The sequence below is a fragment of the Oncorhynchus nerka genome, linkage group LG9a, assembly GCF_034236695.1.
Source record: "Oncorhynchus nerka isolate Pitt River linkage group LG9a, Oner_Uvic_2.0, whole genome shotgun sequence".
Lineage (NCBI taxonomy): Eukaryota > Metazoa > Chordata > Actinopteri > Salmoniformes > Salmonidae > Oncorhynchus > Oncorhynchus nerka.
Genome location: NC_088404.1, coordinates 63753746 through 63823911, shown reverse-complemented (window position 1 = coordinate 63823911; position 70166 = coordinate 63753746). Strand labels below are relative to the sequence as shown.

Below are 70166 nucleotides of genomic sequence, written 5' to 3'. Positions count from 1 at the left end.
AAAAGTGCTGTCTTCTTATTCAACCTTTAATGTCTCATTGAGATAAAATCTATTTGACAAGAGAGACCTGATCCAAAATAGCAGCAGGGTCAGCAATGTAACAACTATTATGATCAAATTACTAATTACAGATGTATGATCTTAATTTGACCAGTATTGTCACAGCAATGGGATTTGAACATTTTGTCATAATCTTGTTTTATCAGTTGTTAGGCTATTAGCTGGTTAAAATTAGGCTACATGAAAAGTGCAATTCTGTTAATATAACCATGTGTTATTGCATGTTTTTTTGTGAATTTATGTAAATCAATCAGCTCAACTGCATTTCCTGTTGTGCAGGAAACCTCTCTGCAATAAAAGAGTGATCATATTAAGATCCTATATATGTACTACATTTGAAACAGTAAATACTATATCAAAATATTTATAACATTTAGCAATTGCATACTCATCAAACAGTCTCCAATGGCTTCAATACAGTGGCAGCTGCATTCATATAAACATTCACCATAATCTATATGGTATGGTCGAATGTAACTGGTCGACTGAATGATTTGTTTTCTGTTTGTTTATTTAAAGCCATGCCTTATTCCTATAAAGGAAGCAAATTTAATGATTAAATCATCAGATACATCTTCAATCTTTTTGGAAAATAATGTCACAGCCGTCAAAGGAAGTGGACCAAGGTGCAGCGTGGTGAGCGTCTTTTTATTAGGATGATGCCGACAAAAACAATAAACAATACAAAAACAACCGTGAGGCTTACAGGGCATTAGTGCCACAAACAAAGTTAACTTCCCACACTGAAAAGAGGGAAAAGGGCTACCTAAGTATGGTTCCCAATCGGAGACAACGATAGACAGCTGTCCCTGATTGAGAACCATACCCGGCCAAAACTTAGAAATACAAAATCATAGAAAACAAAAACATAGAATGCCAACCCTAAATCACACCCTGACCAAACCAAATAGAGACATAAAAAGGCTCTCTAAGGTCAGGGCGTGACAAATAAGGTATATCACCTTTTCGCGACAATTTATCGCTCCTACAGACAGTCACGTGGTCGTGGCTTGCTATGTAAAGCAGGCAGATAGGAATCGAGGCATTCAGTTACTGTTCGATTGAACATTAAAATTGGCAAAACAAGTGAGTTAAGCAACTTTGAGCATGGTATGATCGTCGGTGTTAGACGCGCCAGATCCGGTATTTCAGAAATGGCCACCCTCCTGCGCTTTTCACAAACGACTGTGTCTAGGGTTTCGCGAGAATGACAAATAAAAAACATCCAGTCAGCGGCAATCCTGTGGGTGAAAACAGCTCGTTGATGAGAGAGGTCGAAGGAGAATTGCAAGAATTGCCACAAACAGGACATCAGTGGTGTGCAGAACGGAATTTCATCACAGCTGAAAACAAAAAGAAGCAGCTCCAGTTGGCACACATGACAGTATCACATTTCAGATGAAGACCCATATGCAGACAGTGTCGAAGTAACAACATTTTATTACTAGAACAGGAAAAATGACAGGTCAAGGGCAGGCAGAGGCCAGTAATCCAGATCAGAGTCCATAAGGTAAAGAACAGCAGGCAGTCTTGGGGACATGGCAGGCAGAGTGGTCAAAACTGGGAAACTACAAAACAGGAACTCAAACAAAGACAGGAGCAAGGGGGAAAACGCTGGTAGGCTTGACGAACAAAACGAACTGGCAACAGACAAACAGAGAACACAGGTATAAATACACTGGGATAATGGGGAAGATGGGAGACACCTTGAGCGAGGTGAAGACAAGCACAAAGACAGGTGAAAAAGACCAGGGTGTGACAGACAGAGAATACAGTTTCAGACTAAACAAATAACTATTGTTGTTATTTATATTTATATACAGTACCAGAAAGAGATGACAGTCCATCATTACTTTGAGACATGAAGGTCAGACAATCCGAACAATTTCAAGAACTTTGAAAGTGTCTTCAAGTGCAGTCACAAAAACCATCAAGCGCTATGATGAAATTGGCTCTCATGAAGATCGCAACAGGAAAGGAAGACCCAGAGTTACCTCTGCTGCAGAGGATAAGTCCATTAGAGTTACCAGCCTCAGAAATTGGAGCCCAAATTAATGCTTCACAGAGTTCAAATAACAGACACATCTCAACATCAACTGTTCAGAGGAGACTGCATGAATCAGGCCTTCATGGTCAAATTGCTGCAAAGAAACCACTACTAAAGGACACCAATAATAATAAGAGACTTGCTTGGTCAGGAAACATGAGAAATCTCCAGTCCCACATCTTATCATCCTGCTACTCTGTCCTGGATTCCCCACTCTACTACTCCTTTGGATTCCTCTCTGGACCTGCTAACCCTCTCAACCCCTCTCGCTCCATTACATTTACATTTACATTTAAGTCATTTAGCAGACGCTCTTATCCAGAGCGACTTACAAATTGGTGCATTCACCTTATGAGGTGAGCCTCCGCACCTGGTTTCCAGCAACCCGTTAGAGCTTCCCCCGATCTGCACTCCATCTCCTCCCTGTGTTTCAATAAATATCTTGGTTACTTCGTCCCAGTCTCCTCGTCTGAGTCTGCTCTTGAGTTCCATTCAGCGTAACAAAGATGGATCATTTATCAAAAAACACACAGATATTGCCAACTACTTTAATGACTTTCTTTGGCACGATTAACAAACTTAGGTATGACATGTCAGCAACAAAAGCTGACAATACACATCCAAGTAGATCTTACCAAACTATGAAAGAAATATACTTTTTAATTCCGTAAAGTCAGGGTGGAAGAGGTGAGAAAATTATTGTCTATCAACAATGACAAGCCACCGGAGTCTGACAATCTGGATGGAAAATGATTGAGGATAATAGCGGAAAATATTGCCACTCCTATTTGCCACATCTTCAATTTAAGCCTAGTAAAAAGTGTGTGCCCTCAGGCCTGGAGGGAAGCTAGTCGTTCCGCTATCCAAGAATAGTAAAGCATCCCTTACTAGTGCAAATAGCTGTTACCAACCCTTAGTAAACTTCTGGAAAAAATGTGTTTGACCAGATACAATGCTATTTCACAGTAAAGAAATTGACAACAGACTTTCAGAACACATATAGGGAAGGACACTCAACAAGCATGGCACTTACACAAATGACTGATTGGCTGAGATAAATTGATCAAAAGATTTTGGGGGGCTGTCTTGTTAGACTTCAGTGCAGCTTTTGACATTATCGATCATAGTCTGCTGCTGGAAAAACTTGTGTTATAACTTTATACCACATGCTATATTGTGGATCAAGAGTTACTTGTCTAACATAACACAGAGGGCATTCTTTAATGGAAGCCTCTCAAATATAATCCAGATATAAGCAGGAATTCCCCAGGGTAGCTGTTTAGGCCCATTGCTTTTTCAGTCTTTACCAATAACATGCCACTGGCTGTGAGTAAGGCCAGTGTGTCTATGTATGCTGATGACTCAACACTATACACGTCAGCTACTACAGCGACTGAAATGACTGCAACACTTAACAAAGACCTGCTGTTGGTTTCGGAATGGGTAGCAAGGAATAAGTTAGTTCTACATTTTTACAAAACCTAAAGCATTGTATTTGGGGCAAATCATTCACTAAATCCTAAACCTCAACTACATCTCGCAATGAATAATGTGGAAATTGACCAAGTTGAGGTGACTGCTTGGAGTAACCCTGGATTGTAAAGTGTCATGGTCAAAACATATTGACACAACAGTAGCTAAGATGGGGAGAAGTCTGTCCATAATAAAGCGCTGCTCTGCTTAACAACACTATCAACAATGAAGGTCCTACAGGCCCTGGATTTGTCGCACCTGGACTACTGTTCAGTCATGTGGTCAGGTGCCACAAAGAGAGACTTAGGAAAATTTCAGTTGGTTCAGAACAGGGTAGCACAGCCGGCCCTTAAACGTACACTGAGAGATAACATGAATGACATGCATGTCAATCTCTCATGGCTCAAAGTGGAAGAGAGATTGACTTCCTCATTATTTGTTTTTGAAGAGGTGTTGACAAGCTGAAGGTTCCGAGCTGTCTGTTTAAATTACTAGCACACAGCTCGTTCACCCATGACATGACACCCCATAAGACATGCCACCGGAGGTCTCTTCACAGTCCCCAAGTCTAGAACAGACTATGGGAGGCGCACAGTACTACATAGGGCCATGACTACATGGAACTCTATTCCACATCAGGGAACTGATGCAAGCAGTAGAATCAGATTTAAAAAGCAGGCAAAAATACACCTTATGGAACAGCGGGGACTGTGAAGTAACACAAACATAAGCACAGACACATGCACATGCACACACACACATGTTAAGATATGCACTATACACACGCGTAAACATGGATTTTGCCATTGTAGAAACAGTGGGGCAAAAAAGTATTTAGTCAGCCACCAATTGTGCAAGTTCTCCCACTTAAAAAGATGAGAGAGGCCTGTAATTGTCATCATAGGTACACTTCAACTATGACAGACAAAATGATTTTTTTTCTCCAGAAAATCACATTGTAGGATTTTTAATGAATTTATTTGCAAATTATGTATGTGGTAGTGGAGTATGGGCCTGAGGGCACGCACATAGCGTGTTGTGAATTCTGTAATGAATATTTTTTAAATTCTTAACCGTCTTAATTTTGCCAGACCCCAGGAAGAGTAGCTGCTGCCTTGGAAGGGACTAGAGTCAGAGCGGGCAGAAATTTAGTGGAGAGGAAAACAGTGTAAGGCAAGGACAACAGGCACAACAGGATATGACTAGTAACAAACGGCTAGAAGTATAGACTGACTGAGCAGAGATTACGATCTGGCAGCGTGGAAGTGGCATCGCTGAGTATTTGTAGAGGTCTTGATTATTGAACAGATTGCAGCTGTTGGGGATCTGCTCTGACTCCAGCACACCTTTCTCTGTCAACAAAATCACACACAGAGAGAGAGGGCGAGGGCGAGGGCGAGGGAGAGGGAGAGGGAGAGGGAGAGGGAGAGTACTGGGGGAGTGGCGGCAGGTCAAGGAGACACAGGATGAGTAGTAGAGGGCGTTGCAGGAGCAGATGTGACAAAATTTCATTTCAGGTGCAAACAGTGTAACTCTGGTTCATAAGCTCATGATTACTGCATCCAATAGCTGTAGGACTAACAAAGGTATTCAGGGCAATTAGGTGGACACAGTGGCGTAGCTTCAGCCGGTGCGGTTGCACCAGGGCCCGTTATGTACATGGCCCAGTGTTGGGCCTGGATCTGTGGAGCCGCTGGCCCCATATGTTATTTGAATACTGGCCCACCATGCCCAAGCATTAATTGTTGACACAGGTCCATTATGTCTATGGTTTGATGAGAAGATCTTTCTTTAACGTAGGCTATATGATAAATGATCCCACTGATGGTTTCACCAACAAAATGTTTTTTTGACACTACATAAGTCAGCATGATATTTTAGAGTACCGATGACAATAAATCAATTTAATTAGCTAAATAAATCATATGAATCAATGGTTTCAATACCATGTTAAGATAATAAAATACATTCTTGGATTCATTGTGCAAATACTCTCCAAACCGTTGTTGTTTCTGTCATCGTTTTAAGCGACAGTTGAGCTAGCTATCAAGAGACAACGGCCGAAAACAAAATAAAGAGTCAAGAATAGAAAATTACAACAATGTATCAACACGAAAGTGGAAGGCCAAAAAGAGGAAGGCCAAAAATGAGAAAGCAAAGGAGGTATCAAAATTTGTTAAATTAGATTCCTTTTTCAAATGCAGTTCAAGTGCAGCCATTGCTAGCACAAGCAATGTGGTGGGACCAGAACAGGATGTAGGTTTATCATCGCCAGCAGCAGCTTTTAGCGGCTCAGGTGAGCCAAGGCCAAGCTGTTCTGTCATGCCAGAAGAAGCAACTTTGACAGAGGAGGATACAGGTTGTCAGGTATCGGAGGATACGACCCTGAACACAAGCAAAGTCGGACAAGCTATCCACAGGCCGGGCGGGGAGGAAGAGGAGCAGGGCGAGGCTAGAATCATGGTGGCTCAGGAAGTGGAAGTGGGACAGACAGCCTTTTTACCTATCCAACTGACAGGGGGCATTATGCAACAAATGTGGATGCAAAAGTTAAACTGCACGTTATTGCATTAGGCTCTTGTGAGCCTACTAGCCCATTACCAAGAGATGATGGAAGGCAGTGTTTTTCCGAGTAGCATTACACCACTACAACCAAGGCTGGAATCAAATTACCACGTACATGGCTATGTTATTCGGCCAAGCTAGATTGCACATATTGTGAGCCTTGCTGGCTGTTCGGAGATTGGAGTGCCCCTTTCTTCCCTGATGCGTGGGTGAATGGGGTGAGAGATTGGCGCCATCTAACACCCAAAATAGCATGTCATGATACATCCCAGATTCACATGGGTGCCTGTTTTGTATATGAGCAATGGAAGCTCAATGGCACTATTGACGCAGAAATGGAGAGAGGCATGCGTAAACGCAGCAAATTTCAGGTGTTGGAGCGCATAGTTAATGTAACTCTCACACTTGCATCATGTCATTTGGTGTTCAGAGGGCACCGTGAAAAGCTGGGGCAGGCCAACAGTGGGAATTTTGTCAGTGCAATTGAACTGCTGTCATTTTACGAGCCAGTTCTGAAAGAACTTTTAGAACACCCTGCAGGATCCGTTAATTAACTATCTCAGACCTCAAATCCAAAATGAGCTGATTTATATTTTACAAGATCGCATAGCAGTTCAGACGTCTTTTGTCCTCGTCTTGTCGTGTCCCGTATATATATATATTTACAACTTTTTTCACATACATTTTATTTTTATTTTCCATCAACTCATCTTCAAAACACTCTCCTGCAACCCGCCTCACCAATTTATATTTATAAAAAAGTATTATTTACCTCAAATCTGTAATCCTCCAAGAAGCTAGCCAGAAACTCCAAGAAGCTAGCCAGAAACTAGCCAGAAGCTAGCCAGGAGCTAGCCAGAAGCTAGCCCAGAAGCTAATCCAGAAGCTAATCAGATGCTAGTTCAGAAGCTAGTTAGCTTCTTTACTGGCAAATCGTTAGTATTCAGCTAACCACGGTTTGTGGTCATCAGCTATCCTTTAGCTCGAAAATCTATCGCCAGTTTTGTACGGCGCAGCGCGGCTCGGAACGGAACATACCGGACCAATTTTTCTCTCCATGTCTCTGGATTTCAACTGCTCTCTGGACATTCATACCTGGATCTCACAGCTAGCTAGCTGCTATCCGTGTGACTATCGGCTTTCGTCGATTCCGGAGCAAACATCAATTATTCCGGAGCTAGCCAGCTCCGTCAATCACTCCTGAGTTCCATCAATCACTCCTGGGCTGCAGTCACCTATCCGGACCCGTTTTACTGCCTACGCGGAGCCCCACCGGGCCTTCACAACTGGACTGCCGACGTTATCTACCCGAAGGAGTTATCCGGCTGGCTCCTCCGTCGCGACGTTACCTGAACGCCCATCTGCGGCCTGCTAACCGTTAGCTGTCTTACCGGCTGCTATCTGAATAGACAATCGGACAATTTATTTATTTTTATTATTATTATGTTTTCTTCTTGGGTCTCTATAACTATATCTATTGTTTTTATTTTTGTTGTTGTTGTGTGATTTGGATTAATCCCCTCTACCACACGGAACCCCACTAATCTACTGACGGAACGCAAGAGGTGGCTAATAACAGACCTCCATCCTATGCTAGCTTGCTACCGATGGCCTGGCTAGCTGTCTAAATCGCCATGACCCCCAACCAACCTCTCCACTCACTGGACCCTTTTGATCACTCGACTAAGCATGCCTCTCCTTAATGTCAATATGTCTTGTCCATTGCTGTTCTGGTTAGTGTTTATTGGCTTATTTCACTGTAGAGCCTCTAGTCCTGCTCACTATACCTTATCCAACCTATTAGTTCCACCACCCACACATGCAATGACATCTCCTGGTTTCAATGATGTTTCTAGAGACAATATCTCTCTCTTCATCACTCAATACCTAGGTTTACCTCCACTGTATTCACATCCTACCATACCTTTGTCTGTACATTATACCTTGATGCTATTTTATCGCCCCCAGAAACCTCCTTTTACTCTCTGTTCCAGACGTTCTAGACGACCAATTCTTATTGCTTTTAGCCGCACCCTTATTCTACTCCTCCTATGTTCCTCTGGCGATGTAGAGGTGAATCAAGGCCCTGCAGTGCCTAGCTCCACTCCTATTCCCCAGGCGCTCTCTTTTGACGACTTCTGTAACCGTAATAGCCTTGGTTTCATGCATGTTAACATTAGAAGCCTCCTCCCTAAGTTTGTTCTATTCACTGCTTTAGCACACTCTGCCAACCCGGATGTTCTAGCTGTGTCTGAATCCTGGCCTAGGAAGACCACCAAAAATTCTGAAATTTTAATTCCAAACTACAACATTTTCAGACAAGATAGAACTGCCAAAGGGGGCGGTGTTGCAATCTACTGCAAAGATAGCCTGCAGAGTTCTGTCCTACTATCCAGGTCTGTACCCAAACAATTTGAACTTCTACTTTTAAAAATCCACCTCTCTAAAAACAAGTCTCTCACCGTTGCCGCCTGCTATAGACCACCCTCTGCCCCCAGCTGTGCTCTGGACACCATATGTGAACTGATTGCCCCCCATCTATCTTCAGAGTTCGTGCTGCTAGGCGACCTAAACTGGAACATGCTTAACACCCCAGCCATCCTACAATCTAAACTTGATGCCCTCAATCTCACACAAATTATCAATGAACCTACCAGGTACCTCCCCAAAGCCTTAAACACGGGAACCCTCATAGATATCATCCTAACCAACTTCCCCTCTAAATACACCTCTGCTGTCTTCAACCAAGATCTCAGCGATCACTGCCTCATTGCCTGCATCCGTAATGGGTCAGCGGTCAAACGACCTCCACTCATCACTGTAAAACGCTCCCTGAAACACTTCAGCGAGCAGGCCTTTCTAATCGACCTGGCCGGGGTAGCCTGGAAGGATATTGATCTCATCCCATCAGTAGAGGATGCCTGGATATTTTTTTTAAATGCCTTCCTAACCATCTTAAATAAACATGCCCCATTCAAGAAATTTAGAACCATGAACAGATATAGCCCTTGGTTCTCCCCAGACCTGACTGCCCTTAACCAACACAAAAACATCCTATGGCGTTCTGCATTAGCATCGAACAGCCCCCGTGATATGCAGCTGTTCAGGGAAGCTAGAAACCATTATACACAGGCAGTTAGAAAAGCCAAGGCTAGCTTTTTCAAGCAGAAATTTGCTTCCTGCAACACTAACTCAAAAAAGTTCTGGGACACTGTAAAGTCCATGGAGAATAAGAACACCTCCTCCCAGCTGCCCACTGTACTGAAGATAGGAAACACTGTCACCACTGATAAATCCACTATAATTGAGAATTTCAATAAGCATTTTTCTACGGCTGGCCATGCTTTCCACCTGGCTACTCCTACCACGGTCAACAGCACTGCACCCCCAACAGCAACTCGCCCAAGCCTTCCCCATTTCTCCTCCCAAATCCGTTAAGCTGATGTTCTGAAAGAGCTGCAAAATCTGGACCCCTACAAATCAGCCGGGCTAGACAATCTGGACCCTTTCTTTCTAAAATTATCTGCCGAAATTGTTGCCACCCCTATTACTAGCCTGTTCAACCTCTCTTTCGTGTCGTCTGAGATTCCCAAAGATTGGAAAGCAGCTGCGGTCATCCCCCTCTTCAAAGGGGGGGGGACACTCTTGACCCAAACTGCTACAGACCTATATCTATCCTACCATGCCTTTCTAAGGTCTTCGAAAGCCAAGTCAACAAACAGATTACCGACCATTTCGAATCTCACCATACCTTCTCTGCTATGCAATCTGGTTTCAGAGCTGGTCATGGGTGCACCTCAGCCACGCTCAAGGTCCAAAACGATATCTTAACCGCCATCGATAAGAAACATTACTGTGCAGCCGTATTCATTGATCTGGCCAAGGCTTTCGACTCTGTCAATCACCACATCCTCATCGGCAGACTCGACAGTCTTGGTTTCTCAAATGATTGCCTCGCCTGGTTCACCAACTACTTCTCTGATAGAGTTCAGTGTGTCAAATCGGAGGGTCTGCTGTCCGGACCTCTGGCAGTCTCTATGGGGTTCCATGATGCAGTCTACTGGCTAGTAATACATGTATCACTAGCCACTTTAACTATGCCACTTTGTTTACATACTCATCTCATATGTATATACTGCACTCAATACCATCTACTGTATCTTGCCTATGCCGCTCTGTACCATCACTCATTCATATATCTTATGTACATATTCTTTATCCCCTTACACTGTGTATAAGACAGTAGTTTTGGAATTGTTAGTTAGATTACTTGTTGGTTATTACTGCATTGTCAGAACTAGAAGCACAAGCATTTCGCTACACTCGCATTAACATCTGCTATCCATGTGTATGTGACAAATAAAATTTGATTTGATTTGATTTGATTTGAAGTAGACCAGTTAAGCCAAGTTTATCGCTATGTGAGAGTGATAAGGGACGCAAATAATGTCGCCACAGATCTGACCATCACAGAGTCGTTTTGGGGATTTTTGGAGACTGCTGACACATCAGCAGCTGAGCTTCTACATAAAATCCTGGCCAGAATAGAGGATAATGGGCTGGATATTTCAAAATGTTGTGGGCAGGTGTATGATGGAGCTGCTAACATGAGAGGCATTGCGCAGCGCACAATATTAACCTGGCTCTCAACCACTCTGTCAAAAATGTGCCAGAGATTAAACAGTTTTATGATACTGTTGAACTGTTATACACCTTCTTCGGGCATAGCATAAAGAGATGGTCAATGTTGAGTGGTATATTTCATTTTGCATCAGAAAAAGAAAATGTAACTCTAAAACGACTGTGTCCACACGCTGGTCATCTACTGTAGATATCCTACTGTAGAGTCCCTTGCCGCCCTGAGATACAGATACGTGGGCGTAATGAAGGCCCTCATTGTGCTTTTAAGTGACAAGAAGGACGAGAGGAATGATGCAGCAGCACTGAAAAAGAAAAAGGAAAATTTGTATATATATTTTTTTGTCTTCCTGTAGACTAACGTTTTAGAAAATGTGAACGTCATCTCCAAAATGTTACAGGCCAAAGACACAGACCTGCACAGAGTGTTTAGCCTACTCAATGACATGATAGAGGTCCTGTCCGGATTCCGACAGGATTTTGAGAAGGCCAAAGACACTGCGAAGACCCTTGCCGACAAATGGGGAGTTCAGAATGCATTTGAAGACACTCCGAGAAGGAACGCGAGGCGTCATTTTGATGAGGCGACGATGAGCGACTGTCTGATGGGGAGAGAAGTTTTAGAATCAACGTCTTTAATGCGAACCTTGACATCATTATCCACCAGCTGTCAAACAGATTTAAAAGTCTGCTGGCAACACAAAGTCTTTTTGACTCCATCCATCCCACTACCCTGGCCAATGCAGATGATGATGCACTCTACGTGGCCACCAGCCGGCTGGCTGAACATTACAGAAAAGATATATCAGCAAGCTTCCCTGGCCAATTACTCTCTTTCAGGGCCTGTTTTAAGAAGGAAATAGCAAAGCACATTACAGTGAGAGACTTGGCCAAGATGCTTATTGTGGATTACAATTCAGTCACTGCTATATTTGGAGAAGTTGTTACAGCGATGCTCCTTTTTATGACTCTGCCTGTAACGGTAGCCAGTGCAGAGCGCTCCTTTTCCAAAAGGAAAATAATTTAATCATACCTGAGGAGCAGCATGGGACAGGAGAGACTGAGTGGTTTGGCCATTCTGTCCATTGAAAATACCAGGGCCTGCACCATGGATTTGAATGCCAAGGTCAATGACTTTTCAGAGTGCAAGGCCTGTCGAATGCCAATCAAATGAGTGAGTAAGCTTATATTTTTACAGGGTAGGCTACCCAGACAGCCTATATAAATCAAGCTTTATTGAGATGAATTTACATTGCTTGTCAATCTACGACTATGATCGATCACTCTTTGGAAACCATGTTCTGGTGCACGGTTGCTGAGCCATTTCATTGTCATCATAGCCTACACGTTTAACTGGGTTATAAGAATAATAGTAAGCACATACGCATCATATACTGTTAAAATGCATGCTGCCATTTAAGCAATCTGTTTGAATGCTCTACTTGAATGATTTGCTGGTGTTTTTGCTATAGGCCTCTGCGGTAGCAGATCATGTGAAATACCGATATGTTAGTTTTGCCGCCGTGCATAACTACAGAGAGCATGTACTTATATGTTTTATAATATTGGCTATTACCTATTATTTGCAGCTAAAATAGGGTGTTTTTTGACCGCTTTGTGCTTTCAAGGTGCTGATCGACTTATACAGGTTCATTTCTGACCGCCGTCCATGGTGCTGAATGTATTGGCTATATTGCGGCTTCTCTGGTAACAGCTTCAAATGTGCCCGTAGATTAGGTTCTGCTCTGCTGTTACAATGCTTAGTAATATTAATACACAGCCTTATCCAACAAAGATATTTTAATTTTAAGGGAAATATAGGTGGTGATAGGGGCCCGTCATTTCTTTTGGCACCTGGGCCATGATTAAACTACGCTACTGGGTGGACATAAATTAATTTACTTATAATGTGTCTGAAACACCCCTAGGATAATGTACATTTAATGCAGCGTTATTACAACTCATTGTCACAATGGTAGGGAATAGCTGAGCTGGTCTTGGGTCATTGATAAGTAATTGTTTCAAAGCAGTCTTGGATAATCCAGTAGCCAAGAAGATTTGGATGGACTCCGTCATTCCTGTAGAGTATCCTCTGTTTCCAGAAGATGTCAAAGTTATCTATTAAAGTGACTCCAGCAGAGCTACAATAATATTTTAGCCAGATATGTATGGCCAGTAGCCTGCTGAATCTTTCACACCAGCGGCCCAACGATGGTACTGGACCTGAAATTATTGGCAGTTTTTTTGAGTCTTTTAATGCTAAAATAAGTTCTTTAAAATCAATTTTCAGATGTTCCCGAGCTGGCCCTTCTGATGTCGTTTGACCGCCAATGGACTACTACAGTGTCAGCTCCCGGCATCTGTAATAGAACAGTCGAACAATGGGAGCCTTGTTATGCCCTGTACTCGTGCTCCTTGCTAATCACTGGGTTTTTGCCTTGGGAACCGAGATGTTTCTCACCGTAGAGCTGCCTATGATGACAGCTGGCAATGTTGAATGGGCCGGTCTCTCAGGCAGCCTCATGGTCTGATGATGGTGGGAGCTCCGAAGATCTGAACCTGAGGTCGAAGCCACCGGAGAGGGAGACAGAACAGAGGACAAAGACGCAGGTACGTCTGGATCCGATCGTGAATGGGAAGCCCCCAAGGAATAAGGTGCTTGAACCTCTGGATCCAGGGCGGCAAAGCTGTTTCTGGTCTGTGTCAGGTCAAGGCTCAGCATCTCCAAGGAGACCCTCATTGCCAGAGGACGCTGTCTTCGACTTCCACGGCAAGTGACGTATCTCCATGGCTGGTTGGGTCGAGAACAGCTCCGTTCTCCAGCGAAGTGGGAGACCCCTTCGGGGATGGAACCCTGCTGAGCACCGGCAAGTCGGCTGTGGAGAGCCGACAAGGTGGCGACACTTCCACCAGACCAGAGCGGCGTCCGGCTACTGGGTTGGAAGAAAAATAAAAACTAGGAGGGCGTGGATTCCCCAGTAGCTTGTGTAGGTTTGCTACTTGCTTGCTAAGAGTAGCCACTTCGCCCAGGTAGTAGTTGCAATATTGAAAGTCAGCGCGGCCCACATTGTCCCGGAACAAATTGAGATGGTTTGGGATGAGTTGCAGAGTGAAGGAAAATCAACCAACAAGTGCTCAGCATATGTGAGAACTTCAAGACTGTTGGAAAAGCATTCCAGGTGAAGCTGGTTGAGAGTGTGCAAGAGTGTGCAAAGCTGGCATCAAGGCAAAGGGTGGCTACTTTGAAGAATCTAAAATAGAAGTTATATTTTGATTTGTTTAACACTTTTTTGGTTACTACATTATTTTGTTATTTCATAGTTTTGATGTATTCACTGTTATTCTATAATGTAGAAAATAGCAAAAATAAAGAAAACCCTTGAATGAGTAGGTATGTCCAAACTTTAGACTGGTACTGTGTGTTTTAAAGGGCCGTTGTTAAAGAGCCGTTGTTTTCTTCAGACAAGAAAATACAACAATGCCCCAGTCTAGTTGGTGGCGGTAATGCAACATTTATTGGCTGTGAACCGCCGTTAAACCTCATCGAAGAAGAAGACCCGGAAGTACTTTTTTTAATTGTTGCTGACGAGACGCTGTTGCTCACAGCAGTGATCCTTGAATCTCATCGTTATTTCTGATTATTGCATTACTTTTGTGTCTTCAGAAATATATTTTTTAAACAGGTAACGTTTAGCTAAACAGAACAATTATACACGCTACTCTTCGTGTCGAAATTAGTATTTTCTTTGACCGGAATCATACGCCGAGGGCCAGCTCACGCTAGCAAGTTGTCGTTTTCAAATAAACAACGTTAACGTTACAGTAGTTAGCTAAACCTAGGTAGTTCATCTGAAGTACATTATATTACACCATCAATCATGGCAGTTGTCAACGAAGGCGCATTGAAGAAAATGCTCAAGGTAAGCATCGATTTTACCTAACGTTAGCTAACAATTGTTTTTATTAACATTGTTAGCCTTTCAGCTAGCTAAGCGCGCTAACTAGCTAATGTTAGCTAACTCTACAAATATTTTTCTAATGATAACTATCTCGGTTACCAAATAACTAGTGTTAGTGTTAAACAGTTAGACCTGATTTATAACGTATGTTTGATAACGTATGCTTATAGTTAACGTTAACTAGCTAGTGTTTTCTAGTCAGATAACTAACGTTAACTAACTAACCTTAGGTACCTGGCTGAACCAATCAGTGTTAAGACATTGACATTCAGCAATATTAATCACCATTTCCACTGTTCAGCAATACAAATACAGGGACTTGACTGTTCGTGAGATAACCAACGTCATCTCCCAGTACAAGGACCTGAAGCCTGTTATGGATTCATATGGTAAGAACTTGTACAGTACATGGGTCACCGCAGTGGTCCATATCACAAAACATGATCTATGTGTTATTGTATGCTTGTCTGATTTGTTTTATTGAGTGATATTTTCTGTCCTCAGTTTTCAATGATGGCTCCACTAGAACTCTGGTGAGCTTAACAGGAACAGTGCCAGTCAGCTACAGAGGTAGGCTAAGTTTGGGTGTATGTCACTATCATCTGACAAAAAAGTAATGACCAGGGTTGTGTTCATAGCCACCAAACAGAGAGGAACTACCTGGACTTGTTCAATAAGAAACACACATTTCCATTGTCTGTTGCAAAACTATGATTTTGTCTATTAAAGTATTTGAGCAATTTTCTTCCCAAGTGAACTGTCTGTTTCACAAGGATATATATATATATATATTTTTTTTTTTTAATACAATACTCTTGTCTTCTAGGAAACATATATAACATCCCAGTGTGTCTATGGCTGCTGGACACCTACCCATACAACCCTCCCATCTGTTTTGTGAAGCCCACCAGTGCCATGATGATCAAGACTGGCAAACACATTGATGCCAACGGCAAGATCTACCTGCCCTATCTGCACGAGTGGAAACATGTCAGTAACAGCGTTGTCTCCAGTATTTTAGCATTGGCTATATTATACCTCTGTTTTTTTGCGTGTGAATTTTTTTGTGACGCACACTGTATTACTCTTCATTTATTACTGAACCAATGTCTCTGTACCTAGTTTCTGATGGATTTCACACAGATAACATGGATTAAGTAAACAAAATTAATGTTGGACTGCTTTAAAGGGGCAATATACAGTTCAAACAATAATAGTCCACCCCACCACTGTTTTGGGCAAAAGCTGAGGGGATTGGGCTTGAGTATTGATTTATTTAACCTTTATTTAACTAGGCAAGTCAGTTAAGAATTAATTCTTATTTACAATGAAGGCCAAACCCGGACGACGCTGGGCCAATTGGGCGGCGTACAATGGGACTCCCAATCACGCCTGGATGTGATTCAGCCTGGATTAGAACCAGGGACTGTATTGATGCCTCTTGCACTGAGATGCCGTGCCTTTTACCGCTGCGCTTCTTGGGAGCATGAGTTATATGCGTTATGTTCTTCAAGAATCGAAGGGTATATCATTCATTTAAATGCCTAACATTTTTTTGTAGCAATCACAGATTGCCCCTTTGACAGGGCTCCAGACTGTGGCCATTTAGTCACGTTTCTTCAACCCTTTAACTTGGCTGTGCGAGTTACATTTTTTTGTTTGGGCTGGGACTTTCCAGTGACCTCCCGTTACGATATCACGATACTTGGGTGCCGATGTGTATTGCGATTCTCACAATTCGATATTGCGATTTGATGTTCCAAACATACTGCTCTCTATACGTGTTTTGATCAGTCAGATAAATAAAAGTGCTGAAAACATGTTGGCTCACTATTTAAAAAGATTGAACCATTATAACCGACTAGTGCTAGCTAACGCCACCAAAGCGATACTTTGAATAAATATCGGTACAACGTCATCCCAAAATAATATTGTGATATGTAACTATTCCCCCCCCCCCCAATTACTTTTTTAAACTGGTTGCGCTGGTGTGAGCTGCACATTCTACATGGGCACCTCGAAACTTCCCATTTTTGGGGGGAGGATAAAACCAAACCGAATTTGTTAAACAGTAAAAGTGCATTATCCTCATGGTTCCTGTAATGAGTTTCTGACCTGCCGCTGTGTGCCTACCTGTTTCGCTGGGGCCGGCTGCTGTAATGAGCGAGCCCCTCGCACTCTCTCACCCCCCCCTTGTTTACCCCTCGTGATTGTATAACATTTAAAAATGCAATTGTGGGGCAACACAGCTTTGGAAGCAACTAGTTGTCTATATTAAAGAGAGGAGGGTCTCAGTATTCTGTAGTTACAATTTTCTAAACATATCTGATATGGGTTTGAAGTACGGAGCTCACAAATTTGCACATCGTCCATCGTGAGTGCACTTGCAAAGTTTTTTGGAGATGTTACATTAACTCTTAGATTGGCCACTAGCAGTAGGTGTTATATTTAGAGTTAGCGATCTAGCTAATGTGTTTTGCGTTTCCACTTCCTTGGGTGCTGAATTTTACGTGCCCTGTTTTGACAGTAACATAACAAAAATAGCCTAATTGTCAACTGAAAATTCATGACAATCACTGGATTAGGTTTACATATACAAATATTTGGAATCTTGCATTCCTGCTTGGACTTTTTAGATCAAGGGTGTCAAACTCATTCAATGGAGGGCCTAGTAATCTGCAGACGCCCGGCCATCCGTGGAATGAGTTCGACACGTGTTAATGTAATGTTTTTCTTGAATATCATGTCCGAAGTCTATTACATTACTTAGGATGTACATTTTGCTGCCGACTAACTGACCCTCATTAACCCGTCAACAAACGGCTACATTTTTCCTAGACAGTAAAATGGTGTGACCAGCAGAAAGTACTCTGTATATAATGACGAGATGCTTATGTTTCCGCCCTAACAATGCGAGTCGTCCCAAGGCGCGAAGGCAGGCCCAAAATGGAAACACATTGGACTTATTTTGGACAGATTTTTGCGAGAATGAAACCTCTCACTTTGTCTCTTCCTATATCATAGTATGCATACAAGGGCTGGGCATTTCTCATTGCGAGCTTAATAGAAACAGGCTTGCTATTGTTGCATATCTTATTACAGTCAAAAGGCTATAGCCTATTATACAACGGGTGGGTCTAATCCTGGATGCTGATTGGTTAAAACACCATTCCAGCCAGTGTTTATTCCAGAAGTTACCACAGGCTAAATCTGACTTTGAAAAGCCTATTTTCTCTGTTCCCTCTCACTGCGCAATCCACTGTCTCATCAGCCCAGCCAGGCAATTTATAAACTTGAACTCCACTATAAAAAGCATCCAGACATTATCTCACATTTCTTTTAGACTAACATTTAGTTTTCAACAGCGAGAATTTGTATAAACCTTGCAGTCTATCTCAGCAACACTGTTTCAATATTGCAATTCGAACTCCAGCTGTCCATAGTAATGAATGTGGCGGGAGTCGGGAATAGGCAGACAGGCAGGCAGCATTTCTCATCCAATTGAAATAATTAATCAGCAGGCATTATTTTTCTGGGTGTATACAAAGAAATGTCAATTAACAGGAAAATCAAAATGAAATGCAGCATGTTTGCTGTCTTTCCAGCTTTAGTTGGAAGTGATTGTGTTAGCTGTGTCTTTGGGTAGCTCCTATGAACAACAGTGTCCTGACGAGAGCACAGTTTCTGTGCCTGGCGAAATTGCGCCTCATTAGTTGTGGATGTTATGGATGCATACAAATAAATGTCACTTGAAATCTGCTTGAACAACCGCAAATGCAGCCACTTCGCTGTTATTCTGGCTGCATTGTTTGTCGTGACTGTGAGAACGTTGCCAGCCAGTATGGCAATGGAACATTTTAGACTGGGTCTTGTCCATAGATACAGAACTCAAAGACTGAGTCGCGTCTTTGGCAACCGAACCGATAGACAACTACCAGCCGGCTTGGGTAGCAACTTTAGATTTGTGTCGGGACTATATCGCATGGAAGGATGAAATGGCATGAATAAATTGTTGTATGAAAGTGATAATGCCCTCGAAGCTGGTGTTTGGATGATATATTGGCACGGTTTCGAATGGCGAATGAGAGGCGTGCTTTGAGTTGAGATTGAGAAATCGTGGCCACAAGTTTTTAACATGCAATTGTGTTTAGCATTGTTATTTGTTGCGCAATGACCAGGCTTACAAAAGCAGGTTTCACTCCAGTGGCCTAGAGGCTTTTTGAGGAGATACTCTTGCACTGTCTGACATGTGGTAGGCTATTCTGGTCCTCAAACTAGGCTCTGTATGCTGTGTATGTGTGAAATAAAATGCATGAGGACTAACAAATATACATGCGGCAATTAAATTCCCCCAAATCATGTAAATTAACCTATAGATCGATTAGCATGACGGGTCAAATGTAACGGTTAGCATCCTTCTTAATAAAGCATTGTGAATGACTTTCTAAGATGAGTCAAATGTATTTTATTGTGTGACACAGCAAAATATGTTTTGGGGTGTCACAATCTAGGGCCCTATAAAATCTGTGATGCAGAGAACACGGATGGAATCCAAACATTTTAAAACGGAATTCAACAATATTCAAACGTATTAAACTAAGTAGGGAATCAACTAAATGTATTCAACATTTATTAATTTGCTCAAGGTAAGACGTGAACAAAATGCATCAGTTATTTGTATTTCCTGCAACTACCTGAAGAGGCAACAAGAATTTCCCCTGTCTATTTGCGGTGTGCTAAACCTTAATTAAATGTTGACTACAAAGTAGGATATGCTTACCTGGCAGAATATCACAAAAACTATGCTTGACAGCAGCCTCTTGCTAGGTGCACACTGGAATTAAACTAAGCCCCAAAATCTACATTTCTAAATAATTTCCCAGACCTCAAAAGTTGTCTCCCGATGTGGTGTATTGTTGTGGATGTAGAACATCCAATTTAGTTGTTTGTGATAAAAATAAAAAATAAATGTTTGGCTGGTGCCATCAAGGATAGTGCCACTAGGGGGAATGTTAGCCCTACTTAACAGCGTGATGAAATGAGCTCATGTTATCTGTATGAGGTGAAGCCTGTCACAGTTGTCCATCTCCATGTGGACAATAAAGTTCTGTTGTACTTCTGTTGATTTCTCTTCCTCCCAGCCCCAGTCGGACCTGTATGGTCTGATCCAGGTGATGATCGTGGTGTTTGGGGAGGAGCCCCCCGTATTCTCCCGCCCCACCACACAGGCCCCCTACCAGGCCTTCCAGGCTGCAGGACCCCCAACCGTAAGTTACCCGTTCAGTCTGACATTGTTTGTATTCCAGACCTAGCATTCCTGTTTCAACTTGTCAACTAATCAAGCCCTCGACTAGTTGAATCGGGTGTGCTAGTTCAGGCCTACAACATAATTGTGAAACGTCTGGGTATATTCAAGGAATGATTTTTGGAACACTGCAGTATGGATAGCATTAGTCAGTTATTTTCACTGTATGGATAGGTCGGTCATTGTAATAATGGGAATTTTGTATGAACTCTGTTTCTCCATATAATACGTGAGACTTTGGGCGCCATTTTCATAGTGCAAAAGCACTTAACGTCATCTTGCATTGTAATTGAAATTCAAACATTTCTTTAACTGCATTATAAGCAAGCGACTATTGAACTAGAGTTTTAACTGAGCAATACATCGTCGTCTTGAACATTGTTAAATGTTTCAAATTTAATTATGCCTCCAGATTGAGGTTTATGGTCATTTTTGCAGTTTGTAATTCTTCTGCACTACTAAAATGTTGCCCTGAATCATTCTTGCAAACACGTGCAGTACCTCCTATTGGACTCCAGATGGTATCCACGCACATTGTGAAAGATGGATAACTGAGATGACATGTCCAATGTAATCTGACCCTCACACTGTCAATCCCTCCCTCCCATCCACAGCATCCTACATGCCAGGTATGCCAGCGCTCTCCCCGTACGGACCAAACCCCACCCCTGGGTAAGATGTCTGTCTTCAAGGCCACAATTTCCTCTGACACTGCCTCTCTCAGCCAGTCCCTCTCAATCTCATCAAACCAGTTCTGACATGTTTGTCTTTGGGTTTACATAAGCAACACAGCCACATAAGCATGTCAGTCTGGTGGAATCATCACACTCAATGAACAAATTAATGAAGCAGTTCCTTCACTTACAGTGCCCCATATAGTTCAAAAGATTTACAGCTTTGATTAACAGATGGCTGTTGGTTGATGATGCATGGTTTGTTGTTTTCTCTCCAGTGGCTATCCAGGGTACCAGTACCCTAGTGCAAACTCGTATCCTGCCACAGCTGGCACTACACACTACACTTCCCAGATTCCTGCCTCCACTGTGGGTATGTATCACAAGGCATTGCCTTCTGGATATTGTAATCTCAAGGCCTGGCTTGATCGGAGCTATTGAAGTATCAAAGGGAAAAATGCACACACCCCTAGGAGAATCACAAAGGTTTTATATACACAATATTGGACACCATTATGAAGTCCTAACACTGCCTTGTATGGCAATTTTAGGTCTGTGACGTGTAACCGAAGGTTATGGATGAAGACCATCCTGACAATAACCATTGAATTATTTTTTTATGAGTGAGCTTGTGAAGCATACTGCATACTTCAATGACTTATTAGGTGTTCCCTCTAAGCTGCTTGCGAGTTTGCACTTCCTCCGGTACTCCCGCGCTAAATAAATGCAATGCTGCGCAGAGACGCAGGAGATTGAACTTCACTGAGTTCGCCCCATTGGTTTGCACTATATAGATCAGTGTTTTTTCTGTGATCGAATCCACATTATATCAGCCCCTTTTCAATGCAACAAACCAAAACAAATCTAACTTTGCAAGATTGAGTCTGGTTTTGTTGCAGGCAGAGCCAGTGCACAACGGAGTAGAATTCTATTGGCGGGGGTAGCCCATGAGCGGTCTTTCAATCACCCATGAGTGAATGCGCTTCCTGCAAGAGCACAAAACATGTAGGCTACATTTTTAGCGATCTTTGAAAAGCCATTCAGGTAAAAAGCATATGTCTTAATTAAAGGGGCAGTGTTGAATTTTGAGACAGGCTAGCCTACTTACGGTAGCCTACTTTGTCTTATTCTCTGTATAGTAATAATACATTTTATTTTGTAAAGTGGTTTCTTGCATCATACAATGCAATTTACACTAACCTATTTGGCACATAGTGTTACAGACCAAGTAACAAATCATTCATGTCAAGACCTTCATAATGTAATGAAGTTTAGTCTCATGCAATGTAGGCCTGCATTGAACACCACATATAGGCTACTGTTAGACATGGCTATATCATAGAAATCAAAACTATTTGAACATGTTATGGGATTTGCTCCGTTGGCTTTGTTGGTAGGCCTATATTCTGCACAAATAGCCACAACTGTAAGGTTCACTGTAAACCTGCGCCGGAAGTTGCACAAAATTCTCACAATGTTCAAGTTTCTGCTTAAAATTTGTTCAGTGGCCCAAAAAATTAGGGAGCATTTGGCTGGAAACCTATTATAATTGTAAACATTCTTGTTTTCCAATTTTTGGAGCGCTATAGTTCTTAAATGGTAAGACCTACAGAGACAACTTGGTGGGATTGGTGCACGAATACATCTGGTTACACGTGGCAGCCAAACGATGGCGCAATAAACAACATTTAATTTAAAAAAAGTCATCCCTACCTTCTCATTTGACCTAATCTCTGAATTTGAAACAGAGGTTCCACTCTACCCAATGAATACATTTGCATTTAGGACAGATGACATCACCATGATGGATCATCTGGCATTTTGAAAAGGTTGTAATTTCTCAAACTTGTTATACAGCATTTATAGACCAAGATCTTTAAATTCATTATAAATTAAGTTAATATCTTAAACGTCATGACCGCTGTGAGCCAATGAAATTTAGTTAGGTTGGGCTTGACCTTTCAAGTTGCTCTAAAAGGGAATAGAGCCCCCTGCTGGCCATGCATCTCAATAATCTATAATGTTTCCTGAAGTGTGCGGTTGTCCACTACCCAGATGGATTCAAAAGTATAGAATTGATGTGAGTACCAGAGATGAAGTCAAGACTGAAACCCTTTAGATCCAGCCCCAGACAGACATTCTGAGACTCAGACCAAGTTTAAATGGGGAAACAACAAGTAAACTCTAGTAGAGTGCAGTAAGTATAGTTCAGTACAGAATAGTTCAGTGAAGTACAATACAGTTGAGTATAGTTCAGCCCAGTAAGGTAGATTATACCTTTTTGAGTGCTCCAACTCCTTTCTGCCTGAATTTAGTCCTTTTGGATGTTTTTCTTGATCAGGCCTTCTCGTGATTTTTGTCGTTGTTGAGTGCTTGTTGGTGCTTGCCTACGGAGCTGTGAGGGGAACGGCACCTCAGTACCTCCAGGCTCTGATCAGGCCCTACACCCAAACAAGGGCACTGCGTTCATCCACCTCTGGCCTGCTCGCCTCCCTACCACTGAGGAAGTACAGTTCCCGCGCAGCCCAGTCAAAACTGTTCGCTGCTCTGGCCCCCCAATGGTGGAACAAACTCCCTCACGACGCCAGGACAGCGGAGTCAATCACCACCTTCCGGAGACACCTGAAACACCACCTCTTTCAGGAATACCTAGGATAGGATAAAGTAATCCTTCTCACCCCCCCCCCCCCCCTAAAAGATTTAGATGCACTATTGTAAAGTGGCTGTTCCACTGGATGTCTTAAGGTGAACGCACCAATTTGTAAGTCGCTCTGGATAAGAGCGTCTGCTAAATGACTTAAATGTAAATGTAAATGTTGAGCACCCCTCCTTTCCTTTGTTTGCTGAAGCAAGAAGGCCCACCTGAACTCTTACCTATAGTGTTGTGGAAATTGCCACCAGATACCCCTGAAGTCAATATTAAATGTATCCTTTTTTATCAGCAAGCCGGAGAGGTTCCAACAAACTTAAAGCATCGAGGAACACGTCTGTCAGGAGCTCTCCCGGGGCAGTTCCATTCTCTTATATACGGCTATACAAAAAAAAGCTACATAGGCATGGTCCATAGGGTTGGTTCCTACATGTGACGGGCACCGTCTCCATTCTTAACTTATAGCATATTCTGGGCGTTCTTCCAAAAGATCTGATGGGGTCATGACCGTCTCCCCTTCATATCTCTACCCAGCACCTACAGGATCCAATGATTGTATGAGACAAAATGTACAATTCAAGGCTATCTCTACAGACAACAATAGTATAGTAATGTAGAGAACAGTACATTATTTATATGTTTGGACTCCTGGAGGGTTTGAACTCCCTTCTGGCTATGCATCTCAATTGTCTATAGTTTTTCCTGAAGTGTGCACTTGTCAACTACCCATATGGTGATCCTCTGTAGTTCATTTGGTAGAGCATGGCACTTGCAATGCCAGGATAGTGGGTTCGATTCCCGGGACTTGTTTTTATTTTACTTTTTGTATGTCATCTTTAACTAGACAATTATTATTATATACAATGACTGCCTACCAAGAGGCAAATGGCAGGGATGGGGGCTGGGATAAAACATTTAGGACAAAACACACATTATGATAGACACCACAACAGACCTTAGACAACACAACATGGCAGCAATACAACATGGCCACATAATAACATGGTGGCAACAACATGACAACACTGTAGTAACACATGGCAGCAGCACAAACATGGTACAAACAATTTTAGGCCCAGACAACAGCACAAAGGGGAAAAAATGTAGACAACAATCAGGTGAAGCAGCCTCAAGTGTAAGGAAGAGTGTCCATGATTGAATCTTTGAATGTAGAGATGGAGATAAAACACTCAAATTGGACAGTTTTTTTTTTTTTTGCAGGTCCTTCCAGTCACTAGCTGCAGCAAACTGAAAAGAGGGATGTGTGTACTTTGGGTACCTTTAACAGAATGTGACTGGCAGAACGGGTGTTGTATGTGGAAGTTGAGGTTTGTTGTAGGTATCTCAGATAGGGGGGAGTGAGGCCTAAGATGGTTTTATAAATATCAACCAGTGGGTCTTCCCCTGGGTATACAGAGATGGCCAGTTGACAAAGGGGTATAGAGTGCATTGATGTGTCCTATAAGGCAGTGTTACCCAAACTTGGTCCTGGGAGCACGTTTTTTAATTTTCTCTAGCACTAGACAGCTGATTCAAATAATCAAAGCTTGATGATGAGTTGATTATTTGAATCAGCTGTGTAATCATCTGTAACGTCCCTTAGCCGAGCAGTGAATTTCAAACACAGAGACCAGGGAGGTTTTCCAATGCTTTGCAAATGGCACCTATTGGTAAAGGGGTAAAAAAAAACTAGAGGCATTGAATATCCCTTTGAGCATGTTGAAGTTATTAATTACGCTTTGGATGGTGTATCAATACACCCAGTCATTACAAGCTTCAGGCGTCATTCCTAACTTATATTTTATTCAATGTTTTTAGCTAGACAAGTCGGTTAAGAAAAATTATTATTTACAATGACTGCCTACCCTGGCCAAACCCTCCCCTAACTCGAACGACTCTGGGCCAATTGTGTGCTGCCCTATGGTCTGTAGTGACGAGTCTAGCACTGTGATGCAGTGCATTAGACCGCTGCGCCACTCGGGAATACTAGTTGCCGGAGAGGAACTCTCAGGGATTTCAACATGAGGCCAATGGTGCCTTTAAAACAGTTACAGAGTTGAATGGCTCTGATAGGAGAGAACTGAGGATCGATCAATAACATTGTAGTTACTCCACAATACTAACCTAAATGACAGTGAAAAGGTCACCTGTACAGCATAACAATATTCCAAACATGCGTCCTGTTTGCAGTAAGGCACTAATGAGTAGCACTCTTCATATTTTCAAGCAAGGTGGTGGCTGCATCATGTTATGGTTATGCTTGTCATCGGCAATGACAGTGTTTTTTAATTTTGGGATGAAAATAAATGTAATGGAGCCAAATATACACATTCACATGGAATGTTCCTGAGTGGCCTAGTTACAGTTTTGACTTGAATCGTCTTAAATCTATGGCGAGACGTGAAAATGGCTGTCTAGCAATGATCAACAACCCACTTGACAGAGCTTGAATTATTTTTAAAGCATAATATGCTGTTATTGTACAGTTCAGTTGTGCAAAGCTCTTAGAGACTGACCCAGAAAGACTCACAGCTATAATCACTGCCAAAGGTAAGCCTAACTTGTATTGGCTCAGAGCGTTGAATACTTAAAGTAATCAAGATATACAGTGCATTCAAAAAGTATTCAGACCCTTTGACCTTTTCCACATTTTGTTACATTACAGCCTTATTTTCCTCATCGGTCTAAACACAATACTCCATAATGATGAAGCGATAACAGTTTTTTTTTTTTTTTTTTGCAAATGTGTACATACTGTGTTTTTTTACTTTAATACAAGTATTCAGACCCTTTGCTTAAGCTGGCCACCCGGCCAAACTGCACAATCAGGGTATAAGGGTCTTGGTCAGGGAGGTGACCAAGAACCCAATGGTCACTCTGACAGAGCTCTAGAGTTCCTCTGTGGAGATGGTAGGTTCTGGAAGATTCTCCCATCTCTGCAGCACTCCCACCAATCAGGCCTTTATTATGGAGTGGCCAGACGGGAAGCCACTCCTCAGTAAAAGGCACACGACAGCTCGCTTGGAGTTTGCCAAGAGGTGCCTAAAGTACTCTGACCATGAGAAACAAGATTCTCTGGTCTCTTCGAGCCTGAATGCCAAGCATCACGTCTGGGGGAAATCTGGCAACATCCCTATGGTGAAGCATGGTGGTGGCAGCATCATGCTGTGGGTATGTTTTTCAGCGTTAGGGAATGGGAGACTAGTCAGGATCGAGGGAAAGATGAACGGAGTAAAGTACAGAGAGATCCTTGACGAAAACCTGCTCAGGACCTCAGTCTGGGGCGAAGGTTCACCTTCCAACAGTACAATAAACATAAGCACACAGCCAAGACAATGCAGGAGTGGCTAAGGGACAATTCTCTTAATGTCCTTGAGTGGCCCGGCCAGAGCCCGGACTTGAACCCGATCGACCATCTCTGGAGAGACCTGAAAATAGCTGTGCAGCGACGCTCCCCATCCAACTTGACTGAGTTAGAGAGGATCTGCAGAGAAGAATGGGAGAAACTCCCCAAATACAGGTATGCCAACCGTCATACTCAAAGCTGTAATCTCCGCTAAAGGTGCTTCAACAAAGTACTGAGGTACAGGGTCAGAATACCTATGTAAATGTGATAGTTTTTTAATTTGAGAAATTTGCAAAAAAGTTCTAAATACCTGTTTTTGCTTTGTCATTATTGTTGGATGTTGTGTATAGATTGAGGAAAACACAGTTTAATACATTTTAGAATAAGGCTGTAACGTAGCAAAATGTGAAAGTCTAGGGGTGTGAGTACTTTCTGAAGGCACTGTATAAATTATGTCTCTGTAATCTAGCATGCGTAGGATGGTCGTCTGAATCGGGGTTAGATTCGTAGCAGGGGTGAAAGAGGAGCGATCACAATAGAGGAAACCAAGTCTAGATTTAACCTTAACCTGCAGCTTGGATATTAGTTGAGAGGACAGTGTACTGCCTAGCCATAGTTCTAAATACTTGTACGAGCTGACTACCTTAAGCTCTAAACCCTCAGCGACGCTAATCACACCGGTGGGGGTTGGATTATTTTGGCAAAGGACAAATGCTCACTAACATGTATGTGACCACATTTTGAGAAATAAGCTTTTAGCGCTCATTACATTTTTTGGGGATCTTTTATTTCAGCTCATGAAACATGTTGCGTATATATTTTTCTTCAATGTATTATTCCCACACTACTCCTACAGCTTTTACTCAACCTACCCTTACAACTTCATAACATGCAGAGGTCTAACTTGAGTTGCTTACATTTTTGTTTTTGATACATAATACTTTTTTGAAATATAAGCACTTAAACATGCAAAACTATTTTTACATGGAGGTCTATGGTGACCAAAATATGCAATTTTGAAACTGCTCTACGTACATCTACTTTTTAAGAAACACACTCCAAACCAACTTTAAAATGTGCAGAACACTCCAAATTACAAACTACTGAACCACCACCACACGACAACAGACCTCAACGATTTACCAAAACAGCTGACAACAGTACAGTACATTACATTCAGTACAGTACATTCAGAACTACAGTATATTTTCTTAATTTATAGACTAATCAACGTTAATAAATAGGCTATGGACATGTTGTGTGTATGTTGTATCCATTTGAATGATTGTCAATTTCACCTTCAAATATTGCATAGCTGTCTCTCCCCTTCATACTTTCCTTATCAATTCGTTCTTATGGCCTACTTTCAGAAAGCCTAAGGTAGGTCTAGGTTTTTTAATAAGTTTTAAGGGAAGAGTAAATATTATCTCTTGTGTCCGACACGCTGAATGACGAGTAATTTTACGGGGTGTGCGTGTGAAAGTAGCATGTCTGGACTCAATCTCTATAATAAGAATCGAACCCTCCTGTCATGATTTCATCTCGTAAAAGGCCTGTTTTCAGTAGCTTAGGCTCCATTATTTATTTAATTAGTGCATCCTCTCTTTGAAGAACATACGCTAATGCCACTGCCATCGAATGACCGCAGTAGAAGGTTTTGATTTGATTCAACTATTTCGGGAAAAGACCATTGGTCTTAGTGGTTTAGACCATCGAAATGGGATCCGTATTGAATTTTTGATTTTGCAGAAAAGCCAACAGACAAGGACAAGATAGGCATATCTTTATTTTTTTTTAAACAATTGCAATGTTGTCATGCGTTATTGTTGTCAATCTGTAAATTATACAGAGCCTCTCCAACCTGGAATTTCTTCATTTGTAGATTGATAATAATGAAATGCCATCATTATAAACAAAGTGTAATGGCTTGTTTCAAATAGGTATTTATTAAGAAGCATATACTGCCTGCCATTCTGTTGACCTTTAATTGACACTGACCTCTAGCATTCTGGCTGGGGTCTGTTCCCCTCTGTGACCTCACTGCCTGGTCGCCTCTGAAATGTCGCCCCTGTAACCAGACTCTTGTGACGAAAGGTCAAGGGGTGTGGTGGTCCCAACCCCCTCAGCACAGACACCGCTATTTTTAACCTCCGGGTTGACATTTTCCCTTATGTGCTAATCTATGACCAGTTTACTCATACACTTCACTATAAATATCAGTGTCTTATGGAAATGTTGTCCTACTACTTTATTTAGACCAGGGGTAGAGAGGAAAAGAGGAGGGGTGAAAGAGAGGCTATATGGACACTCCTGGTGCACAAATTGATGTGCGTCGTGCAGCTGAGAGTCAAGTGTAGACTAATGGATGCGGTTTAGTCAGTTGTCCTGATGAGCCCTAAGCTAGTTAGTTTATTCTGGCTAGCTGGCAACAACAGCAGCACCACACCAACAAACATCCACCTTTTCCAGCTGAAAGACGCTTCCATGAGCCTACCTGTAATGTTGCACAACGATTTAAGTCAATAATTCATTGATTAATACAAAGTATGATATATTTGGGTTTGAACAGGGAAATCCGAAGTTATTAACTTGGTATTTTTCCGCATCTATGCTGTGTGTTTCATGATAAAATGACTTCTAGTCAGATATAAATGTACAAGTCTTGTGAGGGATGGCTTTAGCACAGTTTCTAAACCCAGAGCCGCTACATTGCAAGACTTCCGGGAATGCTTGCGAAGCAGGTTTGGGATTTGAGAAGTGAATGAAAGAAGTGAGAAATTCTTCCTTAGTTGTTCATTTTCACAATCTTAAGCACAACGTAAATTCGACCAAATGTCTTTAGTTGAACTATTGTCACTTTCTCAAGGTTGGGGTAAACTGAAATGTTTTCATTTCCGTCAAACGCTATCGGAGTGCCTTTTGATTTGACAGCCTGCACATGCGCATTTCAGAGCGAAAATACCATTAGTACTGATGACATATTTCTGTGCATGTGCTTAGCTAGCCAATGTCTCTGACGTCGCCTACAAGCGTTATCTGGGATTTCTAGTGGAGAAGCAGTTTCTGCCTATCTTCATACTGTACCGTCGTTAGCTTTAGTTCATTTATCAAACTACCTCTTTCCCTACTGTATTTATTTTATTTATTTATTTTGCTCCTTTGCACCCCATTATTTTTATTTCTACTTTGCACATTCTTCCACTGCAAATCTACCATGCCAGGGTTTTACTTGCTATATTGTATTTACTTTGCCACCATGGCCTTTTTTTGCCTTTACCTCCCTTATCTCATCTCATTTGCTCACATCGTATATAGACTTGTTTCTAATGTATTATTGACTTTATGTTTGTTTTACTCCATGTGGAATTCTGTGTCGTTGTATGTGTCCAACTGCTTTGCTTTATCTTGGCCAGGTCGCAATTGTAAATGAGAACTTGTTCTCAACTTGCCCACCTGGTTAAATAAAGGTGGAATTAAAAATTTGGAAGCACCTACAAAACATGTATATGTGCGGACTCCTTACGTCCTGTTTACAACCTGGTGCAACGGGTTCCTGTTCTCCGTAATGCACTTTGTTCGATCTGGAGCTGTTGGTTGGGCTGACTATGAAACAGTGAGTGAGAAAAGAACAAATATTATTTGGATGAGCTACTGCCGTTCACTTGGCGATAGTAAGCAACCTGACCAGGCACGTTAGCCGAACAACTTATCAGGGGCTAGCTTCATGGCTTATGTCACCTAGCGAACATTAACTGGATAGCTATTTTCTTTCACCTTTATTTAACCAGGTGGTCCAGTTGAACAAGTTCTCATTTACCACTGCGACCTGGCCAAGATAAAGCATGCAGTGCGACAAAAACAACAACAGAGTTACACATAAACAAACGTACAGTCAATAACACAATAGAAACATCTATATACAATGTGTGCAAATGTAGTAAGATTAGGGAGGTAAGGCAGTAAATAGGCCAGTGTTGAAATAATTACAATTTAGCATTAACACTGGAGTGATGGATGTGCAGATGATAATGTGCGAATAGAGATACTGGGGTGCAAAAGAGCAAAAAATAAATAACAATATGGGGATGAGTTAGTTGGGTGTGCTATTTACAGATGGGCTGTGTACAGGTACAGTGATCGGTAAGCTGCTCTGACAGCTGATGCTTAAGGTTAGTGAGGGCGATATGTCTCCAGCTTCAGAGATTTTTGCATTTCGTTCCAGTCATTGGCAGCAGAGAACTGGAAGGAAGGGCGGCCAAAGTAGGTGTTGGCTTTGGGGATGACCAGTGAAATATACCTGCTGGAACGCGTGCTACGTTTGGGGTGTAGCTATGGTGACCAGTGAGCTGCGATAAGGCGGGGCTTTGACCTGGAGCCAGTGGTTTTGGTGACAAATATGTAGTGAGGACCAGCCAACGAGAGCATACAAGTCGCAGTGGTGGGTAGTATATGGGGCTTTGGTGACAACAGATGGCGCTGATAAACCACATCCAGTTTGCTGAGTAGAGTGTTGGAGGCTATTTTGGAAATTACATCGCCGAAGTCAAGGATCGGTAGGATAGTCAGTTTTACGAGGGTATGTTTGGCAGCATGAGTGAAGGAGGGTTTGCTGCGAAATAGGAAGCCGATTCTAGATTACATTTTGGATTGGAGATGCTTAACTTGTTGCTCCTACCCTCTACTTTTTTGAACATTTTGTTAAAAATCGCGCAACATTTCAGCGCCCTGCTACTCATGCCAGGAATATAGTACGTTCATATGGTTAGAATGTGTGGATAGAAAACACTCGGACGTTTTTAAAACTGGTTAAATCACGACTGTGGCTATAACATAACGTGCGTTACATCGGAAAGCGCAGGAAAACCTGATCACAGAAAATGGAAATAAATATCCTTGCGCCACTTCCAGCATTTGTTCACAGTGAGCCGAATTAGATAAGACCGAGGATTCAACTCCCACAGCATCCCCATGTTGTCTAGAGTCTTGTGAATTGAATCATCTTTGATTCTTGGTTGAACCGAATCAGGGGAACCACTTACCTCCAGTCTCCGCCCAGATCATTTGGAAGAGCTCTCTCGTGAAATTTTTTCCAAGACAGCTAATGATTTTTACATCGCCTCCTGATGATTTTGATCGCTTATTAACGTTTACTAATACCTAAAGTAGCATTACAAACGTATTTCAAAGTGTTTTGTGCTAGTTTATCGTCTACTTTTTGAATTTAAAAAAATGACGTTACGTTGTGAAATCGCTGTTTTTTTCGTTTATCACACAGTCTACATATAACGATATCTTGGCTTTAAATGGCCCGATTTAATCGAAATAAAGACCCAATAGTGTTTATGGGACATCTAGGAGTGCCAACAAAGAAGATGGTGAAAGGTAATGACTGTTTTCTATTTTATTGTGCGGTTTGTGTAACGCCGAAATGCTAATTATTTTGTTTACGTCCCCTGCTGTGCTTTTGTGTTGTAGTGTATTGGTGCATGCTATCAGATAATGGCTTCTCATGCTGTCGCCGAAAAGCATTTTAAAAATCTGACTTGTTGCCTGGATTCACAACGAGTGTAGCTTTAATTTGATACCCTGCATGTGTATTTTAATGAACTTTTGAGTTTTAACTAATACTATTAGCATTTAGCGTAGCGCATTTGCATTTCCAGAGCTCTAGTTGGGACGCAAGCGTCCCGAGTAGAGGGAAGAGGTTAATGTCTGGAAGGAGAGTTTGCAGTCTAACCAGACACCTAGGTATTTATAGTTGTCCACTTATTCTAAGTCAGAACCGTCCAGAGAAGTGATGCTAGGCGTGCGGAAAGCAATCAGTTGAAGAGCATGCATTTAGTTTCACTAGCATTTTAAGAGCAGTTGGAGGCCACGGAAGGAGAGTTTTATGGCATTGAAGCTCGTCTGGAGGTTTGTTAGCACAGTGTCCAAAGAAGGGCCCGATGTATACATAATTGTGTCGTCTGTCTAGAGGTGGATCAGAGAATCACCAGCAGCAAGAGCGACATTATTGATATATACAGAGAAAAGAGTCGGCCCGAGAATTGAACTCTGTAGTAACACCCATAGAGACTGACAGAGGTCCAGACAACAGGCCCTCTGATTTGACACACTGAACTGTCTGAGAAGTAGTTGGTGAACCAGGCGAGGCAGTCATTTTAGAAACCAAGGCTGTTGAGTCTGCCCCTAAGAATGCAGTGATTGACAGAGTCGAAAGCCTTGGCCAGGTCAATGAAGACGGCTGCACAGTACTGTCTTTTATCAATGACTGTTATGATATAATTTAGTAACTTGAGCGTGGCTGAGGTACACCCATGACCAGCTCGGGAGCCAGATTGCATAGTGGAGAAGGTACGGTGGGCCTCAATGGTCGGTGATCTGGTTGTTCACCTGACTTTCGAAGACTTTAGAAAAGCAGGGCAGGATGGATATCGGTCTATAACAGTTTTGGTCTAGATTGTCTCCCCCTTTGAAGAGGGGGATGACTGCGGCAGCTTTCCGATCTTAAAAGATCTCAGACGATACGAGAGGTTGGACAGGCTAGCAATAGGGGTTGCAACAATGGCGGCGGATAATTTTAGAAAGAGAGGGTCCAGATTGTCTAGCCCAGCTGATTTTATAGGGATCTAGATTTTGTAGCTCTTTCAGAACATCAGCTGTCTGAATTTGGGTGAAGGAGAAATGGGGTAGGCTTGGGGAAGTTTGCTGCGTGGCATGCAGAGCTGTTGGTAGGGGTAGGCCAGGTGGAAAGCGTGGCCAGCCGTAGAAAAATGCTTATTGAAATTCTCGATTATCGTAGATTAATCAGTGGTGACAGTGTTTCCTAGCCTCAGTACAGTGGGCAGTTGGGAGGAGGTGCTCTTATTCTCCATGGACTTTAGTGTCCCAAAACCTTTTGGATTTAGTGCTACAGGGTGGAAATTTCTGTTTGAAAATGCTAGCCTTAGCTTTCCTAACTGACTGCATATTGGTTCCTGATTGATTGTTGAAATTTCATCACAGCTGGGATATTGTTTTTATTTTATTATTATTTTTATTTTTTTATGTTTAAGAACAAATTCGTATTTACAAGGACGGCCCTGATCGTTTCTGGAGACGTTATGCACGGCAGCATAAAGTATTTAAAACAGGATTTCATGTTTTGTTCATTTAATGCCTGTTCTGTTAATGTTTACATAACTAACTACAATTTCAAGCTGAGCAAACAATGGAATGGAAAACAAATGATTACATTGTAAAGAAAGCCCATCTACTTCTGCGCTCCTATCCCACATTGACTACTGAGGTTTCCAAATGTTACAATATGTTTGAGGGGTGCCACATTGGCATTTAAATTGTTTTGGGGGTCCCTATGAGCACCACTGAAATGAGAACTATGTCTGTGCTCTAACAAGCCACCGCATCCTCCTCTTGGCTATAACAGTACAGTATACACTTTCTGTTAACTTCTTTGGGACTGGGGGACAGTATTGACTAGCTTGGATGAATAAGGTGCCCAGAGTAAACTGCCTGCTACTCAGGCCCAGAAGCTAAGATATGAATATTATTAGTAGATTTGGACACTTGGAAGTTTCTAAAACTGTTTGAATGATGTTTGTGAGTATAACCGAACTCATATAGCAGGCAAAAACCTGAGAAAAAATCCAACCAGGAAGTGGGAAATCTGAGGCTCGAATGTTTTTAAGTCTTTGCCTATCGAATATACAGTGTCTATGGGGTCATAATGCACTTCCTAAGGCTTCCACTAGATGTCAACAGTCTTTAGAATCTTGTTTGATGCTTCTACTGTGAAGGAGGGGGGAATGGGAGCTGAATGAGTCAGAGGTCTGCCAGAGTGGCATGAGCTGGTCACGCGCACTCACGTGAGAGTTAGCTGCGTTCCATCGCATTTCTACAGACAGGAATTCTCCGGTTGAAACATTATTGAATATTTATGATAAAAACATCCTTAAGATTGATTCTATACTTCGTTTGACATGTTTCTACGAACTGTAATATGACTTTTCGCCTGAACTTTCTCCTGGACTTGCCCGCACGTCGCGAGTTTGGATTGTGTACTAAACGCGCAAACAAAAAGGAGGTATTTGACATTTTTTAAATCTGACACAGCGGTTGCATTAAGGAGAAGTGTCGGTATCAATGTTTATTATGAGTTTTTCTGTAAATTGATGTTTCTCTCTGCAAAATCACCGGATGTTTTGGAAGCAAAACATTCCTGAACGTAACGCACCAATGTAAACTGAGATTTTGATATAAATACGAACTTTATCGAACAAAACATACATGTATTGAGTAACATTTACATTTACATTTACATTTAAGTCATTTAGCAGACGCTCTTATCCAGAGCGACTTACAAATTGGTGCATTCACCTTATGACCTCCAGTGGAACAGTAGTGCATCTAAATCTTTTCAGGGGGAGGGGGGGTGAGAGGGATTACTTTATCCTATCCTAGGTATTCCTTAAAGAGGTGGGGTTTCAGGTGTCTCCGGAAGGTGGTGATTGACTCCGCTGTCCTGGCGTCGTGAGGGAGTTTGTTCCACCATTGGGGGGCCAGAGCAGCGAACAGTTTTGACTGGGCTGAGCGGGAACTGTACTTCCTCAGTGGTAGGGAGGCGAGCAGGCCAGAGGTGGATGAACGCAGTGCCCTTGTTTGGGTGTAGGGCCTGATCAGAGCCTGGAGGTACTGAGGTGCCGTTCCCCTCACAGCTCCGTAGGCAAGCACCATGGTCTTGTAGCGGATGCGAGCTTCAACTGGAAGCCAGTGGAGGGAGCGGAGGAGCGGGGTGACGTGAGAGAACTTGGGAAGGTTGAACACCAGACGGGCTACGGGCTGAATTCCTATGTGTGTCATCTGATGATCACCAAAGCTTAGTGATTTAATTGTATCTCTATTTCTGCTTTTTGTGACCTCTCTTTGGCTGGCTGTGTTTTTCTGTGACTAGGTACTGACCTAACACAATCGTTTGGTGTGCTTTCGTCATAATGCCTTTTTGAAATCGGACACTGTGGCTGGATTTACAACAAGTTTATCTTTAAAATTGTGTAAAATACTTGTATGTTTGAGGAATTTTAATTATGGGATTTCTGTTTTGAATATGGCGCCCTGCAATTTCACTGGCTGTTGGCGAGGTGGGATTCTACCGTCCCACATATCCCAGAGAGGTTAAAGGAGCACTGGTGTTGTTGTTGGGAGAATACATGCTAAATAGTAATTTTGCCCTCTACACATTAACAGTGTAATATCTGGATGACATTTTTATTGTGCTCACTAAATAATAAGGAACATAAAGTAGAATTGCATATGCATACATTGTCAGGTGTTTGGTTCAGTGTGTGATACATGATTTGACCAAATGACAGCCTTACTCTAGCCGGTTCATCAAAAACAATGCTATTTTGCTTTATAGGTAATGGTCCACTTTCTAGCTAGTGTTCATCACTGATAGAGGAAATAGTTGCTTTCCTTGGATCCCTACAAAAGGGCCAACTGTTATATTGGTAATCTAGTGGGGATAGTTGTAAATATTACAGCTAAGTTGTTCCTGCTGTTGCTAAGTTAGCTAGCCAGCTCGTACAGTAGCTACTAACTACCTAACCTTTACTCTTCACATAATGAGGTTATCGGAAAAACAGCTGAATGGTAGCTAGCTTGCGTAGTTAGTTACTCTTAAGCTTGAAAAGACATCCACAGTTGCAAATAGTTACCGGTTGCTACCTGGCTGGCTAGCAAGCTTTATTGGTCCAGGGAGTAGTTTAGCAAGCCTCCAGCTTTGCCGGTAAAGTACCAGTACTACTGCTAAACTCTCTATTCATCCTTGATCATTCAATTCCTTTGGAGAGGAGAAGAGTGGATGGTCCTCTGCCTTCTCCTTGCTAGCTGTGCTGTGCTCGATAGCGATTAGCAAAGCTACCTCTGGCTGTTTGTGTTTAGTTTGCGGAGTGTGGGCTGTGCCAGAGAACTTATGGCCTGTGTACACAGAGGAAGGTGGAGATATGCCCAATTTTAATCAATATTATAAGGAACCCTATGTCGGAGGGTGGATAAGACAGTGTGTATTACCAGTGCAACAGTGTTGTATCGAGGTGCTTCCCACTGTTGCTTCTCACCGGGCAGCTGTGTTGCATGTCGCTGGCAGTAGCTAACGTGGCCAATTTGTTCCTATCCCACTTCATGTTATTTTGAGTAGGACAGCAGCTCACACACTAAATAACTTGTAATGTTTGTAGTAAACATGTCAATGTCACCGTGATATAGTCTACTGCTCAATGGGGAGAGTTTGCGCTGCGTGTTGTGTTGCCGGCTTGAAGTGTCCTTCGCTCCCACTTGCCGAGCACTAACAATTACTAAAAGTTTAAAATTTTCACTGAAGTTTCTAGCCACAAGCATAATCTAGCTAGCTGGGGAGGGCTCATTAGGATGACTGACTGAACTGACCAGTTTTGCCAAGTCTAGCAAAAATGTACAGCCCAATGACCACTCAACCTGGCCACAAGGCCTGAAAACTAGCCCCGCCCCCCCCCAAATGGGGAAACAAAGGGAAAAAAATTATATACACACACATTTCCTAGACACGCAAAATGCTTATTTTTTAGTTGAATGTTTCGCAACAAGAGGAGTTATCACGAGGGAGAAAGATGTAGCTAGCTAGTGCTATTAGTTCATTGATATCACATCACTTATCATGAAGTGTGTGCATGCTGGTGCTGCTCTCCACTGACTCAGCTGCCTACAGCGCTCTCAACACACAAACGCACATCCTTCTGGCCCTCCCTCCCCGCCAGCACTGGTTCCGCAACAGCCTGCCTCACTGCTTGATAGTTAGCTGCAGCAGGTAATGGTGAAATGAATCTACCTTTTTTTAAAGAGAAATTCCATGGCGGCCGTGGTGAAATTTAGAAGTAGCCCAAATATCTGGAACCGTCATTTTCACCTGCAACAGTTTTCAAAGTAGCCCAATTTTTGGGGGAAACCGCCAACATGGCAACCCTGGAACTGACTGAACCGAATCCGTTCACCCCCACTCAACTCTCGCTGCGCAACATACTTGATCAATTTTGAGGTTCACTATGAGATTAATCATACATTCACATTGCTGACTCCAGCCTGCTAGTTCTAATATTGTACAGAGTAATGATATCTAGGCATCTCTCTTTTCAGTAGATTTCTACTACTTCCTCAAATGCTAGACTAAATTTCGGGCAAACAGTTTGTTTACATGAAAGAAAATACCATGGAAAATTCCACAACTACAGTCAGTTTTCATATGTTATATAGTGAGTATAAGACTGCTAGGTGGAATGCTTTGACACTGTGGATTGTTTTATGAGGAAAATAACCTCCGTACACTTTAATGGCAGACCATCACCTGTATCAAATCAAGCTTTATTCATACAGCACATTTCAGGCATGGAATATATGTCCTCAGTTTTGTCTTTCAGCTTTTTTTAGGGTAGTAGCAACACAATAACATGAACTCATTGGCATTGAAACATGTTTTTATAACTTTCTGTAAAATGTTGCTAGTGTCATTCCATATACATTTGAGAAATGAACATCCTGGAGATGATGCATCCCAACTTCCTCCGCCATTGTTTATGTCTGAAATCATAAGGGTCATATAAGATCACGAACAAGGACACTGTGATGCAAGGATTGTAAATGCTGTGTAAAAGCAAATGTCTTTTTGCATAAATTATCAAATATAGTGTGTGGAACAGATTTTCTAGTGTAGCGTCTTGCTAGTTTACTCTTCTTCTCTCCTCCCTGTCCTGTCCATCCCTCTCCTCCTTTTATTTGCATTTGAACTTGCTATCTAAGTAAATTTAATTGTGCCAATACAGGCTGTTAATTAAAAATTTTTAAAAAAAATCTAAATATAATCATTCTCCTCCAGGCCCCAGTAGGGATGGTACCATTGGCGAGGACACCATCCGTGCGTCGCTGATCTCGGCGGTGAGCGACAAGCTTCGTTGGAGGATGAAGGAGGAGATGGACCGGGCGCAAGCCGAGTTGGACGCGCTGAAGAGGACCGAGGAGGACCTGAAGAAAGGACACCAGAAACTGGAGGAAATGGTCTCACGGCTAGACCAGGAAGTGGTGAGGGAGGATATAGGGATATATTAGACACATTTCTCTTCTGTTCTGTCTCTTTCCTCTTTGACTCTAGGTCCTTTTCCATTCCCTCTTTGCTCATTCTCTCTTTCTAACTAATATTCTGTCCATAGAAATGGAGTCATTCTAATAAGTCATTCTAATTTCATTATTCTGCCTCTCCCCTCTTCACCCCAGTTCTATTAAGTATAACCTGTGAGTCCCCAAGTTCTCTCAAGTATTACCTGTCTTCAGAGCTTAATTATTTGGTGGAATGGAACATTGGGAGGGGGGGGGTGTACTGTTCATGTGTTTATTCGTCATGTGTTTTTTTGAAGGCAGAGGTGGACAGGAACATTGACCTACTGAAGCGTAAGGACGAGGAGCTGAGCGAGGCACTGGAGAAGATGGAGAACCAGTCGGAGAACAACGACATTGATGATGTAATCGTGCCCACGGCGCCACTCTACAAGCAGATCCTCAACCTGTACGCTGAGGAGAATGCCATTGAGGACACCATCTTCTACCTGGGAGAGGCGCTGCGCCGCGGGGTCATAGACCTGGAGGTGTTCCTCAAGGTGAGGGTTGGGAAACACGCATGCAGACATGCATGGACACAAGTATACAAACACACACAGGTGAACTCACTCAAATAAACCACACACTGCACGCACACCTTTTCATAAAGATCATCACAACTAGGCATTGTGCCCTTGTATGTCTTCTCTAACGCGCTGTCTCCCTATCTTTCTTTCCTGTTACAGCATGTGCGTCTGCTCTCCCGAAAGCAGTTCCAGCTGCGAGCCCTCATGCAGAAAGCCCGCAAGACCGCCGGCCTTAGTGACCTCTACTGACCCCGCGGACACCCATACACACTCCCTTTCTCCCAGTCTCTCCCTCTGTACAGCTCCTCCTCTTTATATCTGTCTTTTTGTCTCTTTCTCTCGGTCTGTCCTCTTCTCTCTAAAAGACGTGCCCTAAAATTGTATGAAAAGAGCTAACAAATTTGTTTTGTTTCGAACATCTCCTAAACATGCATCTAGTTGGATAACTAATGTGGAAAATATGCAGTTTGATATGGAGCAAATGTCTGCCAACATTAATTCTTGCATTTATTTCTTAATATTGGCAGTCATATGCTTCCATAGTCACAATGTTGGAGTGGTATCAAATGAGAGGTGTGAGAGTATGTGCTCTGACATTGTGTGACAGTTGCTGGTGTGAGTTTGTGCTTACTTGTCTCGCTGTAAAGGAAAGCTTACACTCTGATATAAATATAAGTCTCAACTAGGGATGTGCATCTCTCCTTTCATGAAAGATTCTAGATACATGGGCACTGATACGCTACAGGAATGATGCCTTTTTGTTTTAAAAGATTCAGTTTGATTAGGTGAGCGAATTAATGCGATTTGGTTAGATACGATATGCTTCAATGCACTAAAATTATTTGCATGAACACATTTAATTTTCTATTTTAAATATGTATCTGCTGCTGTTGGGATGACTTCTCTTAGCTGAGTGGCTGTGTGTGTGTGTTAGTCGGTGTGTGTGTGTAGGCACCAGAGCTGAGCAATAGGGAAGACTGAGCATCTACTACCCCACTATCAGATTAGGGATGGAAGGCAATTTCTGCTTTTTGTCCCCCCCACTTTATCAGAAATCACCATCACCCACTGATTAACTTGTCATTTTTTAAGAAAATGTTTGTGCTAGTACTATGTCAATATGTGTCTTTAGAAATTAACATGGCATTTAGCCAATTAAGATAATGCATTTTTGGATTTTACCCTGTCTCAAAAGCAAATTGTTTGGACCATTGATTGCAAAAATGATTGCTGTCCATTATGAAGTTACCTTCTTCGTTTAAAAATGACCAAATACACCGACTGTTGAAAGCAAAATTACCAAAACCTGAACAATTGAAATACAATCTGAATGAAAACCCCAATCAACAGTTGGATGTGAGTTGTCCACAACTCACATGTGAGAGGCTACACAACTCCGGTAAAGCACAATGTTCTTGTAACAATGACCCAGCAAATTACATTGGTTGTCACTCAACTAATAAAGCCTATGATTTGACATGGTAAAAGCCATTGTGCAAGCATCTGAGTGCTGAAGGTGCGCGCAGATGTATCCTATTAGAACAGGGATAGGCCTGCCTTTTGTTGGCGTGATCAGTTGTCTCTCGCACTATGCCACAGTTATTTGACAGCACGTACGCAGTTACATGCATAAAAGTTTGATAGGCTACTGAACTGAAGGAGAGGCAGCATCAATTGTCACAATTAGATAAGAGGTATTTTTGGTATAAAACAATATGGAGTAAAAAAAAATATTAGTGAACTTGTGATTTGAATCGGTTTTCTGACCAATGTATGAAGCATGCTTAATTTGGATTGCTTTGGGATCCCGCAGACCGATGCACAAGTATCTTAAACATTTGAACCAAGGACCGATGCGCGTCAGTGAATCGTTACATCCCTAGACTCAAACTTTTAGGAAATGACAAGGGTTCATCTAGTCGGAGCATACTTTCTCAAAGCAGGGTTCATGTTGGCACAAAACTGTTGGGAAACCTTTAGAGGTACAATTTGAATTATATTTTTTTGTATTAAAAAAAATTATAATAATGGCAGCCATTTGTTCCATATCCAACTGCATCAATGCTGAATGAGGTGAGCAGGTGACCCTGGCTTGTGCTCACAGTCCCCCTACTCTTTATCTTGGCTATTCTGTCTATTGCTCCCATTGGCATCTGGAACAATTGAGAAACGGCTTTCCACGTCAGCTGTTCAGGATGATCCTTCAGTCTTGAGCTGTGTCGTGCTTATTATGACACTCAATAGACAATGTTTTCAAAGTTTCGCAACGGAGAAGGAAAATTATAGTCCGTTCTTCTGTTTGGTGCCTAATGAGCAGAACCATGATGGTCAGTCGATCATGTCCATTGATTCTCAAGACTCCCCTAAGCCCCTGTACAGTGTCTGTATGTTCATGTTTGAATGTGTCACTTAACGTGTTTCTATTCAAAGGCGTCAAAAGGAAAATGTTAATGTTTTTCTCTTGCTTCGCTTAGTTGTTTATTTTCTGTTTTCTTTCATGTTTTCAGCTGTTCTAAGAGATCAATGTCTTTACCCTTTCGGTTTATATAAAGGTTGTTAATTAGAAACAAGTGAAGTTTTTTTTTTTTTTTTTACTAATCAGAAATGTATGTAGACAGGTCTCTTTTTAAAATGAGCTTTTACTAAATGCACTTTGAATTGTACGATATGCTGTAGTTTTTTTTCAGATTACTTTCATTTTCAACAATAGACCATCTGTTCTTTTATCTGTAGAATTTTATGTAAATCAGCACAATAAAACTAGACTGGTTTGCCAAAAATTACTCCTGTGGGGGTTCACTTTGGTGATGGTGTAGATCTAAAACACGTGTGCCCTTTTCATACTGTTGTGCGGAGCAAACCCCCCCCCCCCCTCATTCGCCTCAAGGCTGACCATTGACAAGTCAAACATTGGTCTAACTTTTCTGACTTGATAACCTAGAGCAGCCGATGCTTGTTGTATGCAAAGAGACTGTCATGTTTTAGTTCTACAGTTTAGTGTGTCATAAAATGGACCCTCCGACCTCCGTTGAGAGGAAAGACCAGGGACCTCCATTTCACCTCATTGAATGAGATCCCTAATCTGCGAATGTCTAAAACCCTGCCTCAAACAACTGAATCGGATGCAATTCTAACATGTAAACACAACTATCATACAGGCATAGCATGCGCACACACGGAGAGAGAAAACAGATTGGTTGTTTCATCATCCTGGTAGTTTTATTTGGTTGGAGTAAATCGTATCGTAAGTATATCCAGATGGCACAGGGGGCTCTTTACAAGTTTTTTTTTTTTTTTGTAATTTCGTCTTTCGTTAATTTTAGTAATCAGTCGACCATGAATGTCCATTATAGCCTCACGTGGAAGTCTTGTCACATTTTCGTAGACTAAAATGAAAAGTAATTTGCATTTGTCATAGTTTCAGGACATCTCGTTATCATTGGTTTTAGTCTGGGAAAAATAGGTGCTTGAGTATTGTCTCATTGCTGATAAAATTAACACTCCGCTTTACAATGTGAGCTCTTTCTGTACGCCCCACAGGGTCTCGGCACTGTTGACTAGTTGCTTCTCTTCCTCGGGCTTCAGGGTCATGTGGATGACGTCGGTCAGACCACTGTTGCCCAGCACGCATGGCACACTGAGGAACACCTCGTCTTTCACACCGTGCATCCCCTGAGAGGGAGGGAAGAAGAGAGTCTGATTAGGGATGGATCGCAGGTGGACTGGTGTAATATTAGTGTGTGTGTCAAGTCCATACATCTGTGGCCTTGACCTGTTTTGACTATGGTTGGCCCAAATAAAGCTATCAGCTATGTCTGTATTTATGTATAAAGAAGAGCCAACTTAATCCTTATCTCTTCAGTCATAACACACATTAGGTATACAGTGTAGCAAATAGTTTTCTTGAAAAACATTCATATAAATACTTTATTTGTGAGTGCTGACTGTGTTTTTCATTCAAGTTGAGTTCACCCACTGCTATGCTACAACAACCAAAGATCCATCGATCTTCTTTAAACCCTCTTAGACCTGTTTGGTAATATATTATACCATTTACTCTACTGTATTCTTCCCCTGATTGGAACCACCAGGAGTGTTATGGATTCAGCACACTCTTAGCTACGAGTAGTATGGTAGTATCTAAATTAATGCACTCGCTGTAAGTCACCCTGGATAAGACTGCTATAAAATGTACATGTTTGGCATCAAGGCACATGTAGAGCATGGCTGATGGACTTCTTACCTGGACCAGGGTGGACACAGGGTGAACTTTGTGGAGGTTCTTCAGGATGCTCTCAACTAGGTCAGCGACAGACATGCCGATAGCCCAGGAGGTGTAACCCTTCAGCTTGATGACCTCATAGGCACTATATGACAGAGAGAGACACGAGGAGAGGAGTTTAACACATTTAAAATGTAATTTCGTATGAAAAGTGCATAGGTTTTCCTATTGTGAATGCTAAGAACTACTACAGGAAAATACATTTAGAAAACAGCAGGGACAAATTCCCTTGAAACTAGTTAAAGTGGGTTGTGAATTACTTGTACTAACTTGTAATTAATAGTTATACCTTTACAGTCTGCAGCATTACATATCAACTTAACTGCTTTAGACCTAGATGCCAGGTGCAGTAAAGACGTAACACAATGGCGTAGTCAGTACTTACTGTGCTAGTTCCAGTATGTTTCTGGCTCTTAGCCTATGGCCAAATTCCATCCTCATTCCTCCAAACTCTATCGGATTTGATTGGGAGTGAAGTAATTTATTCTCTACTTCCATTATTGTTATTTATTGATTCATTTGGAGTTAAACTCTAAGGACCAGTTTCCAATTAGGCCTAATCCAAAGTGGATTTGGCTATTTCAGGCACACCTGTTGATGACAAATCGAGCACACAGCCAGCAATGCTATCTCCATAAGAGATTCTGCCCTGCTAAAGCAGCCCTGGTCAACTTTAAGTGCTGTTATTGTGAAGTGAAAACATCTAAGAGCAACAACGGCTCAGCCGCGAAGTGGTAGGCCGATGAGTGCTGAAGCACGTAGTGTGTAAAAAAATTGTGTCCTCTGTTGCAACACTGACTACCCAGTTCCAAATTGCCTCTGGAAGCAATGTCAACACAAGAACTGTTCGTCGGGAGCTTCATGAAATGGCTATCCATAGCCGAGCAGCCACACACAAACCTAAGATCACCATGCGCAATGCCAAGCGTTGGCTGGAGTGTTGTAAAGTTCCCGTCATTGGGCTCAGGAGCAGTGGAAATACGTTCTCTGGAGTGATGAATCACGCTTCACCATCTAGCAGTCCGACTGATTTGGCGGATGCCAGGAGAATGCTACCTGCCCCAATGCATAGTGCCAACTGTACAGTTTGGTGGAGGACCAATAATGGTCTGGAGCTGTTTTTCATGGCTCGGGCTAGGCCCCTTATTTCCAGTGAAGGGAAATCTTAACGCTACAGCATATGACATTCTAGACGATTCTGTGCTTCCAACTTTCTGGCAACAGTTTGGGTATGGCCCTTTCCTGTTTCACCATGACAATGCCCCCGTGCACAAAGCAAGGTCCGTACAGAAATGGTTTGTCGAGATCGGTGTGGAAGGACTTGACTGGGCGGCACAGAGCCCTGACTTAGACTGCGACCCTGGGTTAATCGTCCAACATCTGCTGCCTGACCTCACTAACGCTCTTGTGGCTGAATGGAAGCAAGTCCCCGCTGCAATGTTCCAACATCTTGTGGAAAGCCTTCCCAGAAGAGTGAAAGCTGTCATATCAGCAAACGGGCCACCAAATGTATATTAATGCCCATTATTTTGGATTGAGATGTTTGACGAGCAGGTGTCCACATACGTTTGGTAATGTAGTGTAATTGAACAGATAGCGATGTGTGTTTTATAAGACTCACCCATCGACCACCATCTTGTGGATATGCTTCCAGTCCTCCTTGTCTGCATCTGTGCCCATGTGTGGGTTTAGGCCTTTCAGGGAAACACCAGCAACGTTCACGCCACTCCATACGGGCACTGGGAGTAAGAAAAGAGACAGGTATCCAGTCAGTTACCTTTCTGTCATAGATACCAATGAAGGTTTTCCATAATATGATATGGACAGAGAGACGGTTCCGGAGTGGATTTGAAGCCATAGCCAACATACCACTGGAGTCTCCGTGCTCTCCAATGATCCAGCCGTGGCAACTGGAGGGGTGAAGGTGCAGCTTCTCGCCCATAAGGTGGCGGAAACGACCGGAGTCCAGGTTGGTGCCGGAACCGATGACGCGGTGACGGGGGAAACCGCTCAGCTTCCAGGCCACGTAGGTCAGGATGTCAACTGGGATAGACAGAGGAGAGAAAGGAGAAGGGGGGGGTTACAAATGTTATCACAATTTGAGTTAAGAAAACAAACCCTAACCATACCCCTTAAATTACATTTTCATATGTATAAAGCCAGCATTGAGTTTGCTAATTTGAGTATGGACTGTAGTTGTCAGCAAAAAGACCATGCAGTTGTTCCTGATAATGTAACCTGGTCCTGGAGAGCTACGGAGTGAGCAGGCCAGCACTAACATCTAATTCAAACCAGTCAATGACTTCGCACAATTCTAGAGTAATGATCAAGTCACTAGATCATGTTCAACCAAATTACTCCCTCCCTCCCGGGCCTCCTCTTGTACCGGGGTTGGAGACGACCAGCAGGATAGCGTTGGGGCTGTACTTGACGATCTGGGGGATGATGAACTTGAAGATGTTGACATTGCGCTGCACCAGGTTCAGACGACTCTCGCCCTCCTGCTGACGAGCACCGGCGGTGACCACCACCACCTTGGAATGGGCGGTTGTACTGTAGTCTGGAGTGGGGGAGGACACACACACACAATGTAACCAGGGTTTGATTATATAACAGTGGGCAACTCAAGGTAAGATGCACATTAAACACACACAAATACAACCTAGGGTTCCGAGCACCTCCACAACAAATCAGTGTGTACACAACTTGTTTGTGCATATGTGTGTTTGTTTGTGTCTTTGTGTGTGCGCACAACTCGTTTGTGCGTGTGTGTGTGTTAGTGTGTGCGCATAAGTGTATGACTCCTCACTCACCCTTATCGCCCACGATCTTGTGGGTCTTACAGAAGAGGCTGCCATGCTGCAGGTCCATGACCTCACCCTTCAGCTTTTCCTCCATCACATCAATCAGGCACAGCTCATCGCACAGGTCCTGGTCAACACAAGGCTTGTTAGGGTTCAGGAATATAATCCATATAGAAAAGGATATGGATATAATTAAGCGGCAGGATTCCCAGACACAAGATGAAGGCTAAATCTTAGCCTAAAAGCAATTTCACCATAGAAACTGCTTGTTAGTCCCTGACAAGGCTTAATCTGTGTCTGGGGAAACTGGCCCTACAAATCCACTCCATTTTACCACAATATTTAATAAAATAAAATATACATTTCATTTCAGTGCAACGCTCTATGGGTAAAATGAAACGCAAATGAAAAGTAAGAATCTCTGAGCATCGTAGCACCATTAGGTGCAAAAACTCAACGTATCCACTTTTTGGAAGTGAACCACTCTATTTCGTCCCTACGTTATATCGGCATCGAACACGTCACCCTTTCTAGGGGGTGACCTTGACAATTAATTGTAAAAACGAGAGGCTGCCTGGATCTTTAATTTAAAGACTCTTGCTCCCTTCGGTCTCAATGTAGACTTTGATCTGAAGCCATTCTTGTGATTATTGTGATTTTGCTATTCATTGTAAATGTTTGTAGGCCTATGTAGCCGAATTGTATCTGTGATCGTATGGTATCCATTCATGTTTTTTTACATGTTCTACTTTTATCTGTAAATTAACCAGTGATATCAAGCCACACCCGGCCATGATTACGGACACCTGTGTGTCTTTTGAAACTATATAAACTAGTGACCTGCAGGGTTTGTCGTTATACCCTGATGAAGACAGCTTGTCTGTTGAAATGTTGGTTATTAGGTTATTCAATTATTGCATCATAGCTCCTAGTGTGTGCGGCTCTCCTTTTCTTTTTAAAGTTATGTAGCTGTGGCCATCTGACGAGTATCAACAAGGGTTTTCTACAAAATGGCAACAACAGCGCAGATAATTTGGAATCTAGACCATGAGCAATATGAACCGAAATGCATTGCCAAACAATGCTGCCACATTCTGGTTTGAAGTATTTTAGCAAGTCTGAGTGGCTGATGACTTCAAAGGTCTTGCTCTGAGAAAACGAAAGAGATTGACTGCTAACACTCTGTCCAGAGGTGCGTAAGTACTGTTGGTATGCAAACGATTAACAGTCCCAAGGGTGTGTCTGACCTTTTAAAGTTGGTGGAGTTGGTGCCTCTTGGGTAATCCAGGCAGATATTAGAGGGCCTTTTTACAGAAGAATGTTTGTTTTATATGATTTTATCTTGTTTTCATGTTTTGTGTATGATTTTCATGTATTGTGTAATTTAATTCTATAGATATTTGTAGAGTAATTGTGGTTTATTAATGTGTTCATGCAGGGCTCATCTGCAAAAGACACTGTGGTCTCTGTGACTTCCAGGCTAAATAACAACAAAAAATCTCCCCCATCCCCAAATTCAGTTATTATTGCTATCTACCTAGCATATTGCTGTGAATCACAGGGAGTTCCTCTCTTCTAAACTTCTCTGTGATATTGTGCTCCATACTGTCAAAAACGAGTTTCATTTAAGAAGACTACGAGTGGGGCTTTAATTGCTCAATCTAATTTCGTGATGATTCAAAGAAAATATGTCCGTAGGCCTAACATAACATGCTCAAACACTTTTGAAAAGACTTCAACAACTGCAAATTATCGAGATATCAAAGTGTCACCAACAAAAATGACAAAAATAGGCCTATAGCAAATGCAGCATATGACATCAATACATTTTTATGTGCAAATTGCACTTTTCGGTAGTTCTTAATTAAAGCATGCCATTCCATGAGAGCAGCATTTATTTTTCAAGCAATGAGCCCAATCAGTCCTCCATTACAAAAATAAATAACAGAGTAGGCTAATAAGCCCTTAGCTGACAAAACTCACTCTGTGGAAGTCAGATCTTAGTTCTTAATTGTTGGCTTATGGCAAATCTATATTTCAATATTTCCAAGACCTATTCTTAAAGATCAAGTGATATCAAAGTCATTGGAATGACTGAAAATCTGACCATTTTTTTAATGTAAAAATATTGCCTAATCATATTATCTGTAGTAGAAAGCAATGGGTGAAAATAAGCCTACATAACCAACCCATAAATTAATATGCAACATCCATTTATGGCCAGCTATGTAAACTCTAACACTGATTTATCCTGCAATAGATGTCATTCAATTGGTAATATTAATTATTGTATTCTTCTAATGCCTCGTAAGGGAAAGTAATCTAAAAGTCATCAGATTACGTTACTGAATTTGTATAATCCAAAAGGTATGTTACTGATCAACATTTGGGACACGAGTAATTGTAACGGATTACATTTAGAAAGTCACATACTCAACCCTGATCACACCTTACCCCCTCCATCCATTCCTCCATCGGTCTTACCTTGAGCAGGACGCTGACTGCGGAGGCCATGCCAACCATGCCGACGCCAACCACTGTCACCTTGCTTCGGGAGCCAACGGGCTCACCAGCCAACACATGGGTGATCAGCTTCTCCTTAGTGGTCATCTGAGAGACATAAAGAGGAAGAGGGAGGGTCAGTCTGATCCCCTCAGTTTTCCTTCAGTACATCCTCTCAGAGCAAGAAACAGCACTGTGCTCTGGTACCTCCGTTTCTCTACTGCTTAATACGAATAACTGCTAATACAACTCATTTTTTTTCTTCCGTTGGTGTAATGTATATCACTCCACGCCTCTTCACCATGCTAGCTAATGTGTGGTGAGCATTCTGGCACAAAATGGTTGTGTGCATCATCATGGTGGTGGGTAAGGTGAGTTTCCCCCTTACTATGTAAAGCAGTTTGAGTACCTCAGTTCGTAGAAAGACCAGAACAACTGCAAAGGACCTTCAAGATGCTGGAAGAAACGGGTACAAAATTATCTATATCCATAGTAAAACGAGTCCTATATCGACATAACCTGGACCCTGCAAAACCTGGACCCGTACAAATCAGCTGGGCTTGACAATCTGGACCCTCTATTTCTGAAACTATCCGCCGCCATTGTCGCAACCCCTATTACCAGCCTGTTCAACCTCTCTTTCATATCGTCTGAGATCCCCAAGGATTGGAAAGCTGCCGCAGTCATCCCCCTCTTCAAAGGGGGAGACACCCTGGACCCAAACTGTTACAGACCTATATCCATCCTGCCCTGCCTATCTAAGGTCTTCGAAAGCCAAGTCAACAAACAGCTCACTGACCATCTCGAATCCCACCGTACCTTCTCCGCTGTGCAATCTGGTTTCCGAGCCGGTCACGGGTGCACCTCAGCCACGCTCAAGGTACTAAAGGATATCATAACCGCCATCGATAAAAGACAGTACTGTGCAGCCGTCTTCATCGACCTTGCCAAGGCTTTCGACTCTGTCAATCACCATATTCTTATCGGCAGACTCGGTAGCCTCGGTTTTTCTGATGACTGCCTTGCCTGGTTCACCAACTACTTTGCAGACAGAGTTCAGTGTGTCAAATCAGAGGGCATGCTGTCCGGTCCTCTGGCAGTCTCTATGGGGGTGCCACAGGGTTCAATTCTCGGGCCGACTCTTTTCTCTGTATATATCAATGATGTTGCTCTTGCTGCGGGCGATTCCCTGATCCACCTCTACGCAGACGACACCATTCTATATACTTCCGGCCCGTCCTTGGACACTGTGCTATCTAACCTCCAAACGAGCTTCAATGCCATACAACACTCCTTCCGTGGCCTCCAACTGCTCTTAAACGCTAGTAAAAACCAAATGCATGCTTTTCAACCGTTCGCTGCCTGCACCCGCACGCCTGACTAGCATCACCACCCTGGATGGTTCCGACCTTGAATATGTGGACATCTATAAGTACCTAGGTGTCTGGCTAGAATGTAAACTCTCCTTCCAGACTCATATCAAACATCTCCAATCGAACATCAAATCTAGAGTCTGCTTTCTATTCCGCCACAAAGCCTCCTTCACTCACGCCGCCAAACTTACCCTAGTAAAACTGACTATCATACCGATCCTCGACTTCGGCGATGTCATCTACAAAATTGCTTCCAACACTCTACTCAGCAAACTGGATGCAGTTTATCACAGTGCCATCCGTTTTGTCACTAAAGCACCTTATACCACCCACCACTGCGACCTGTATGCTCTAGTCGGCTGGCCCTCGCTACATATTCGTCGCCAGACCCACTGGCTCCAGGTCATCTACAAGTCCATGCTAGGTAAAGCTCCGCCTTATCTCAGTTCACTGGTCACGATGGCAACACCCACCCGTAGCACGCGCTCCAGCAGGTGTATCTCACTGATCATCCCTAAAGCCAACACCTCATTTGGCCGCCTTTCGTTCCAGTTCTCTGCTGCCTGTGACTGGAACGAATTGCAAAAATCGCTGAAGTTGGAGTCTTTTATCTCCCTCACCAACTTCAAACATCTGCTATCTGAGCAGCTAACCGATCGCTGCAGCTGTACATAGTCTATCGGTAAATAGCCCACCCATTTTTACCTACCTCATCCCCATACTGTTTTTATTTATTTACTTTTCTACTCTTTTGCACACCAATATCTCTACCTGTACATGACCATCTGATCATTTATCACTCCAGTGTTAATCTGCAAAATTGTAATTATTCGCCTACCTCATGCCTTTTGCACACAATGTATATAGACTCCCTTTTTTTCTACTGTGTTATTGACTTGTTAATTGTTTACTCCATGTGTAACTCTGTGTTGTCTGTTCACACTGCTATGCTTTATCTTGGCCAGGTCGCAGTTGCAAATGAGAACTTGTTCTCAACTAGCCTACCTGGTTAAATAAAGGTGAAAAATAAATAAAAATAACCTGAAAGGCCGCTAAGCAAGGAAGAAGCCACTGCTCCAATCCGCCATGAAAAAAAGCCAGAGTACGGTTTGCACATGGGGGCAAAGACTACTTTTTGGAGAAATGTCCTCTGGTCTGATGAAACAAAAATAGAACTGTTTGGCCATAATGACCATTGTTATGTTCGGAGGAAAAAGGGGGAGGCTTGCAAGCCGAAGAACACCATCCCAACCATGAAGCACGGGGGTGGCAACATCATGTTGTGGGGGTGCTTTGTTCCAGGCGGGACTGGTGCACTTCACAAAATAGATGGCTTCATGAGGAAGGAAAATTATGTGGATATATTGAAGCAACGTCTGAAGACATCAAATGGACAATGACCCCAAGCATACTTCCAAAGTTGTGGCAAAATGGCTTAAGGACAACAAAATCAAGGTATTGGAGTGGCCATCACAACGCCCTGACCTCAATCCTATAGAATATTTGTGGGCAGAACTGAAAAAGTGTGTGCGAGCAAGGAGGCCTACAAACCTGACCAGCTCTGTCAGGAGGAATGGGACAAAATTCACCCAACTTATTGTGAGAAGCTTGTGGAAGGCCTTTCAAATTCCAAGAGATAATAGCTGGTGGTGCCATTAAAACAAATATGTATAATGTATTATTAATGATGTAATTGTTATCTTTAGTGTTAATAAGCCCATGGATGTGAAACAAAAAACAGGACCCACAGGGAAACTCACACATTGGTCGTTCCCCACCCAGAAACCCTTCCATGTTAACCATTCCCCCCTTCCCTTCAGTAGTGTAAATGGAGGGGGACAACCATTAATATAAAAAAGGAATTGTGTGGAAGACCATATGGGACTGGCCATCTATCCTTAACAGTAGTACAATAAAAATAGTAATGGAATAGCTTTGCATCCCTATTTTTAGCCCATATAGGGATGCAATGCACTGTAGACCCACAAGGAAGCAACACCAGTCTGTATGACACATCAATATAATGTCCATTGTTCAGTAATTGGCGTGGTGTCATCATTGTCTAAAGGTCCTGGACCATAGGCAATGTAATAAAAACAAAGGCCAATTTCAGCAATAATAATAACGATAAAAAATAACAGTGTTCCTTTTACCCAATTGATGGGGTGTCCTCATAATTGTCTTATGCTGAGGGCAGCATCACATCCATAGGCTAGGCTGTGTGATTGTGCATAGATAGCATACCTGAATATTGAGCCAGTCAAACTGGGGTTAACCTAGATCTGTCGGCTCGTCCCCTTGTGTGATGGGCTTGATGTGATTCTCAAAGACGTCTTGAGCCTCATTGGCAGTTGAAAGTGTGTGTGTTGTATTCTGAAAGATGAAAATACATTTTGCAGAGTGGATGAAGCCGCATCTCAGGTTTAGCTTGTGTAGCTAGGGATCTCACCTCGTAAGTCGCCCTCTATTTCAACAGTTCGGCACTCAAATCTAGGTAGATGCTAATCCTCTTCTCCACATAGGTCAGAGCCGCCGATTCTGCTGCAAGGTGAACACTTTGCCGTTTGACTTAAACTGTGGATAAGTACAATCAAACACCGGGATACGTTATAGAGAGGACCCGTGCATTGTGCAATGTTTATCAGTGGCATTGGACCAAACTTCTACTGCCAAACAGTTCATGGAAAAGATTCCCGCCTCCACCCCAGTTTCAAGTCCTGTGATGGGGACACTGAATTTACAGGAATGATTTGAGTAATTCCGTTGAATTTTTTAGGAGAATAATTTCCAGGTCATGGAGTCACCACTCGGTCACATTTGCCGCTGTCTCCAAACTTTCCACTTTTGTTGAGTAGGTATCCACTTTAGAAGTGAGCAGTGCAAGTGATTCATTTACTGGCTTAATTGCAAGTTTAGGGCAGAGGCACTTTCCTCACGAACAATCTCTCGGATAGTAGTGGGCAACTCTTTCTGTTGTCGGGTGTTGATAGCAGCTATGTTCCCACAGGTGAATTGTTAACGGACATAATATGCCAGCTGCTGGAGCGAAATAGACTTGCTTTGTTCATTTAATACAGTGAACGTCCCACACCTTAATATGGTGTTATACACTGACAATGTCTTTCCATGAATTAGACTGACCAGGTCAATGAAGGTGAAAGCGATGATCCCATATTGATGTCACCTGCTAAATTCATTTCAATCCGTGTAGATGAAGGGGAGGAGACAGGTTAAAGGATTTTTAACCCTCAGTGGGTGAATGGGCAAGACAAAATATTTAAGTGGTATGACAGTATTTGTTTTAGGGATCCCCATTAGTTACTGCCAAGGCAGCAGCTACTCTTCCTGGGGTCCAAACACATTAAGCGACATTAAACACACCAAACGCATTACACATAAAATAAAAGATTAAACTGTACATAATATAACGTTATTACGCCACTTCATATCCACAATACAAAATGTATAATACCACCATACAACAATTTTACTATGTGTGTGTTGTGTCTGCGTGCTAGCGCCTGTGTGTGTCTGTACCTGTGTGTGTGTCTCTCTTCACAGTCCCGCTGTTCCATAAGATGTTTTTTTTATCAGTTTTTAAATCTGATTCTACTGCTTGCATCAGTTACCTGATGTGGAATAGAGTTCCATGTAGTCATGGCTCTATGTAGTACTGTGTGCCTCCCATAGTCTGTTCCAGTGGTGGAAAAAGTACCCAATTGTCATATTTAAGTAAAAGTAAAGATACCTTCATAGAAAATGACTCGAGTTAAAGTTAAAGTGAAAGTCACTGAGTAAAATACTACTTGAGTAAACGTCTAAAAGTATTCGGTTTAAAATTTACTTAACTATGAAAAGTACAAGTATAAACAATTTTTAAATTCCTATATTAAGCAGTGCTTTTCTTGTTTTTTAAATTTACGAATAGACAGGGGCACACTTCAATACTCGGATATCAGTAACAAACTAAGCGTTTGTGTTTAGTGAGTCTGCCAAATCGGAGGCATTAGTGATGACCAGGGATGTTCTCTTGATAAGTGTGTGAGTTAGACAATTTTCCTGTCCTGTAAGCATTCAAAATGTAGCTAGTACTTTCGGGTGTTAGGGAAAATGTAAGGAGTAAAAATTATAATATTGTCTTTAGTAATGTAGTGAAGTAAAAGTTGTCAAGAATATAAGTAGTAAAGTATAGATACCCCAAATAACTACTTAGGTAGTATTTAAAAATAATTTTTACTTAAGTACTTTCCACCACTGGTCTGTTCTGGACTTGGGGATTGTGAAGAGACCTTTGGTGGCATGTCTTCTGTTGTATGCATGGGTGTCTGAGCTGTTTGCTAGTAGTTTAAACAGACAGCTTGGTGCATTCAGCTAGTCAACACTTTTTTTTTACAAAAATAAGTAGTGATGAAGTCGATCTCTCCTCCACTTTGAGTCATGAGAGATTGACTTGCACATCATTAATGTTAGCTCCCTGTGTACATTTACTGGCCAGCCGTGATGCCCTGTTCTGAGCCAGTTGTAATTTTCATTAGTCTCTCTTTGTGGCAGCTGACCTGACTACTGAACAGTAGTCCAGGTGTGACAAAACTAGGGCCTTTAGGACCTGCCTTGTTGATAGTGTTGTTAAAAGGCAGAGCTGCGCTTTATTATGGACAGACTTCTCCCCATTTTAGCTACTGTTGTATCAGTATGTTTTGACCATGACAGTTTACAATCCAAGGTTACTTCAAACAGTAGTCACCTCAATTCGCTTAATTTCCACCTTATTCATTACAAGTTTTCGTTGAGGTTTAGGGTTTAGTGAATGATTTGTCCCAAATAATATCAAAAGCATCACTGAAGTCTATCAATACAGCCCCCACAATATTTTTGTCAGTTTCTCTCAGCCAATCATCAGTCATTTGTGTAAGTGCTGTGCTTGTTGAATGTATTTCCCTACAAGCGTGCTGAAAGTCTGATGTCTGTTTAGTGTAAAATAGCATTGTATCTGGTCAAACACAATTTTTCCCAAAAGTTGGTAACAGGCTGATTGGTCGGCTGTTTGAGCCAGTAAGGTGGACTTTACTATTGTTAGGTGACTTTTGCTTCCCTCCAGGCCTGAGGAGACGAACTCTCTAGTAGGCTTAAATTGAAGATGTGGCAAATAGGAGTGGTAGGTGATCTTGTTTGTGTCAAGAACTGCAACGCTGCTAGGTTTTCACACTCAAGTGTTGGCTGCTTTTCCTTCACTCTGGTCCAACTCATCCCAAACAATCGCAATAGGGTTGAGGTTGGGGGATTGTGGAGGCCAGATCATCTGATGCAGCACTCCATCACTCTCCTTCTTGGTCAAATAGCCCTTGCACAGCCTGGAGGTGTGTTGGGTCATTGTCCTGTTGAAAAACAAATGATTGTCCCTCTAAGCCCAAACCAGATGGGATGGCGTATCGCTGCAATTGCTGAGGCTGTTAACTCTAATGAAATTATTCTCTGCAGCAGAGTTAACTCTAGGTCTTCCTTTCCTGTGGTGGTCCTCATGAGAGCCAGTTTCATCATATCATCAATAACCATTCATTGATGGTTTTTGCAACTGCACTTGAAGAAACATTCAAGTTTCTCTTTTTTTATTTGAGCTCTTCGTGCCATTAATATGGTCACATTGGTCTTTTGCCAATTATGGCTATCCTCTGTATACCACACCTACCTTGTCACAACACAACTGATTGGCTCAAACACATTAAGAAGGAAAGACATTCCACAAATGTACTTTTAAGAAGGCACACCTGTTAATTGAAATGCATTCTAGGTGACCACCTCATGAAGCTGGTTAAGAGAATGCCAAGAGTGTGCAAAGCTGCCAAGGCAAAGGGAGGCTATTTGAAGAATCTCAAATATAAAATATATTTGTTGAACACTTTTTTTGGTTACTACATGATTCCATATATGTTATTTCATAGTTTTGATGTCTTCACTATTATTCTACAATGTAGAAACTAGTAAAAATAAAAACAACCCTTGAATGAGTAGGTGTTCAAAAATGTTTGACCGGTAGTGTATATATTTATTTTGAATTTTTAGTCCTTAGATTCTGCCATTTCAGAGGCTACTATGAACTGGATATTGTTAGCTTTAAAAAAAAAAAAAAGAATGAGCTTTTTTATCTTTTCTATGGAGTTAGCATCCCCACATTGTTTAGTAACAAGGCATTTTCAACTCAATGACTTTCCTTTTATCATATTTAAAATGTCTTGGTTGCTGTAAGTTATAAGTTGTAAGTTATTTTGCCCAACTCTGCAGGCCATCATTCAATCCTCATCTTCCGTTCGACCGATGCTGGGTCTCCATAGCAATGCTTATCTATCTCTCACCCTCTGCCTGGACCTGTTTCTGGTTGCCATGGCTCACTATTATGGGGTGGCGATTGCATCATGGGCACTATTTATTCTTCCTGGTTCTTGATGACTTAGCCACTCCAGCATTGTGTGAATATGGACACAGGCATGTACAGATCTTAATTATCACGGAAAATATTCTTGAGCAAAAGCAAATTCAAATGTTGAAACGGTCAATAAAAAACACACAGTTCTCTTTCTCTCCATGCGGGGGCAGTTGAGTCATTCAGAACAGTGCCAGCTATCAAAATCATATTCACTCTCTCGCTCGCTCAAAGGCTTAGCACACAGCTCACGTGTATAGTGTTGAGTCATCCGCATACATAGACACACTGGCTTTACCCAAAGCCAGTGACATGTCGTTAGGAAATATTGAAAAAAGGAAGGGACCAAGACGGCTGCCTTGGAAGTCCTGATTCTACCTAGATTGTTGGAGATCTGAGGACTGATCTCACACACTGGAGGGGCTGGTTGCTTCTTTGTCAGCACGGCGCACACAAATTAGGCCTATACTACAGAGTGGATAAAGAAAGGGAGAGAGTCTAATACCAAAACACAGTAGATTCTGTGGCTGTGAAATCATTGAGCAATATAGGTAGCAATTTTGTGTCCTGCTTCTTTATAACATGAAAATGCCCACTACAATAGAAGCTTTATAAAATAGTAACTACTATGTGCCATTTAGCTATTACTTGGTGCAATTTGGAAAAACAATACTGTCAAAAGAATAGGCATTTACGATAAGTTCTTGTTTCTACATTGCTTAGTGTTGCACAAAGTGATGATGTCGACATAACATTGCCCATTGGAGAAGAGGTGTTTCCAGTAGTAAAAATAATACTTAGAGCTTTAATAACTGAAAGTACGAGAGAGAAAGAAAGTGGACAAGAGAGGGAGGGGGAAGAGAGGGTATGGGGTATCCATGTGCTGGCACCAAACTTCACCATCAGTCTAAGTTGAAATCTTGGAGCCATCACACCTGTTACCATACTATTAATTCACTACTCGTCGAATGAGCCGGGGGTATTCAGGTCTGATCTTCCTCTGGTGAAGGACCGTTGCACGATGACATTATCATATATCGCGGTACAGTATACTGTGACATTCACTTTACTTGAAAATGAGAATATTTCCCAAATGGCACCCTATTTCCTATATAGTGCACTACTTTTGACGAGGGCCCATATGGTTCTTGTCAAAAGTAGTTCACTATGTAGAAAATAGGGTACCATTTGGGACAATCTCATAGCCACTGTCGCCCGCACGTGGCTGGTAACAAGAGCACTTGAAAACCCAACCAACATGCCAGTGAGCACTCAGCAAGCTCCAATTGGTGTCAAGTGTCGCAGCAGATGTTCACAGTAGGTCATTCATGTGCTCTGACCCTCAAGGCCCATGGGTTTGAATACTCGTGTTATAGGTCATATGTCACCCATATGGTAAGAAGGCTAAGAAGATTATTAAGGTCCTTAGCCACCCGAGTCACAGCCTGTTCACAGTACAGGTGCATTCAAGCTGGGAACAAGAGACTGATAAACAGATTCTGTCCCCAGGCCATCAGACTGTTAAACAGCCACCAGTAGACGGCCTCCGCCCAGTACCCTGCCCTCTGCCCAGTACCCTACAGTCGTGGCCAAAAGTTTTGAGAATGACACAAATATTAATTTTCACAAAGTCTGCTGCCTCAGTTTGTATGATGGCAATTTGCATATACTCCAGAACGTTATGAAGAGTGATTAGATGAATTACAATTAATTGCAAAGTCTCTCTTTGCCATGCAAATGAACTGAATCGCCCAAAAACATTTCCACTGCATTTCAGCCCTGCCACAAAAGGACCAGCTGACGTCATGTCAGTGATTCTCTCATTAACACAGGTGTGAGTGTTGACGAGGACAAGGCTGGAGATCACTCTGTCATGCTGAGTTCGAATAACAGATTGGAAGCTTCAAAAGGAGGGTGGTGCTTGGAATCATTGTTCTTCCTCTGTCAACTGTGGTTACCTGCAAGGAAACACGTGCACAAAAAGGGCTTCACAGGCAAGGATATTGCTGCCAGTAAGATTGCACCTAAATCAACCATTTATCGGATCATCAAGAACTTCAAGGAAAGCGGTTCAATTGTTGTGAAGAATGCTTCATGGCGCCCAAGAAAGTCCAGCAAATGCCAGGACCGTCTCCTAAAGTTGATTCAGCTGTGGGATCGGGGCACCACCAATACAGAGCTTGCTCAGGAATAGCAGCAGGCAGGTGTGAGTGCATCTGCATGCACAGCGAAGACTTTTAGAGGATGGCCTGGTGTGAAGAAGGGCAGCATAGCCACTTCTCTCCAGGAAAAACATCAGGGACAGACTGATATTCTGCAAAAGGTACAGGGATTGAACTGCTGAGGACTGGGGTTATGTCATTTTCTCTGAATCCCCTTTCCGATTGTTTGGGGCATCCGGGATAAAAGCTTGTCCAGAGAAGACAAGGTGAGGGCTACCATCAGTCCTGTGTCATGCCAACAGTAAAGCATCCTGAGACCATTCATGTGTGGGGTTGCTTCTCAGCCAAGGGAGTGGGCTCACTCACAATTTTGCCTAAGAACACAGCCATGAATAATGGTATCATGTCTGGCAAAAACTCAGTGCAGAACTACGATTTAAGGATACACACATCAAACCAAGTGGTCTTGTGCAGGAAAGCTAATAAACTAACATTACCAAGATGCATTGCAACTCAGATGGGCATGGCTCTTGGCACAATCTAGTCCTTTTTTTTATTGTCTGAAAAGATATAGCAAACTCTTCATATCTGTCAGTTTGTGGCAGTCCCAGATTAAATAAAACAATTTAGCAAATTAGTAATATATGTTATATTTGTCAACTTTTAGTGGATAGGTGGAAATGTACAGAGCTTAGAAATATTGGCAAAATAAGCTGGATAATAATTAAGACCTTCCATAATAAGGACATGTTGTACTATTAGACAGTAGCCTAGTTGGCCATTTCACAAATGTATCCTTTGATCAATAACCAGCCTATTTACTAGTAGGTCTAAGGCCTATTACTAGTCTTATTCAAAATGTTTAGCATAAACAATTAAAATGCTTAATACAGCAACAGGCTGCATACAGATTGAGGTAGAGCAGTAGACTATTCAGAGTGATATACATTGCCTCTAGGTTACCATAATTACCAATATTACTGTACATCTAACCTTTTCGCTGATTATGACCAGACTGAAGTTGCCCAAATGAACCACCGTAAAGAAAAATCACAAAAGTCTGGCAAACATGTAATGCTCTGTATCAAGAGCCTCATATTCTCACACTCTTTCCACATTCAAAGACTTGCGCAACTGGAGGAAATGTGTATGCCTACTTTTACAACAATTTGTGATAATCTAGTTTTCGATCATCTGCTTCCTAGAAACCAATCACTGAATATGCTTAAGAAACTGCTAGCTAATTGATAAATGTGACACACCCCTCTCTGTGAGCACAAGGCATCTCCATCACTTAACATTGTAGCAATAAGTAAGCAGAGTATACTTCTCAAGTTCAAGTCCAAGTTCAAGTCCACCTAGTCAACCTCAAGTCACCGTCATCAGCTGTAAAACATGACCATTGATCATGCCCTTATAAAACTTTTATATTTCACTTCATAAACCAACTACTGCAGGCCATTATTCCCCAAATTTCGCCAAAACACATAACATCTTGTCTGACGTTTTCCCATTAGGCCTACTTGATCACAAAATCCGATGTCTCACCTTGAAGGTTTTGTGAAAGTGACGTGGAAACAACACTGAAATGCGAGTTGGAATGTCTTTGGCTGGCCTCTTCCCTGGCTGGATGCAGCTTTTCTATGGCACTGGCGTGTGTGGGGGAGGTTCCTGGTATTTAAGCAGCAGAGCGATGCACGGTAAACGCTGCGTGATTACATGACACACTGGGAGGGTCCCCGGTATCTCGTGTTAAATGTCATGTCCATGCACAGCGAATGTGCAATGGGATGGAGAAGCCACTCACTGTGGCACAAGGAACGGGGTGGGGTCAGCTGTGGGCAGGCTCACCAACGACTAGCACAAAGCTCAGACACCAATGCATACCATACATGCCACTAAGGGTCTCTTCACAGTCCCCAAGTTCAGAACGGACTCTGAAAAACGCACAGTACTACACAGCGACATGACTACATGGAACTCTATTCCACATCAAGTAACTCATGCAAGCAGTAAATTCGGATACATTTTTTTGTAAAACTACACCTTACAGAACAATGTGGACTGTGAGGAGACACACGCACAAACATCCATATACACACACAAACACACATATCAGGACACACAGTCCACACAAATATGTAAGTTGGTATTACACATGTTGTATTTTACATATGTGGTGGTGTAAAGTTATATCAACTGTTTTATTTAATTAATTTGTTTGTAGCCCAAGAAGAGCATATACTGGAAAAAAGGCAGCAGCTAATAGAGATTCTTCATAAAAAAATAAAAAATTGTAGGCACTAACTCCGCCATTCTTAGTTGGACAAAGCCTATGTGGAAATGAATTATGTTTTTGGATTAACACAGACCACACAACTACTTACCAAAACCACAAAACTGTTAACTCAACTACTGACCACAACCACACAATTAGGTAGAACAAAAGATAAGACCTCCTAATCCTGTGTTTACCACGGACTTTTTTTTATAAAAATAAAAAACGGATAAAACTACACCTTATAGAACAATGCGAACTGTGAGAGGACACACACAAACATCCATATGCACACACATCAGGACACACACTCTACACACATATGTAAGTTGGTATTACAGATGTTGTATTTTACATATGTGGTGGTGTGATAATGCAATATCTAATATTTTATTTAATTGTCATTTTTACCTTAATTTGTTTGGACCCCAAGAATTTGTTTGGACTGCCTTGGCAGCAACTAATGGGGATCCTTAATAAAATAAAATAAATTGTAGACACTAACTCCACAATATTTAGTTAGACAAAGCCGATGTGGAAATTAATGGCGTTTCTGTAGGGTTTTTGGACAAACTCTGGGGAAAAAAAGGTCTGTAGTCAACACAGGATTAGGATAACTTATATTTTGTTCTACCTAATTGTGTGGGTGTGGTCAGCAGTTGTAGTCAGCAGCTGTGGTCAGTAATTGTGTAGTTATGATCACTAGTTGTTTGTTCAGTAGTTGAGTTGTCAACAGTTTTGTGGTTGTGGTAAGTAGTTGTGTGGTCAGTAGTTATGGCCAGTAATTGGTGTTCAGTAGTTGTGGTTGTGGTCAGTATTTGCGGGTTGTGGTCAGTAGTTGTAGTCAGTATATGTGTGGTCTGTTGTTGTGTTATCAGTAGTGGTCAGTAGTGTTTAGTATTTGGGGTAAGTATTGTGGTAAGTAGTTGGATGGTTGTGGTTGGTAGTTGTGGTCAGTGGTTGTGGCCAGTAGTTGCGGTCAGTAGTTGTTTGGTTATGGTCAGTAGTTGTGATTAGTAGTAGTATGGACAGTAGTTTTGTTGTTGTGGTTAGTAGTTGTGATCAGTAATGTTTGGTATTTTTGGTCAGTTGTTGTAGTTGTAGGGTCATTTGTTTTTGTGGCCAGTAGTTGTGCGGCTGGGCTGAGTCATTTTGGTATGTAGTTCTGGTCAGTAGTAGTCAGTAGCTTAAAAACATTTGGTGTGTGGCTCAGTACTTGTGGTCAGTAGTTGTGTGGATGTTATCTGTAGTTGTGGTCAGTAGGTTTGGCCGGTAGTTATGTGATTGTGGTCAGTAGTTCTGTGGTTATCAGTAGTTTTTGTAGGCATGTGTCTGGTCCAGTATGTGTGGTCAGTAGTTGGGTGAATGTGGTTAGTCTGTCTGGTCTGTAGTTATGGTCTGTTGTAGTCAGTCGTCGTGGTCAGTAGATGTGTGGTTGTGGTCAGTAGATGTGTGGTCTTGGTCCATAGTTGTGTGGTCAGTAGTTGTCAGTAGTTGTGTAGATGTAGTTGTGTGGTTGTGGTCAGAAATTGTGTTGTAGAGAATAGTAATTTGTTCAGAGGAGATTGTGTGACTCAGGCCTTCATAGTCGAATTGCTGGATGATCTCTGCATGTGTGGTTCCCACAGTGAAGCATGGAGGAGGAGGTGTGATGGTGTGGGGGTGCTTTGTTGGTGACACTGTTGGTGATTTATTTAGAATTCAAGGCACACTTAACCAGCATGGTTACCACAACATTCTGCAGCGATATGCCATCCCATCTGATTTGTGCTTAGTCACACTATCACTTGTTTTTCAACAGGACAATAAATCCAAAACACACCTTCAGGCTGTGTAAGGCTGTGTAAGGCTGTGTAAGAGTGTCATGGATGCTGTATCAGATGACCTGGCCTGGCCTCCTGACCTGGCCTCCACAAGCACCCGACCTCAACCCAATTGCGATTGTTTGGGATGAGTTGGACCACAAAATGAAGGAAAAACAGCCAACAAGTGCTCAGAATATGTGTGAACTCCTTCAAGACTGTTGGAAAAGCTTTTCTTTCTTATGAAGCTGGTTGAGATAATGCCAAGAGTGTGAAAAGCTGTCATCAAGGCAAAGGGTGGCTACTTTGAAGAATCTAAAATCTAAAATAAATTGATTTAACACTTTTTTGGGTTACTATATGATTCCATATGTGTTATTTCATAGTTTTGATGTCTTCACTATTATTCTACAATGTAAAAACATGTAAAAATAAAGAAAAACCCTTGAATGAGTAGGTGTCCAAACTTTTGACTGGTACTGTTTTTGTATATCTCCTAGATATAGGACAGACAGTTAAATATCTTATTTGTCATGTATTTTTTTACTTTCTTTTTTTGCCATTTATTAATGTGCTTTTCAGTGTGTTTCTTTGGAGTACAGTAGTAACATCCAAATTCAATTAATTTGGAAAATATTTATTTTGTTTTGATTCCCAAATGGGGTACTACAATACTACAAGTCAAATAGCTAAATGATCTATAGTATGACCATCTTAAAATAAATCAATTTTTTTCAGCTTATAAAGTGAAAGAAGATGTATCATTTTAAGTTCAAATGTTTTTTGGCCCTTTTTTATCAAATATATCAAAAAGTATATTACAAGCAACTTAACCCAGACCAGTCTAATTTTAAAGTTTGCACTGCAATTTTAGCTTAAAGTTGAGTGCTTAATAATAATAACAAGATGGTAAGTTTACAAGCAAAGTTGTGGGGCTTGCTAAAGCTCTTTAAAATTATTGTTGTAAGTAGTGGAAGAAGTTTAAAAAGTTGTACTTTAATTATATTATTTGGATAACGTTATAATGTAAAATGCCATTGTCATTCGTTTTGGTCGATAGTTGTGGTCGGCAGTTTTGGTCGGTAGTTGTGGATGGTAGTATTGGTCAGTAGTTTTGGTCAGTAGGTGTGTGGTCAGTAGTTATGGTCAGTCGTTTTCAGTATCTGTGTGGTCAATAGTTATGGTTTTGTCTTTGTGGTCAGTAGTTGTTGTAGTCAGTAGTTTTAGTGAGTCAGTTTGTGGTTAAGTAGTTGTGGTCAGTAGTTCTGTGGTCGTGGTCAGTAGGTTAGGTTAAAAGTTATGTTTATTTTTTTCACATTTTCAAACAGTACATTTACTCAAGCTTACTGACAATGTCAAATGTGATATAGCGACGCACCTGAGTAGTCTGTGTGCGCAATTACGCATGTACTTTCCCGAAATGGACGGCACAAACAACTGGATTCGTTATCCCTTTCATGCCCTGCCTCCAGTCCACTTACCGATATCTGAACAAGAGAACCTCATCGAAATTGCAACAAGTGGTTCTGTGAAAATTGAATCTGATCAGAAGCCACTGCCTGATTTCTGTATAGAGATGCACTTGGTTTCTTGCCTTGGCAAATCGCGTTAAGACACTGTTGCCCTTTGCAACCACGTACCTATGTAAGAGTGGATTCTCGGCCCTCACTTGCATGAAAACAAAATACAGGCACAGACTATGTGTGGGAAATGATTTAAGACTGAGACTCTCTCCAATACAATCCAACATTGCAGAGTTATGTGCATCCTTTCAAGCACTCCCTTCTCATTAACCTGTGGTGAGTTATTCACAATTAAGGTTTTATATATAAGATGGCTAAATTAAGAGCAAAGTTGTTGATTATTATTATTTGTGCCCTGGTACTATAGGAGCTATTTGTCACTCCCCACGAGCCGGGTTGTGACAAACTCACACTCATTCTTGTGTTTCATAAATTTGGGACTATAAAACGGGACTATAAAAAGTTTGGGAACCACTGCTCTAAAACAACAGAGGCGGCATTAACATTAAATTATCTGGCAACAGCTTTGGTGGACATTCCTGCAGTCAGCATGGCAATTGCACGCTCTTTCAAAATGTATGACGTCTGTCGCATTGTGTTGTGTGACAAAACTGCACATTTTAGAGGGTCCTTTCATTGCCCCCAGCATAAGGTGCACCTGTGTAATGATAATGCTGTTTAATCAGCTTCTTGATATGCCATAGCTGTCAGGTGGCAAAGGAGAAATGCTCAGAAGCTATATTTTTGTTCAGTGTAAAAGTGTTCGGAAACATTCTATTCTTACTTACAATAAAAGTGACTGCAAAATGCTACAATTGATTTCTATTGAGCACAAAATAATATGAAACAACCAAAACAAACAGCAAATGCAGCCAAAACGTTTGTAGAGTCACAGGAATATGGGACCAAATACAGACCTTTTGACTACTTTAATACATACTGTACTGTATATAAGTGAATATGTCCCAATACTTTCAGTTCGCCTGATATGGATGAACATACCCTCAAATTAAAGCTAACCATCTGCACTTCAACCTCAGTCATTTTATCATCTCATGGGCACTGCTTGAATATTTCCACCTGAGCCACATCCCATTATTTAACTCAGCAAGTCAGTCAAGAACACATTTTTTCTTATTTTCAATAACAGCCTAGGAACAGTGGGTTAACTGCCTTGTTCAGGGGCAGAACAACATATTTTTTTTTACCTTGTTAGCTCAGGGATTCGATCTTGCAACCTTTCAGTTTCTAGTCCAATGCTCTAACCACTAGGCTACACCCATTCTTTAACTTTTGGTTGGGTTGGAGACTTGAATCCAACAAATAATATATGAACTTGTTGACTGGTTAAAATGCTAGTTATGGTATTTCAAAAGTGATATTGAATTGTGTTTGGTTGTCAACACAACAAAATAACATTTAAAGGGGATTATCGTCTGCTTGGATAGCCATTGACTTGGGTCTGGCTTTAATTCCAGCTTTATTCCAGTTTCTCTACAAATTAATTCGAGGTGTAATGATATGAGAGGTGAGATGTTTAGGATAACTGACTGTGGGGAGGGAAAGCTCATCAATGCATCCTCTGCCACCTGTATGATTCATAGTTCACCTCCTCCTTCCAGGGATGGGAGGGAGTCTAATCTAACTCAATATCTCCCCCTTGTGACATTTGCTTGCAAATGCAGTTGACATCATGTCTGCTTTTTCTGAAATACACTTTTAGTATTAAAAAAAACAAATAGGACCAAGGCACTCTTCATATAATTAAAATGCCTTTATCAAGAATGTTTTTGTTGTCAAGACATTTGTTCAACCCCGAGACAACTCCTCCTTTATTTAACCTCTCCATTGAGCAATGTAACGGTTTTCTTGAATTTTTCCAAACCAAAATCAAAGGGGATCTATTGCACTGTACAATCGACCCCTTTGCTTCATAATGAGCCTCCTAGCTGCAGTTTCACAAAATTATCATTGACAACCTCAACATCTGTCCCTGAAATTGTAAAAAATATTAGGTCAACTACCTGCCCCTTGGATGATAATCCCACAGGACTCCAGCCTCATTCTTCTCAACTATTACCAAAATCATAAATTACTAACTTAGTTCCGGCCCTGTGCCTTATTCCCTCCTTACCTGCACTTTCTATCAAAGGTCCTTGAATGTGTGGTCTCAACAAAGCTACAGAACACAGTAACTACACCAACAATCTAGGTTAAACCTTCCAGTTTGTCTTCCAAGCACGGCACAGAACAGATGACTTGCTAATGGCACTTGAATGAGACAGTAGCACCCATTTACTTCTGGACATGACAGCTGCCTTGACACAGCGTACGTTTACATGAACAGGAACAATTTGATATTAAACTGATTATGGCAGTAGGCAGATTATGCAATAGTCACGTAAACTTCCTCTGCTTATTTTAAATTGAGGCCTGAGCATTCTTTTGAAAAATTAGGACATTTCTAAGCAATCTTTCGATTCACCTGTGTATTTGATCTGCGCATGTGCCAGCACCAGTAGCTCAAGCCTTCCTCTTTTGTGCGAGTGAAGTGAGTTCGAAACAACTGCATTTTTGCATCTTAAGTTTGTATGTGAAAACTATTTCTATGTCCAACTGAGAATCAAATACACTTCCCAAAAATAACATGGTTGCTGTGGTATAAGGTTTATTTTGATTGACGATTTTCTGCCTTTTATCAGAGTGCCATAAGGTAGCATGAGTTCATAGGTGTCCATTTAAATAGGATTATTAGGGAAATTGTTCTTGCAAAGCATGTACATGTTTTAACTGAACTATTATATTGTGAACAGTGTTACGCACGCCTCTATGAAGAGGGAACGCGACACCCTGCTACAACTAAACTCTCCGTGAAGTGAAAATGGTATGGACTGTAGGTGCGAGTAAGGATGACAACAGACAGAATGTGGTACCGTTTACAAGGACTTTATTCCTTCACACGGTAATATGGGGAAAAGGGGCTGGACGGAACCAAAGCAAAGAAAGTAAATCTCAAAACCTCCCCCTCTCCTATCTTACCTGCCTACCCACTACTTACCTAATTTAGCACCACCTGGTGCCCTAACCAAAATACAGGGGGTGGTCCGCCCAGGTCTTACCTAGTGTGCCTAGACAGCGAATATGCTACGGGTATATGTATGCCCGCGGGCCTCTTGCCTAAACACTCCCAAGGTGCCTTCCCCTTTCCTCCCTGGGAACAAATGAAACAGAATATTAAACCATTTTCAAACAAACTAACAAACGACATCAAATAAGCTCTATCTGAGCAACAAACTCACAAAATATACCAACTCTCAGCAAAATCAACCTCTAGCAAAATCTCAGAAAATCTCTCTACAAAAAGCTCTCTCTCCTGAACAGAACACTGGCATTTATATATCTTCAGATGGAATGGGTAATTGGAGACAGCTGTCTTGACGAGGGGGCGGAGTCAGCTCTCCAATTAGCCCTGGAGTCGACCAATCAGCTGTTTGAAGGATTTCCGGAAGCCATTTTCCTGAAATAAACACATGCACAAACACAAACTACAACACATAAACTGGGGAACGTAACAAACAGTACCAGTCAAAAGTTTAGATACAAGGGTTTTTGTTTAGTTGTACTGTTTTCTACATTGTAGAATGATCGTGAAGACATCAAACTATTAAATAATACATACTGTACAGTTGAAGTTGGAAGTTTACGTACACCTTAGGCAAATACATTTAAACACAGTTTTTCCCAATTCCTGACATTTAATCCTAGTAAAAATGTCCTGTTTTAGGTCAGTTAGGATGACCACTTTATTTTAAGAATGTGAAATGTCAGAATAAAAGTAGAGAGAATGATTTATTTCAGCTTTAATTTCTATCATCACATTCCCAGTGGAGCAGAAGTTAACATACACTCAATTAGTATTTGGTAGCATTTCCTTTAAATTGTTTAACTTGGTTCAAACGTTTCAGGTAGCCTTCCACAAGCTTCCCACAATAAGTTGGGTTTATTTTGGTCCATTCCTCCTGACAGAGCTGTTGTAACTGAGTAACTTAATCTTAAGTAACTCTTCCCACATTGATTACAACTAAATGATCTCTCTCCTGTGTGTGTCCACTGGTGTATAGTCAGATTGCTAGATGTATTAAAACTCTTCCCACATTGATCATAATTCTGCCCACACATTTTCTATGGGATTTAGGTCAGGGCTTTGTGATGGCCACTCCAATATCTTCACTTTGTTAACCTTAAGCCATTTTCCATAACTTTGGAAGTATGCTTGGGGTCATCTATTTGGAATACCCATTTGCGACCAAGCTTTAACTTCCTGACTGCTATCTTGAGATGTTGCTTCAATATATCCACATATTTTTCCTCCCTCATGATGCCATCTATTTTGTGAAGTGCACCAGTCCCTCCTGCAGCAAAGCACGCCCACAACATGATGCTGCCACCACCGTGCTTCACGGTTGTTCTCCGGCTTGCAAGCATACCCCATTTTCCTCCAAACATAACGATGGTCATTATGGCCAAACACGATTGTATGTAAACGTCCGACTTCAACTGTATATGTAGTACCCAAAAAAGTGTTAATCAAATCAAAATAGATTTTATTTGAGATTTTCAAAGTAGCCACCCCTCTTTAATGACAGCTTTTCACACTCATGGTATTCTCTCAACCAGCTTCATGAGGTAGTCACATGGAATGCATTTCAATTAAACTTCTTAGGGCTGAAATCCCATTAACGGGATCGATATGACAACAGCCAGTGAAAGTGCAGGGCGCCAAATTCAAAACAACAGAAATGTCATAATTGAAAGTCCTCAAACATACAAGTATCTTATACCATTTTAAAGGTCATCTTGTTGTTAATCCCACCACAGTGTCCGATTTCAAATAGGCTTTACAGCGAAAGCACCACAAATTATTATGTTAGGTCAGAGCCAAGTCACAATAAAACACAGCCATTTTTCCAGCCAAAGAGTGGAGTCACAAAAAGCAGAAATAGAGAGAGAATTAATCATTGATGATCTTCATCAGATGACACTCATAGGACTTCATGTTACACAATACATGTATGTTTTGTTTGGTAAAGTTCATATTTATATCCAAAAATCTCAGTATACATTGGCGCATTATGTTCAGTAGTTCCAAAAACATCCGGTGACTTTTCAGAGAAAAACATCAATTTACAGAAATACTCATTATAAATGTTGATGAAAATGTGTTATACATGGAAACATAGTTGTACTTCTCCTTAATACAACCGCTGTGTCAGATTTCAAAAAAGCTTTACGGAAAAAGCAAACCATGCAATAATCTGAGTATGGCGTTGAGACAAACAAATACATATATCCGCCATGTTGGAGTCAACAGAAGTCAGAAATAACATTATAAATATTCACTTATCTTTGATGATCTTCATCAGAATGCACTCCCAGTTCCACAATAAATATTTGTTTTCTTCGATAATGTCCATCATTTATGTCCAAATAGCTGATTTTGTTAGCGCGTTTGGTAAACAAATCAAAACTCAAAAAGTTCTGTTACAGCCTGTAGAAACTTGTCAAACGATGTATGGAATCAATCTTTAGGATGTTTTTAAC

At 41.8% G+C, this 70166-nt stretch overlaps 2 protein-coding genes across 2 annotated transcripts; one reads left to right on the top strand and one right to left on the bottom strand.

Annotated features, from left to right (window-relative positions):
* The first annotated feature begins 14340 nt into the window (after positions 1-14340).
* tsg101a (tumor susceptibility 101a) lies at positions 14341-42869 on the top strand. The gene is made up of 10 exons (XM_065022752.1): positions 14341-14703; positions 15044-15131; positions 15247-15312; positions 15569-15732; positions 19884-20013; positions 20662-20719; positions 21000-21094; positions 38620-38822; positions 39155-39394; positions 39581-42869. Exons 1-10 carry the CDS (start codon positions 14662-14664, stop codon positions 39668-39670), a joined length of 1176 nt encoding a protein of 391 aa, XP_064878824.1. The 5' UTR covers positions 14341-14661; the 3' UTR covers positions 39671-42869.
* ldha (lactate dehydrogenase A4) lies at positions 42675-60628 on the bottom strand. The gene is made up of 8 exons (XM_029668833.2): positions 60511-60628; positions 48992-49117; positions 46517-46634; positions 46090-46263; positions 45573-45746; positions 45325-45442; positions 43665-43788; positions 42675-43093 (listed from the first exon to the last, which is right to left on the bottom strand). The coding sequence occupies exons 2-8, from the start codon at positions 49115-49117 to the stop codon at positions 42929-42931; spliced, it is 999 nt and encodes a 332-aa protein (XP_029524693.1). The 5' UTR covers positions 60511-60628; the 3' UTR covers positions 42675-42928.
* Between the last annotated feature and the right edge of the window lie 9538 nt (positions 60629-70166).

Excerpts from the sequence above, each read along its gene's own strand:
- tsg101a (XM_065022752.1), top strand. The coding sequence starts at position 14,662 with ATGGCAGTTGTCAACGAAGGCGCATTGAAGAAAATGCTCAAG. Across the intron at positions 20,720-20,999 it reads GGACCAAACCCCACCCCTGG|TGGCTATCCAGGGTACCAGT; the intron begins GTAAGATGTCTG and ends TTTTCTCTCCAG. Across the intron at positions 39,395-39,580 it reads ACCTGGAGGTGTTCCTCAAG|CATGTGCGTCTGCTCTCCCG; the intron begins GTGAGGGTTGGG and ends TTCCTGTTACAG.
- ldha (XM_029668833.2), bottom strand. The coding sequence starts at position 49,117 with ATGACCACTAAGGAGAAGCTGATCACCCATGTGTTGGCTGGTGAGCCC. Across the intron at positions 45,443-45,572 it reads AGAGCACGGAGACTCCAGTG|TGCCCGTATGGAGTGGCGTG; the intron begins GTATGTTGGCTA and ends TCTTACTCCCAG. Across the intron at positions 43,789-45,324 it reads CACAAGATGGTGGTCGATGG|TGCCTATGAGGTCATCAAGC; the intron begins GTGAGTCTTATA and ends TCTGTCATATAG.